The sequence below is a fragment of the Dermacentor variabilis genome, chromosome 8 (assembly GCF_050947875.1).
Source record: "Dermacentor variabilis isolate Ectoservices chromosome 8, ASM5094787v1, whole genome shotgun sequence".
NCBI lineage: Eukaryota > Metazoa > Arthropoda > Arachnida > Ixodida > Ixodidae > Dermacentor > Dermacentor variabilis.
The window spans coordinates 62,225,798-62,297,886 of record NC_134575.1 but is presented as its reverse complement, the minus strand read 5'-3'; the positions used below and the strand labels follow the sequence as shown (position 1 = coordinate 62,297,886).

Below are 72,089 nucleotides of genomic sequence, written 5' to 3'. Positions count from 1 at the left end.
CATATACAGTGCTAAAAAGCAGGCACGTCATGTGCTACCGGGGCTTAGCGGAGAGACGAGAACTAGGAATCGGATTTCTGATTAATAAGAATTTAGCTGGTAACATACAGCAATTATATAGGATAAACGAGAGGGTGGCAGGTCTTGTTAAACTTTGTAGAGAAATGTGAGGAATATAACCAACCCCGATATAAAGCTTTCATTGATTACGTGAAAGCGTTTGATTCAGTCGAGACCTCAGGAGTCATGGAGACATTGCCAAATCAGAGTGTAACGAGCCGTATGCAAAAATGCTGAAAGATAGCAATAGCGGCTCCACAGCCACCATAGTCCTCCATAAAGAAAGCCACAAAATTCCAATAAAAAAGGCGTCAGACAGGGAGATGCTATGCACAGCCTGTTTACAGGAGGTATTCAGAGACCTGGATTGGGAAGAATTAGCGATAAGAGTAGTAACTTGCGATTCGCTTATGATATTGCCTTGCTTAGTAACTCAAGGGACCAATTTCAATGCATGCTCACTGACCTGGAGAGGCAAAGCAGAAGGGTGGGTCTAAAAATTAATCTGCAGAAAAGTAAAGTATTGTTTGACAGTCTCGGAAGAGAACAGCAGTTTACAATAGATAGGGAGGCACTGGAATTGGTAAGTGAACACATTTACTTAGGACAGCTAGTGACCGCGGATCCGGATCACGAAACTGAAATAATCAGAAGAATAAGAATGGGCTGGGGTGCGTTTGGCAGGCATTCTCAGATCATGAACAGCAGTTTGCCATCATCGCTCAAGAGAAAAGTGTATAACAGCTGTGTCTTACAAGTACTCACGTACGGGGCAGAAACCTGGAGGCTAACGAAAAAGGCTCTACTTAAATTGAGGACGACGCAACAAGCTATAGAAAGAAGAATGATGGGTGTAACGTTATTGGATAGGAAATGACCAGATTGGGTGAGCGAACAAACACGAGTTAATGACATCTTAGTTGAAATCAAGAAAAAGAAATGGGGGGCATGGGCAGGACATGTAATGAGGAGGGAAGATAACCGATGGCCTTTAAGGGCTACTGACTGGATTCCAAGGCAAGGGAAGCCTAGCAGGGGTGGCAGAAAGTTAGGCGGGCGGATGAGATTAAGAAGTTTGCAGGGACGACATCGCCCCAATTAGTACATGACCGGGGTAGTTGGAGAAGTATGGGAGAGGCCTATGTCCTGCAGGCGGGCGTAACCGGACTGATGATGATGATGATGATGATGATGATGATGATGATGATGATGATGATGATGATGATGATGATGATGATGATGATGTAACTGTATGGTACACAGGAGGCAATGGCGGTCATGTTGAGGGAGCCTTACAGGAGGCCATAGACACTACAGAAACCTATCTCGAACCCACCGGTCTCAGATGCTCCCCCTTGAAGTGGGAACTTTAGCTGTATAATCCCAAGAAACGCGGTCCAAGGCCTAAGGGGTGTGCATCGTTAGAAGACAGACATTAACCTATATACGAGAAACGGTTGCATTATACCCAGAATCGATTCAATCAAAGTCTTGGGTATGATCCTTGAGTCCGGGGGTATCAAATCGGGGATCAAATCGGTATCATGTACTCAAGGAGGATAACCTCATTCGACTAATGCATGCCTTCGTTCTGTGCCCCTTTACATACGTAGCAGCCATGCATCGATGGAAACGGGCAGAGCAGGATAAATTGAATGCACAGCTTAGGAAGATTACTAAGCGGGTCCTCGGGTTACCCGTAGTTACTTGTACAGAGCGCTTAGTGCAGCTTGGCATTCATAACACTCTTGAAGAGATTGCGGAGGCCCAAGAGCGAGCACACCTAACTCGCCTCGCAACAATGAAGGCAGGGATATCCATCTTGGAGGAACTCGGATATAACCCCGATAGAGTAGCGGAGGAGTCCTCTGACGTTCCTCAGTCGATTCGTGATAACATTACGGTCTCACCAATACCTAGGAACATGCACCGCGATCATAATCTCGGTAGAAGGAGGGCAAGGGCGGCCAACCTCCTTAGGCAAATACACAGCGATCAGCGACAGGTAACTTTGTGGATGCCGCTTCTTGTAAACGACGTCGGGCGTTCACCATCGTCACTGTCGTTGGTCGGCAAGGAATCACGAGTGCTGCCTCGGTTCGGACGAAGGACTCTGAAATAGCTGAACAAATGACTAACGAATGGCCGCTGAATAGCTCGCGGGATGTCATTTATAGTGATTCAAGATCTGCAGTCAGAGCATTTGAAAATGGTACGGTTTCCAAACAGGCCCTCAGACTTCTTGAAAGTACGGCAATCACGCACCACTTTCCCGCACATCAGGGTAAGATAAAGGGTGCTCCTCCCAACTTCAACGAGTCGGCTCACGGGGCTGCGCGTGAACTTGCCCACCGCGCTACCCTCGACCAATCGGAAGCCGACTCCCCAGAGAACAGGGACCCGCTCTCCACCTACAACGAGATTACTAAACACTACTATTTCAGCCGTAAAACCAACTTTGTTCCTCATCCGCGCCACACTAGAGCTCAAGCATTAACGCTCCGTCTACTACAAACGAATACATATCCTAATCCGTCGCTCTTACATAAAATCTCTCCGGATACTAACACCAATGCTAGCTGCCGCGATTGTAGAGAAATAGCCACGTTAGACCACATGCTCTGGCGGTGTGCCCGGTCACGCTCTATCATCGCTAACAGCTCGGCCAGATAGGAGGCGGTTCTCCGCAGCCCTCTTCTGGCTGACCAACTCTGGCCTGTCAAGCAGGCCTACGACGCGACCGAGAGGCTCGGCCTTCCGGTTCCCACGTGGAGCAGCCAGCTTCGTGAAGACTCACGATCTGCAGGACTTCATTAAAGTTTAACCATACCACATCATAACTAACATATCCTGAATATTGTTCGCTTGCGTTCTAATTAAGTGGTACGCCTTCATGAACGTTGCGTGGGGATGAGCCTTGATAAAAGCAGTTAGAAGCTATTGCATAGTTCTGGCCCGTTCGGTACCAGTGCTTCAGTTTTGCAGGGAGGGTGCTCCTTATACACTAATGATGAGCAGAGCGGGAAAAAGGCAAAAGTGCGCGAGCATAAACTAATTGTCCACTGTTTGTCGTCGTTCCAAGTTCGTGCGCTTCGGTTGGAACGTGCCACACCGGACAGATTGCCGCGCCTGCCAATATATTGCGAAAGAAAACACCTATAGAACTGGCTCCAATTTCGCATTAGGGAGTATCGTTATTGTCGGTGAATTTGTTACACGCCGCTGTGCCAAAGTAAATTATTTACCGTCACTGCAACGTGGCATCTGGTGAAGGTGCTTCATTTAGTATGTTCGGGACACCGCCGCAAAGCCGCGCACGAAACCCGAACAGCGAAGGCAGCGTTAACTGCACCCTGAAACATGGAGCTAGCCTCAGGCTACGAAACATGGCCGCGGTTTTTCGACTTGTTCACGAGAAGACCAGGATATGCACGACCTTGAAAGCCCCCACGACCAAACGCGAACATCGAAGGCAATGCTAACTGCACCCTGGAACATGGAGCTAGCCTCAGGCTACAAAACGAGCCCGCGGTTTTTGGACTTGTTGACGAGAACACCAGGAAATGCACAACCATGAAAGCCGCCACGATGACAGCCCCAGTGTATACATACACCCATCGTGTCGATGAAGTTCAGGGAGCCATCAACCTTCCCCTGATTGTCATTCGAACAACAGAAATTTTGGGTGGAAACGTACGAAAGCGTCACTGCGGTCAACAACTGGAGCTAAGCCAACAAGCTGCGCCATGTTTATTTTTCCTCGGAGGATGCCGCATGAACATGGTTTGAGAATCCAGCAACAACCCTTAAAACATGGAACCTACTTCGCAGCATCTTGAACATCTTCATGAGATCATGCGTAAAGAAGTGTAGAAGCTTTGCTAGAAGCCCATGTAAATCTACCGAACCAGCACATCGCCATTTTATCGGAGACGATGACTCGCCTGTTCCAACACGCTGACCCACCACATTTCACGAGACAAAAAGTTTGCTTTGTGATATGACGTGTTAATCAAAAGTTCTTCATCGGATTGATAATCATCCCACCCAAGACCGTTGATAAATTTGCTTCCGAGGACACAACCATCGAGAAGATGCTTGATATTGGGACTAGGCAGTGTAACCGGTGAACAGTGGCCGCCAACAAGAACAAAGCTCAAGCACTTGGCGCTGGAGACGTGCGCGAAACCAAGAAGCGGTCATTCAAGAGAAAATGCAGAAGCTGCTTCTAAGGTGGCAGGCTAAGCTGGCCTTTATCATGGACATCGTCAAAAAATTCATTGGCTACGAAAAATCAGCGAGAAACACAAAAGACAAAAGGAAATGCACGACCCGGGCACTTTCTCGCATATAAATTTTTGGGGGAGCAGCCCAGAATACTTACGCATACAAGAGGAAGCAAAGAAAACAGAGCGAAGGGACCGCAGAAAAAAGGAACGGAACCAAACAAATACGCAGGTTTCAAGCAAGATAAAAAACAGCAGGCGTGACGTACTCTCGATCGGCACGAGCAGTGTGAAGCGAATTACTGATCCTGTTTCACTGAGCTTTTGTGTTTCCTGGCTGACACATTCGTCTTTTTGTTTCCCAATGAAAAATGCCTCTTTAGTTCTCGGGTTGTCTGGTACTTGCTCTCATACATAATCGAGCACCAGCTGAATGCTGGTAAGCGGCCGCATTTGTTGAAATATGAAGTCGCAGGTGAATTAGAAGTGATTCTTAGAGACTCGAAATGTTCGCTTCATCTCGTGTTAAACCCTCTACGAGTTTGTCATTTTAAGCATTATCGCACGTGAGTATTTCTTGACGTGAACGACATGGCAAGGCCCTCGTTTACCAGCTGTGTCGTGCATTTCCTTTTCCCCGTTGCTTTTCGCTCTGGATTCTCGTAACCATGAATCCAACAATGAACCTACCCCAATTAGCAGTCTTGATCGTCAAAGGAGTTCAGCGATGACTGGAAGTTCCTGCGCACAACATTGCCACAGCCGGAATCGGTAATGTACGCCGCCGTCGCCCGCCGCTAGTGTCCCACTCCGCGCCGGCGGCAGTGCCCGTAACGCTGCAAATCCGTTGTCTACCACCTCCGAACGCACAACGGCTGCCCGTCGCCCAGTGCAACTTTCTAAGGCAGACATCTATGGTGCAATTCGGTCCACCAGCCGCTTAGCTATTATTGCGGAGAAGGCGGTCACACCTGCCGCTGTTGCCCATATCGCGACAAGCAACTCCGACATTCGCCATTAATATATTGACCAATACCTCCCTGCAACTAAGTGGAGACAATGATGGTCGTCCTGGTCACCATTTCCAAAGCGTTTCACGTCGCCACAGCGCCCACCGTACACTGGCGCACACCATGCCCAAGCCAATAGCCTCTAATAAGAAAATTAAAAGCAGCAACCAATGGAGGTGTGGTTGCTGTGCGTCGAAGTTCCGAAGGACGTCCGCCGGTCACGACGAGGCCTCAAGATCCATCTCAACAACGTAGCAACGACACGAGACCATCCCGGCAAAGCCTGGAAGGCAAGAATATGCCGGAAAAAGAAGACCCGACGAAGCGATGTACCAATCATTGCTCAATACTACGCATCCAGGATACCATACAAGGGCCGAGCTGCAACGCAAGGCCAAGAATTACCGAACTTGACGTCCTAAATTATTACTAAAATATTATCGCTCTAGTCACAATAGGACCAGACTCCTCTGTGGTCTGTGGACACTACGCTGACAAGTTCAAAGTTCAGGTCAGCAGAGGCTGCTTGCGAATACCCTCAAATCCTGACAGCTGCAAGTAACATCATAACGCCGACGGGACTATGCACAATATTTACCGTTCAAGATCGGGATTACCCTACTACTTTCGTTATCCAGCAACATTGCTCACTAGGCCTAATTCTTGGCATGCACTTCCTCAGCCAACACAGTGGAGACCTCCGCTTAAAGTTCAAGTCAATAACGCGCTCCACAAATCAAGAAAAACCACTGGAGTGGACTGCCAGTCATCGTGCCCTAAGTATACTTGACGATCAAGGCCCCATCCCACCTAGCGCAAGCATATTGATTTCTCTCGGCGCAGAAACATCTAGGCACCAACAAAGTAATCGTCTAGAACGAGCCGCACCTGCTGTTAATCGGAAAATTACTGTTGCAAGCGGTATCAGCAGGTTATGCTAAAGAAAAGCACCAGTAATGGTAAGAAACATCAGCCAGAAATGTAAGCACCTGAAAAATGGAAATGAAAAAGCACCTGTCCGAGAATCGCATACATGTAAAAATAAAAAGCGCTCAAGATTGCGTTTGTCTTCTCGAACACCACTGAAGCTGCAACGATGGCGCGTGTCATTGAAGCAATTGTTGATATTACTTAGTCTTGCCAGTCATAAACAAGCAAACTGAAACCCCTCCTACATCAATACAAGAACTATGTTTCGTCGTTGTCTAAAACTCGACCTGGACTAATTACTAAGCACGTCATCATAGCCAACAATGTACTCTACCGCTGTGACAGAGCCGACACATACTTTCGGCGTGCGAAGCCGAAGCCATGAAGGAACAACTCGATGAAATGCTCCACTACGCAATTGTCTAGTCGCCTCAAAATCCGTGGGTGTCTCCTGTAGTTTTAGTGAGCCACTGAGATAAAACTCTGCATTCTTAAGTCGAGAATTGCTTCCTTAAGAAAATATCACAGAAGTATGCATACGCCCACTCAGAGATACACGACGCATTGGACTGCTCTGAAAGGCAAAGTACTTTTCGTCGATGGACCTCAAAGTAGACTACTGTCAAATCAAAATCAACGAGAGGGATGTAGAGAACGCCACCTTTATCACGCCGCATGGCCTCTGTGAATTCAATGTCATCACATTCGGTCTTTTTTCGATCACCGCAACTTTCTAGCGCGTAATGCACATGGTATTGGCTGGCTTGAAATGACAGACCACCGCGCATTGTGATCGCTGGTAAACATAAAGGACCATTAAGGCCCTCTTGCACAGTACAGCCTCATACTGCAACGTTTCTACGTTCCCGTGATCTACTATTGTGGTCGGAAACACTCTAATGCAAACTGCCTCTGCCATCCACCTATTGACCTGCTGCCGCAAAATGACCAGGATGATGGCTTTTGCTCAGGGACAGTAAGTGCTGACGATTGTCTTCAATTTTGTTGCAAAAGGACGTCCGAATAAAAAAAAATCTGCTGATCCACGCACTGTGGGAATCGATGAAAGTGCTGCCTTCTTTGTTGGTTGCTTTGAATGACAATATTTAGCGGGGATGTTATGGGCGAATGTGTAATTTTTCGCGCGTTTGGTACAATACGAGAAGAGTGAGTTGATGTTAAACGTTACCTTGCGTGCGGCACTGCTGCTTTTCGGCGTAGTCCATAGAGCGCACAAGGAGACGTGTTTGCCCGAGGCGTTGTTGTGCCTCATTCATCTTGATCACTAAATGAATGAGCATTATCTTTGCCTCACATGGCACAACAGAATATGATAATCGTGACATAAGTGTCGAACTTTAATTGAATTATGGGACTGTACGCGTCAAAACCACGATTCGATAGAGGCACGCCATACCAGTGGACTCCGCAATAAATTTGACACTTTGGTCTTCTCTAACGTGCATCATCTGTATTGCAATTTTATTTATGCTAAAATGGTGATACTCAAGTTCAATAATATACTTTGTTTATTTCTTAGGTATAACCTTGCCCTCACAAAAGGGTCGCTAATTTTAAGGTAGGAAAGAAAAAAGACCATGAGAGACATGGCGATTGCGTCCTCATTTGACAGCACTATATTTCTCTGGTTTCGACAGAACATAACCGTGCCTCGTTGCACCTTCATTACGAAGGAATACAACAAATCTGGAAAATAATACCCAAAGTAAAAAGCCTAGAGTAATATAATTGGTGCATGTATATATATATATATATATATATATATATATATATATATATATATATATATATATATATATATATATATATATATATATATATATATATATCAAGAGATCCTGAGCGCGCCGCTTTTTACATCGACGGCTAGCTACGCTGTGTGACGAAATGCCGCAAAAACGCTGAATGTGGGGCGCCTTCAGGCGCCCGTTCCGGGGTTAAGCGTCGGTGTCTTTAGGTGTAATCGCTCGAACTCATTCCTGCCACAGCTCGCGCGTTCGTCATCATCTTCCACCACACCTTACTGTGATGCCCTTGACCATGCCGGCGTTCCCGTACTGCCCCTACCACTGCTAAAGTGCTGACGGCACCGTTATTTTCTGATCTTTGCCTTGTTGTTTAAGATTCACACAATGTTTAACCGTCGTTCTCCTTCTTCTTCTTTTATATTTATACTTTGCATTTTCTTGTATATGCAATCCTTTCATATTTCTTTTTATTCCTTGTGCGTTTCTTCACTTGTGTTGTCCTGCTCTTTTTTATAGAAAATGTGTACGCCGAGCACTCAGACATTAGGATTTTTTGGTGAACGATAAATGCTGAAAAAAATGATTAGGCGATTGATTATTGCTATCTTCAAGGATGGGCATAAGTAAGACCTGACAAAGCCAGTTCGAACAGATGGGTGCCTATTCATGGCAGCATTGGCGAGGAAAGAAAGAGAGAGAGTGCCAGGAAATAAGGAGCAAAATATTGCTAGTAATCAGTACTACGTGGTGTCAAAAAAATTTGCGCTGTAGAAGTAGGTTGTACTGTAATAAGCAATACGGTAACAATGCCGAGGTCCACAAAAATTTTAGAATGTATTTCAAGCAGCGCTTTATGTTACATTGAAAACATTTTCTGGAAGCCTATTGAGGCTCATCGTTAAAACGAAGGTGAAGAACACATGATCGAACTAATATTACTTGCACTAGTAAGATTATTGATATTAGCATTTTATAACTATTGATACTACTAATAACAATATGTTGTTAATATTGAAAAAAAAACACAAATGCAATTTACTAGACATGTGTGTTTATACAAGAAAGCACTTCAAGTTTAGACAGCATAAATTTCCGTTACAGATAACATGCAATATTCATATTATGCTTCTCAGTACGTAGTCAAGCTTACAAAAGGTTACGGCCGAAATCGTCTTTCTTTGGTTAAAAATATTACGCAAGAAGTACTCAGTCCCCCACCTTGTACAAAAACTTAAATTATCCTACACCGATTCCCACTATTCAGTGGTCAAATTTCCCCACTGTCTCGATGATGGTTTCCACTTCAACTGAGTGGGAATAACGAAAAATTTCGAGTGCGCATAAAGTTTGCGAGCATGCAGCTGAGAAGCTATCTCGCAGGTAATAGATTCGCACCAAGATGGTGCGATAACAGAGGCGTTTTTGAAGCCTCTGTTTGAAGCCTCTGGCTTCAAAAACGCCTGTGTTATTTTTGTCGTTCCTGAATGATGTCGTCTGTATCCGGTAGAACAGTTTAAGCATTATTCCTGTTATTGCGTTTTTAGTATGTGGCTAAGGTGTTGTGGTCCAACTAATGAGGTGCAATGTTCCACGGCCATGAAGAATGCATGTGAAGCTGCTGCGTCATTGGCATTGCCAATTGTCATTAACCACACAAACACTGGCCGTGTCATTTACCCTGCGGGTGCTGAGTGCTCAACACGACTGTTTACAGTCCCGGTAGTGTTTCCGCTGCAAATTAGTTTGACAGCAGCACCTAAAGGGTCACTAGAGCACCGAAGCGCTTCAACTGTCTTCAATTCACGTCTGTGTGCCCCAGTTAACCTCTCGCTTAGGGACGTTGGTGGCAGTATCTGATTCAGCATGATTCATTCTGAGATCATGTAATTCGTGAGGCTTTTTTTTTTGTTGCAGGTCAAGCTGTCATCGATGCTCTCAATCATGGCCGCGGGAGTTATATATAGTGTCAAATCATGGCGGGCGCGTCCTGGATTGTACGCCAGCAGCGGTATGGTAATATAACCTAAAGCCGCTGTGTTGTAATGTTGTCCGAGCAAGAGAAATGTCGTTGAGAGTGGCGGTGTTATATGAACTGTGAGGCTAAAAATAAATCATGATATGATGAAATATGGTTGCGCATGACTACCGTAAAGGGATGAAATACCTTCATCCCGCAATTGACGTAAGCAGGGTGATGATAGATATACTAAAACAATGAAAACTTAGTTCGTCCGAAAAAGACGCCATAATATTGAAAACAAACCAACGTATATAAATGTTGTCGGACATAAGTATTTTATTCATACAAGTTCCAAATATGAAGCTAAATTAACACCGTAACCTACGACTTTCACCCTGATTCAAGTCCAGTGCTATAGAAACATACTGATTTGGTTCTTTTCATATCGTTGAAGCCTGCTTATTTATTGCCAGTGATTAAATGTATTTTAGTGTATCTTGTAGGAAAATCAGGGAAAGGAAGCACGAAAAAAGTTGTACGTAGAAGCTCCTCAGGCACCTATCTGAATGATGTGCAAGCATTTCTTAGTAACGACGTAGTGTCAAGTGATCGTGCGTTGGTGTGTTTGGTGTAATTGCGAGAACGACCGTAAAGTAATAGTGATGTGGAGAAGCATGGTTTGAACACCGCACTGTTAAGTGAGAACTGCATGAGACGACTCTGAAGAGGCCAGTAAAGGCAATGAATGCATCATCTGCTTTCCCTTTTATGACGTGTACCACTTTCTCAGACTAGGCCGTATCAACACCTTTGCGGCAAATGGCCAGCACATCCTGTATGCAAGACAGGTAGGATTCCGCCAATGATTGAGCACGTGATGCTAGCTCCTTCTTCGCCGTGTTCTTTCGGCCAAGAGACTTGCCAAATAGAGAACTGATCTTTTTCTTGGGGGGAACTCAGCTTCCCATTTCTTCATGATTCTTGAAGCAGATCCATGCCACTCCTTGAAGATAAAAAATGATCCTGGCCAGCATGACCATATCAACCTATCGGTTGTACTTACTTGCACGCTTAAATCACCAACCACTCTTCAATGTCGACATCATAAGTTCCAGAAAATGTACCTGGGTCTCTTGGCTGGGTAACGACAGCCGTTGACATTGTTACTGTTTCAGCAGAAACCGTCTCTTCTGTCACTGTGCGATGAGCCAGATGTCGGCCACTGCGGTACTACGTTGTATCAAGTTGGTACCCCGCATGTCGCCCAAAAACGTGACGGGGATTAGATTAGGGAAAAGAAAAGAGAAAATATATTTCGATAATATATACATAGAGAAGCCGAGATGTCGGGACAGCAGCCCCACCAACGCTCCTTAGATCCTTGTTCTCATCCCCTTGCTTGCGCCTTCTCCATTGTACTGGAATGACTTGTACAAATACGTACAAGTTTTTTCTGCTATGCTGCCTTTGGTGTCCTTGTTAATTGGCTTCATATGCTATGTCTAATAATAATTCGGCCCTTCAGTTTCCTTTCTTCTCATTCTCTTATGCATTGAAGCACAAAGGCAACAGGAGCGTCCACCTGTTTCATCGCACAGTTTGTCAATGAATACATCATACTGGCGCCATCTTGAAAATATTTCAAATCGTATACGCCTTTCTAACTTACCGAATACAATTCGTAAGTTGAAATATGTGCCGCAAGGCAAACGTTTAAGAATTATTCAGTAAATTTTGTTAAGAGTTGAAAATGCCTTTCATTTCTCGTGCGAGTAATTTCCACCATGGAATAATCCGGCTGAAGCACAAGAATTATGCTTTACGGCTAATGCAGCATACCCGAAGTTGATTTTGCAACAATAAACCTGATGTAACTAGCGTTTTTCTATGTGCCACAGGCGATTCTAAACAAGTCTGTGAAACCAAGAAAGGGCCTTCCCGTATACAGAAGAGGCCATATGTGTATTTTATGAGTCCTATATAGGTTCAATAGCAGTTGAATAGGAAACCTATAGTAGACCTTTAGGAATTCATATATCCTTTATGAATGAGCATAGGTTCTCTAAAAATCACATTGGCATTTTCAATAAAACAAAGCGCTAGTTACTGCAATGAGACCTAGCACCACTCCAAAACAAGAATCTTCATAAAGCATGGCTGCCAAATGACACTACTTGGATATGCGTGCGTTGCCTCGAAGATTTCGAGTCTCAGTACAGATAGCGTACGTACGTGGTTGCAATTCTAAATAATGCACGTAACATTGGTTCCAGCCCTTAAAAGCCACAAGTAGGCCGCAATGTTCGTCACGGCGTATATTTGATTGATGACGCGAAAAGGTTTAAAGAAGGCACAGCTAAGGGATGCTTTATTATGTACCGCGACTTGTTGTCTTCACATTGTGGAAAAAGCAGTTGCACATGTATGACGAGTTTAAAAGAGAGCAAGACACATACACGGAAACGTTTTACCACTGCAGAAAATTTATTCACACATGATGCATTTTCTTGAAAGAAAACGCAGCACTCCTTGTGGTCGCTAGCATACCTGCGTAGCTCTACAACACCTAGGAAACTTTCCACCAATTGAAACCAACATGCAGCTTCCGTAGCCGCTAGGCCGGGGCAGCTTTTTGTCGCACCTGCACATCATTAGAAGACAAAAAAGAGATGTCGCCGAAAACCTGCTCGTAAATTTGATACAATTTAAATTCTTGTAATCAACAGGTGAATGGCGCAGCCCTTATTCGAAAAAAGCTTACGCTGTCTGAGTACTTCATATATTTTAAAGCTTTACATTTCAAGATTGAAGGGCACCTATGACGGCAGAGAAAAAACTCCAAAGTGTTCCTAGAAAATTCATGTTGAATAATACTTCATATCACCTTTGTTCAATATCGAATGTATTACATCATAGTTCTCTATTTATTTATTTTTTTATTCTTTCACTTATTACATACTGCAGACAAGCCTGGCTCAAGCTGACGGGCAATACAACTTACAAAACGTGTGTACACCAAAAATATTGTTAGCATATTAAGAAAGAACACAAAATAACATAATCACATATTCATACATTGCTTTATAAGATTCTGTTAGGGTATTCCAGACGGATACAGAACGTATCCGACTGAAACGTGTGAACATTAGTTCTTTCAAAGTAATGGGTTTGGACCTGTGTTTGGTAATGTCACGTAGGTTTTGTAGACAATGGGGAAAGAAACTGTGTTTGATCAAATGTCGTTTTACCGTTAAGAAGTAAGGTCCAAAAGTTCCAATGACATTTTTCGCATCTTGATGCAAGTCGTTCGATGTTAGCATTCATGAGTTCAGAAGGTGGATCAGCGCACCTAAATTAAGAATAGATGAACCTGACAGCTTTTCGTTGAATCCTTTCTAAGCGAGTAATGCTAAGTTTACTATAACGATCCAAGACACTAGAACATTATTCAAGCTTCGGTTGTATCAGTGCTAAACAGAAAAAAAGCTCGACCTCAGGAGGGGCATTTGTTTCTGTCGCAGAAAGAACGTTCCACATCCACTTCTAGGTTTTGGAGTGGTGGCGCTGGCTAACATTTCCAGGGTTAGTCCTACTAGTAAAACATGGATACCCCAGAAAGTGGATGGGAAAGCGGCGCCGCGGTTGTTCAGTTGGTAAGAGCATCGCGCGCGTAATGCGAAGAAGCGGGTTCGTATCCCACCTGTGGCCAGTTGTTTTCCATCCACCTTCATTTCAATTAGGTTATCCTTTCTTTATCTGAAGTAGCACAAGCAATTTCCCCTATGTTGCCTTTGGTGTCTTTTGTATGTTGGCATCTTATGATACTACTATCGCGTGTATTCTTACAATGGTACTAAACAAGCACGTCACCTCGGTTTATTTGGGTAGAGCAAAGAAAGCATGGTTCAATCATGCACACTTTGAGTGCACAGATTGTCGTATCACACATGACGTAATAAAAGCCGAATTTAGTCTGTCGCTTGCCATTCAGAGAGGCACTGCTCTGCTGTGCGTTTGCTTTTCCGAGCAGGAATAGGCGCGTTTGAGAGCACTCTATGCCGTTGTAGCCACATTATTTCAAACTAAACTGGTGCGCATCGCGAATGGTACTACTTGCACAGCCGGTAACTGTGCGAAATGTTTTAGAAATTTCACGCTTGCTTGCTCATGGCGCCCCGCGTTCGAGACGCAGGGTCGTTCGATACTCGATACTCCATCGTTGAGATACTCGGGCTGCAAGAGAGAAGCACAGCGAACCCCTCTGAACAAGGAGGAACGTGTTCATCTCCATTGGTAGTGCAAGCGCAGGAAGTTGAGGCTAGCACGGTAGTCCCAGTCATTTAAGAGTACGGTGCACTCATGTCCCACTGTGCATTGTCCGGTGCCACCAGTAAGTGGTTATTTTTTTATCATCGAGCCAAAAAGCTTCCCTAAAAGAACCGAGCCCACTACGAATTGGGAGTGACTACGCTAGTTAAGTTCGTAAACCCTCAGCTAGCTGCAGCTAGTCAGGTAAGGCATGTAAGCTTTCTAATGCGTGAGTACATGTAACTTGTGTGTTTGGTAGCGTTATTTCTGTAACTTAGTGCCAATGCACCCTCTGAAGTACGCACAAGACGTTTGACGTACCCGGCTACGGCTTCTTCCTTGATACATATGGCCCAATTTTTCTTTATTATTGATGATCAATATCTAGTACTACAGGGGAAAATCGCGCAGCGTGAGCTAGCGAATTTTCTCCGAAATATGATTGAAAACAAAAGTTATTATTGACACAATATATTGTTTTGCAGTTTTAATGCGAACGCATTAATTGGCTAATGAGGCGGTAAATCTGGCGTTGGTGCTGTGACCACGCAATAGTACAGAAAGTCTATGATTCCTCGTACTTTGGTGGCAATGAAACCCACGACCTTTCGTTTTAAGGCGAAGGTAATTAAGGTACGTTTGATTAAAAAATCGGTAATTAAGATATAATTTATTAGGGTAGAGCTAATTAAGGCTCTTTTTTTTGGGGGGGGGGGCGTTTACGTGCCAAAACCACTTTCTGATTATGAGGCACGCCGTAGTGGAGGACTCCGGAAATTTTGATCACCTGGGGTTCTTTAACGTGCACCTAAATCTAAGCACACGGGTGTTTTCGCATTTCGCCCCCATCGAAATGCGGCCGCCGTGGCCGGGATTCGATCCCGCGACCTCGTGCTCAGCAGCCCAACACCATAGCCACTGAGCAACCACGGCGGGTAATTAAGGCTCTCAAGTGCACGACCTTTGTTGGGAGTAAATCCCATGGCCTTTCGTAATTATTAGAGCGAAGTTAATTAGGGGAACGTAATTAACATAGAGTTAGGTAACGCTCTAGAACCCACAACATTTGATCTTAATTAAGGAACATTTACGTAAGATAGAGTTATTGCCCTGAAAACTAGGATCTTTGGTGGGATTCGAGCGCACGACGTTACGTTGTGGCATAATGTCTAAGCATCGCGCCGTGATCACTATGCCACGTAGGGATAACTAAGTGCCTTTTAAATTTCTGTTACATGTTTACGTTAATTTGCAAAATATGTAACTGGCTGGGCATGGTCTTTTAACGTAAGAATGCAGTACGCTAATTTTCACGAATTTTGTAGACACGCTGTTTGCTATTTTCTGGACCACACCAACTGCGCTGTTTTAAAAAATGATGCACAGAAATGATTGTAAGGAAATTAGTGGCTATGACATTGTGCTTCTTAGCTCAAGGTTCCAGGTTGAATCGTGGCCACGGTAGCTGCATTGCCATGGGCACGAAGAGTAATAAATTTCCGTGCTTCGACTTACGCGCATGTTAAGGATCCCAAGCTTGTAAAACTAAGCATGGAGTCAAACACTATGGCAGGCCACATGACCAGATCTTATTTTTAGTACATTCAGCCCTAGAGCTTATTAATGCGAAATAATTATATCTTCCATTACACAAATATGCGTAGTTGTAGTCGGCGTGAGCGAAAGATGCTACCAAAAATGGCCCACAGCGCAAAGAGTAATACACGTCACAACATCCTCGGCTTGACGTCAAATTTCTCAGGGAGCTTCCTGGAAACAACGCGCATTAATTGCCTTGAAAAGAAAATTTGGTAAATATTAGTCTGGGTGGGATTCAAACGCGGCACTCAGGGGTTCGCGACTAGCACGTTTGCCCGACGCCACGCCGCCTCCACAGCGATCGTTGACTAAAGGCGGGCCTAGTGCTTGCGTCATTGCACACGTGACAGCGCAGCCAATGGGGGAAGGTTCCGCCACGTCATGAGTGCATAAAATAGCATATCAAATAAAAAATTTACTCGTGATCTCGGCCCTGAGAAACTAGATGTCCACCGAAGCTGCTGGAAAGCGCCGTTACTACGGCTCTACATTCCACTACAAATGTAGTCATAAGATCATCATCATGATCAGCCTGTTTTATATCCACTGCAGGACAAAGTCCTCTCCCTGCGATCTCCAATTACCTCTGTCTTGCGCCAACCGATTCCAACTAGCGCCCGAGAATTTCCTAATTTCATCGCTCCACCTAGTCTTCTACCGTATTCGACTGCGTTTCTCTTCTCGTGGTATCCATTCTGCAACTCTTATGGTCCAACGGTTATCTATCCGGCTCACTACATGACCTGCCCAGCTCCATTCTTTTCCTTTGATTTCAATTAGAATATCGCTTTTGCCCTTTTGTTCTCTGATCCAAACCATTGTCCTTCTGTCTCTTAACGCTTGCCTAGCCATCTTCGTTCAATTGCTCTTTGCGTGGTCCTTAACTTGACCTCAAGCTTCTTTGTCAGTCACCAAGTGTTTGCCCCATATGTCATTACTGGTAAAATGCACTGATTCTACACCGTCTTTTACAATGATAATGGCAAGCTTCCAGTCTGAAGCTGACAATGTTTCCCGCATGCGATCCAACCCATTTTTATTCTATGAATTTCCTTCTCATGATCAGGGTTCGCTGTGATTAATTGACCTAGGTAAACGTACTCCTTGACAGACTCTAGAGGCTGACTGGCGATCCTGAACTTTTGTTTCTTTGCACGGCTTTTCATCGTCATCTTTGACTTCTGCATATTAATCTTCAACCCCACTCTTATACTATCGCTGTTAAAGTCCTCAGTCATTTGTTGTAACTCGTGTGTATTTTTGCTGAATAGAACAATGTCATCGGCAAAGCGAAGGTTGCTGAGATATTCACCGTCCATCCTCACTCCTAAGCCTTCCCAGTTAATAACTTCAATACTTCTTCCATGTAGTGCCTTATTGCAAAATTCCTTCTCCGGTGCGTTATTCAGCCGGAGGAGAACATGGACGCGCGGACGTCCCATGTTCTGTAATTCCACGGAAGTACGAATACGACCAGTGGCAGCGCGTCGCAGCTGGTCGTATTGGCCTTTATTTTCGCTTTGCCGCTGCTCGTACTTATGTTGCTCCTCGGGAGTCATAACTATGCGTTGCCTATCTATCGCGGTGCTGCAACAACAATGAAATCAGTTCCTAGGCTGGTCCCTACATATAGAAAGGCTATTGACGTCGCTGCGCACGTCGCAAGTGGCCGCCGCCACGACAGCTTAGCCAAAAGTAATCTTTACAGCAAAACGTATTTGGGAAGGGCTACGTGCCTCGCACTGTTAGCAGAAGCACAGGATCATCAAACATGTGATTTGGCAGCTTGTTTTTCTTGTTATTTATTTAAACAAATGTGGTTCTGTATGTTGTATGCGTGATACCAAATAATGCCTGTAGTTTTCGCTTCAATTTCTGAACGCTCTTAAGAGCGCGGCTCGGAATGGACCCAATCATGTGGCGAGCGTGGGCGGCGTAGGCGATGACGACGGCGTGGTCGAGCGAACGTGGAGGGACAGATTGAAGACGCGAGCCGCGAACGGCGCAAACCAATGAGAGCGGAGCCTTCATTGACGTACGCGCGGGAAACTATTTTCATGCGAACCTGCCCGAGGGCTTCATGCGTACTCGTATCTGGCAGGACTGGGGAAATATACTTTGGAATTGTATGAAAATACAATACAAGATACTTGGGCAAGACGTATTTGAGATGCACATACAAGATACTGCAGTAGCCATTGAATCCTGTACGATATTTTACATTACTATCCTTAAGATACTTCGATACATTCACAAATTTGTTAAAGATCTGTATAATTTAGCATCAAATGCATTTGAACAAGAATGTTAGCTTGGAAATTTATTAAATCCGACCAACTCTGTTTCATCTAATTAAGTTTGTCTTCGCATCTCAAAATGTTTGTCTTTCTTGCTCAAATAGAATATTGAGAAATAGAATAGAAATAGAATAGAAATAGAATATCTCGGTTGCTTTAGCTGCTTAACGTGAAAGGTCTTTATACGCTGTTCTGGCAGCGGTTTTTCCTTGTTGCTTTTGTAATTGATGAGAGGCGCTGCTCTGCTTGCCCATCAGCTAGTAGATCGCTATCTAATTACAAGAACGTCAATAAGAAACATCCGCGCTATGGCGCAGGTACCGGAGTTGGGTTTACTGTGTCCGTAAACGTATTACCGCTTACGCAATACCGCATCACCGAACAGGTGCACAGCAGCAACAACACTGATAGAGACATATTTTTGCCGCATCATGTATACAGAGAGCACATAAAGCTGTATGGCTCGGCCGTGTAACTCTGCTCTACCAATAGGTACCCGCAGACGTCATTGCCTGCCATCGTTAGAGGGCTCTGGCGCAAAGATAAAAGAATGCTTCGGATTTAGTTTTATTTCGGTGGCTTAGTAGTAGAAGTATCAGTTTGAGAATTGAAGTTCAGCCAACACTCAGTTTCGCACGGTGACGTTGTGATAGCCATATCGTGTATCTAAGATACACGATACAGTCTTTCATGTATCGGAAGGGCAGATACTGATACGCGTCTTGCCAGATGTATCATGTTACAGATACAAGACACCCAAATGCTAAGATAACATCTAAGATGCATATATCTTCAATACTGCCCGGCACTGGTATCCTGCCTCAGCCGGCCCGCTCGTTTCGTACTATCGTCTACTCGCGTCAACTCTTGCTTGCGCATTTTTCATATCCTGGGATTGGTCTCAATCGCGCTTGTTTCAACTGTGATGGTTTGCGCATGTTTTGTAATCTGCTTGTATGCGTAAGGCGGATTGTGTAGTACTCTCTGGAAGCCAAGCAGCACCAGCGATTAAACTGGAACCTAAAAGAGTCATGTACAAAAGTCGACGCGCTTGAGCCGCAGATCAGATTTTCGACGATTGACGACTCTTCTACATTTCTCTAAAGTTGTTTGCCTCAATATATCGCGAAATGAGAACGCGTATAGACATGAGCTCAAATTTTGCACTAAGGGGCATATCGTAATGGTCGGAATATCTTTTTCTTGACGACGACGTCGCGAAAACTCCCGACCAACTGGAAGCTGTAGCCTCGCTGAAAAAAAAACTATAGCTGTGTAATTAAGAAGTGCTGGGCGCTTGTTCAAGTTCTGAACTCCGCTTGGGCAAACGAGCACGTTGTCAAGCTTAGCGCGTTTCGGTTGCGCCGTACCGAGGCGCTCCTCTAACTCAGACGAGAGATTGCGTGGACAAGAAACGCGTGGAAAGAAAAACGACATCATCAAACCAATACTGAGTTTTCACCTTCTCGCACTTCAGTCTTAAGTCTTAAGTGCCATTGCCGAATTTTTTTTTGTAGCGAAATGAGTTTCAAACCGTCATGAGACCCTCAGAATATTTACATGAAGTGCAAAATTTCTCAATTCGCTAAGGAAACAGCGGGCTTGAAATTCTTACTGTGTTATCTCCATGGTGCCATTTTGACACCAAAGGAACGCGCATGGATCAGACGATGCGTTGTAATCATTGTGTTTCCACTCTGTCCCGTTATAGTAACATGAACCTAGAGGGAAACAAAATGAAAAAACACCATTTCAACTTTGATTTTAATATCACAGTACATGTGCGCCCTAGCATGCATCTTTTAACAAAATAAATTTCTAATTTTACGTCCCATTGATTTCTTGAGTCAAATATATGAACGCATGTGTATCTTCCAGTAATATAGAGCTCAACTCGAGTGCAGCTTGCAACAGCATTAACATAAACTTGCACAGCAAACAATGAGATTAATTTACGCGTCCTAAGTTATTATGAGCAGCTTAGTCGCCTTGATCCTCTTGCGCCTGTTCCTCCACTAAGAGCGCGCACCTGGTGTCGCACTGTTAAGGTGGCCTTTGATACCTCAGTCATTCGACGTACATGTGGAAAAGCGCACCACTGGCTTGGGAACATTTTGCTGAGTCACCTGTCATGTTTTCTTGTCCCATCACCAATGGATTTTATGAGATTTCCTTTTCATAAACGCTACATAAGCCATACGTATCCGGCAATCGCGGTGGCTGTGGTGAAGCTGTTGTTTCTGGCACAACGAGCAACCTGTGTAACCTTGGCAAAGTTAAGGATGATATATTAATCGTAAACAACTCCCAAATAGTTTCATGTGGAATTTTGTTAGGCCTTATAAGTCGTAAGTGGTGTTGGTCAAATGTTGCCATCAAGACCCGCAGCCGTGATTCTTGTGCGCTACAGGCCACATTTTTTATGGCAAAAAGTTATGTTCGCTGCTACCGTCGTTTACCACATTGCGAGACATGCGCATTCGTTAGCGAACGCAGCCTCTAGCATTTCGTGCGCACAAACAGCATACTAACTCTTGCCACTACCACAGTATGTCCCAAAGCCAGTGTTTCAGCTGATTACACAAAGGAACAAAATGACTCAAAGGGCAAACAATGGCTCAACTTACTACGAGATATTCACGTTTTCCTGAAAGTAATCATTCAAAATGCTTGCACCCTTTCTTTCCCTACAAGCGCTTTCATAATATAAAAGGCTGAAGAGCTCATGTCATTAATATGTAATGTGTGTGAAAGAAGTGGCCAAGTAGTGCTTTGGCCTGAGACAACCACGTTACCACTGAACTCGGAATACTTACCTGTTTAAAAGGCAACTCAATATTTTATAGAACACATTAAGCACTACTCGTTTTCCGAGCTGGGCTACATGCGCATTTTAGTGCTTAAGGCTAATCACGAATTCCTTAACGGCGACTTCTGCCTCAAAAATGATTCGCTTGTGTATTGTGCAAAACCCGTGGAAGGGTGACAGCATGCAGGAACTACACAACGCGAGACATTAAACGCGGCCCACTTTCAAGCACTTTCTTGCTTTAGTGAACACAATTATGAGCACCTTGCACTGACTATTAGGAAAATGAGAGCACCTACAGGCCAACCCACGCTCATGAAACTAGGAGGCTCTCCAGCACAGCCATCACGCCAGTTGTATTGGATGTATAAATCTAGATTAGAATCCCCACTTAGGAAACACCAAAATAATGTAGGGCATCTGCAATAATGATGCGCACCGTTTGTCCTTGAATTGAAATTTTTCAGTGCAAATTTCGCCATGTACTCTGAATATATTATACAATCTGTCGAAAAACATTCTCATAATTCTTGTGCGTAATAATGAAGCGTCGTTCATGAAGTAGTGCTTAGTGCTTTTTGTAAGTAATAATATTTTGTTACCAAAACAAAACTGCAGCCATTGCAGACGCACAATTAGGATTACATTTCCCAAGTATCAAAAACTAAATAAGGCCGAAACAACCAAAATGAACGCCATCATCAGGGCAGCGTATAAGCCTGCCATAGGGTTACCAAAATATACGAGAACCGACAAACTGGAGACTCTTGGTATTTGCCACTAACACAAAAAACACGGCATGACGGTGTTCGTGGCACAAAGACAACGTCTGAATTCGATAGAACAAGGGAGGACCCTGCTGCAAAGGGTTGGATAACCCCTGATATTGCAGCGCAACGGAAAGAAAAAATTTGGCTACCAAGACAACCACAAGAGTGAATGAATGAATGAATGAAGTAACTTTATTTTGGTCCAGAGAAGACGCAGGGGAGATCCCGCGCCACCCGGCTAGTCCCACGGAGGGACCGCCAAGCCGAGCTTGACGGCCCGATCGCGGGCACTCTGGACGGCCAGGGTTTGGTCGTTGAGTTCGGGGCTGCCCAAGAGCGCAGCCCACCTATCCTCGCTGAAGGAGGAGCCGATGGCTTCACACTCCCACAACACATGGTCCAATTTACCACAAGAGTAAATTCGTTTTATCGTTGCCAAAGAACATTAGCCCAAACCACCACCAAAACAGAAAAAACGCGTGACCAAAAGCTTCAGAAAAGAAAGGTGGAAAAAATCCAAACATATATTATGCGGACGCGTGGGGAGTGCCAATCGACGAATTCTCAATAGTGGTCCTCACTGAGTAAGTACGCAGCAATTACGGATTATATTACGACCCCTCTGGCATACACAGTGGAGGCCGCAGCCACAGCGCTTGCTCTTATAAATGCATAGCGAAAAGAACAATGTGCAAGGGTCATACTGCACTCCCAGACAGCATGCCATTCGTACATGGCGGTTACCTATCCACACAACATCAGGGGAATGCTAGGCACCACTCAAGAGTGGCACCACGTGGCATTGTGGTGCCCGGAACATTCTGGAATCGAAGGAAATGCAAGAGCAGAGCGAAATGCTCAAAAACTAAGTTTCCGAGCACCGGTACCGCCTTTGTAGGAACCCCCGATTCACCCGCACGATATCCTGTAAAACCAAACAAACGAGAGAGAAAATTCAGCCACCCACAGTCACAAGTTAAGGGGGAACAGGCTACGGACTGGCACCGCATACAGACAAACACATATCCACACCTGCAAACACTTAGTAAAATACAGCCTGCGGTCTATCGGGATACCTGGACACAGTGCGGGGATCGGCCAACTCTGGCCCACATAACGTGGACGTGCAAACTACGTCCTCTGTATTCCGTTTCGCCACTTAAGACGCATATGCCAAGTAACAGGCATCGTGAAGTTTGTTTTGCTAGCGATTATCTAAAGCGCCAGGGAGCTATGTTCCATCAAGGACAGCGTGCTGCAGAGACAAGTGAAGCTCTGGAATAAGTGATCCACCCACCGCCCAAGACTCTCATCATTATCTCAGCATGGTTACGCCTACTGCAGGGCAAAGGCCTCCAGTAGGCCTGCAGGTCATCTACTAATTGTGGCCACGTTGTCCCGGCCAACTTTTTAATCTCATCCGCCCACCTAACTTTCTCCCGCCCCCTTCTACGCTTTCCTTACCTTGCAATCCAGTTTATAGCCCTTAATCACCATCGGTTATCTTCCCCCCTCATTACATACCATGCCCATGCCCATATGTTTTTTTCTTGATTTCAACTAAGATGTCATTAACTCGCGTTTGTTCGCTCACCCAATCTGCTCTTTTCTTATGCCTTAACGTTACACCCATCATTCTTCTTTCCGTAGCTCATTGCGTCGTCCTCAATTTAAGTAGAACCCTTTTCGTAAGCCTCCACGTTTCTGCCCCATATGTGAGTACTGGTAACACACAGCTGTTATACACTTTCCTTTTGAGGGATAATGGCAACCTGCTGTTCATGATCTGAGAATGCCTGCCACAAGCACCCCAGCCCATTTTTATTCTTCTGATTTTTTCAGTCTCATGATCCGGATCCACGGTCACTACCTACCATAAGTAGATGTATTCCCTTAGTACTTCCAGTGGCTCGCTGCGTATCGTAAACTGCTGTTCTCTTCCGACACTGTTAAACATTACTTTAGTTTTCTGCAGATTAATTTTCAGACCCACCCTTCTGCTTTGCCTCTCCAGGTCAGTGAGCATGCATTGCAATTGGTCCCCTGAGTTACCAAGTAAGGTAATATCATCAGCGAATCGCAAGAGACTAAGGTATTCTCCATTAACTTTCATCCCCAATTCTTCCCAATCCAGGTCACTGAATACCTCCTGTAAACACGCTGTGAATAGCATTGGAGAGATCGTGTCTCCCGGTCTGACGCCTTTATTTATTGGGAGTTTGTTGCTCTCTTTATGGAGGACTACGGTGGCTGTGCAGCCGCTATAGATATCTTCCAGTATTTTTACATACGGCTCGTCGACACCCTGATTCCGTAATGCCTCCATGACTGCTGAGTTTTCGACTGAATCAAACGCTTTCTCGTAATGAGTGCAAGCTATACATAAGGGTTCGTTATATTCAGCACATTCCTCTATCACCTGACTGATTGTGTGAATATGGTATATTGTGCCCAATACTATTTCCCAAGGCTCTAGGGAGTAATAAAATCTCTACTACTAGCTGCAGGGATAACCCGATATCTAGGGTGGTATGGCAGCGCAGATGCTTGCCTCATTTCATTATTTCAGCACAAATAATGACGAATGTCTTCTTTTTTATCTACCCTATCCATTTTAATAAAGTGCCAAGGGCCTTGTAACCTTGGGTGATATGAGATATGCTGGGCTGTCTGCTAATTTTCCCGCTTCACCTTTAACGACTACAGAAACCGCTGCCATTACATTATCGCGTACCACTCTTGAATATAGAATTCAACTATTGAGGCAGTGAAGAATTAGGTTTCCACAAGCTTTGGTGTGGTCGTCTCCGCGCACTCCAGAAGCAGGCGTCTTCTTCTAGCGGTTGAATAAGGGCCCTTGGAGTGCAGACAGTTGGTTGTTTCGGTTCGATCACATGCGATTTTGGGTGCCAAGATATTCTTCCGCCGACGACCACGAAGAACTAACAAGATTCGGACAACTTCGGGTGACGCAAGCGCTAAGTAGGCTATGCAGCCTCCGTCAGCGTGCTTTTGGTGGTGTCGGCACTTTCAGGTCAGCTTTTAGGTGGTATCGTAATGGTGGGGTCTCGTGCGCCTCGCGTCTATTATAGCGAATCGGCAATGTTTGCTTTTGTTAGTAGGACCTTCAGGTTTCTTTGGGGCGGAGAATCAAGCTATGCATAAAGAAAATCAACAAGAGCGGAGTCCAGGCAAAAACTGGCGTCAGGAAACACGTTGCGTCGTGTGTTCACATCAGCCCTTGCATGACGCGAGCATCGGAAAGAAATAATGAGAAATTAAGTTAACAGACAATCTTTCTTTTTATTCTTTTCCACTGAAACTAAAAACCTTTGTATAATGATTAGGTTATAGTTTAGGACTTATTTTCTTCCGTTTCTTAGCGAAAGCTATTGCCATACCAGACACGCCAGACGATCGCACATTGTGCCAGACGCCACCGATGTGAGCGATGCAGGATGCGCATGTGAGCATTCGCCTGTTCGGGCTTTGGTTTGTTTCGTGAGCTGTCGGTCTACTTTCGCGTTCTGGTTGCACTTCTACGTACCACTGCTGTGCTGTTGGACCACAGCAGGTGAGGAATTTTAGCGTTGCAGTCGGCACCATATTTCAAGTAGCTTAGGCTCAGTGCACGCTGAATGCACCAGCCGTTGTAACGCAGTTAGATAAAACAACAACGTGGACGTTGTGGCGCTGTTAGTTTGGCCTGCATACTGAATGTTGCTGACGCATGTTTCTGCCGCTTCATATGGGCCGCAACATCATTGTAACATATTTAGGCACTTTGCTGGCACTGTGGCATGTCACAACGCCCAGCACAGCGGGCCTTGTGACGCAGTTGGCGAAAAACATTTCGGCCGTTATGGCGTATTGTAACTTTCGTTTGTTTCACATTGACAGATGCTTACGGTGTCAAGCTTGTGACCCTTTTAGTGGCCCTCTCAATAATATTTATCTTCTCTCGGTACTCACACTAGTCGAAAACGCGACGAATGACTCCCAGGTATGTGAACACGAGAGATGGTTGCTTGTGCCGGCGGAACGCCCAAAAGATATCGCCGAGAAGCTCAAAATCCAAGAACTTGTAGGTCGAACATTTCGACTTCTGAATGACTGGAAACAGACTTTGCACCCACGAATTAGTCCTGAGTGCGCGTAGAAGTCATTTTGCAAGTGTCTGTCTGGGAGGGTGTGTTGTCGCCACCTCCGTATACGTCGTGTAACGTCGGGTCGACTGAGGCCAAGTTGTGTCGAGAATGTGCAGTCGCCCGTGTATTGCTACTTGGAAAGATCAGGAAAGGAGGCCCGGGAATGACGGAATGCTTGGAAATTAGACGACTTCGTCATAATTTGTTATTGCATTTTTTTATGATGCGTTGTTTCCTACGGCATGTTTATTCACGCAAACTGTCGCAATGGTGGCCCACGCTCAACCGAAATTCATTTCTCTCAAAAAATTTAAAAATAATTAAACGTGCGTAAGCATCACTTGCACAATACTTTTACCGAATATTTTGAGCGGAAGCACATTTTTTTCCGCCCGGGAGGGCCATTTTAATTTCACCATTCTGTGGAAAACAAGGTGCGAAATAAACATTTGTGAAAAAGCGACCGTATGGTGCAGTTTTTCAAACTCAGCGTTTTTGCGTTTTGTGAACATTGTGCTTTCATTTTGAGGCAGTTTTACACAATCTTTTTTTTCTTTTTCCTATCCATATTACCTATGTAAAATTGCGCCAATTATTGCGATTTTGGAAAATTTCTCACAAAATACAGTGATGAAAGGAAACCTGGAACTATATCAATAAAATTCTACCGAATCCGTACTATTTCCAAAGATTTTATTTTCATCAATATTTCTCTAATAGGCTCTAAAATAAAAGTGGGCAGAAATGCTATTAGGGCATATTTTTAAACGTTGGTAACACGCTACTGTGGTCCATGCAAAAGCAAATAATTGATGTAGCGAATGAAAGTCACACATGGGCAAGGCAGTAGTAGACCAGAGAAAAATTCCACCAGCAATATACTCCGACACTCCTAACTTTCAATGAAGCTTTTTTTTTCTCTATAGGAAAAGTTCCGAATTTTAAGTTCATATCTGCACTCCCTCCTTTTGTCTACAAGGAAAGTAAATAAATGATACACGTAAAGATTTATTGCTCATTCAACTTATAGAAAAACAAATGCTACACTTCCGAATACATGCTAGCTCGATCCACGTGACTGTAAAAAATAAATAAATTTTAACTTACGCCTATTGTTATTGCTGTTTTCGGCAATAGACGAACTCCAAAAAATGGGCGCTAACAATAAAAGAACCACACACAACTTTGCCGCCATCCTCTATATATTAAAATTCTGCAGGGTCTGAAAGGCAAAGGAAAAATTTTACAGAAAGCGTTTTTAAAGGAGCACTTAACCATAGGTAGTGCCCCAATAGCGCCAAAAAATATTCTTACGTTCAAGTTGTAAACATGAGCATTAGGATTTGCTAAAAATTTTTAGATTACCTATGTGACAACCAATTCAAAGAACGTGAAATTTAGCGCACTTTGTAAAGTAGGCGCATTGGCTTGTTAGTGCATACGTGACAAAATCAAAACATGCATACAGGCCCACGCGTGGATGCATGTAGTGACCACAGAACTGTGGTGTCGCCTGCTCATCTGTTCTTGTTTTGTTGCGTGCACTGCTTTTGTTCACCATGCACATACGAAGCAAAGTAATATGTTGACTCATAGACGTATAGATCCTTCGCCAACAATGTTATATATCTATCAAGTACTGCACGTCCAATAAGCACCTGTTTGCTCGTGCTTGCTTTACTAATGATAGCATTAGAGTTCACGAAAAAGAACAGACGAACACATATTATCGGCGCTCGGTAAGATCATTCAAGTGGGACAATAATGCTATTAGCGTGCATCAAATTCGAAATTGGTCAAATTCTTATAGTTTTTTTCGACATGTCCCTTACACATTGTTGGCGACTTCCGAAGCGGTGCCTAAGATAAATGTTGTACAAGATATAAAACTTGTTCCAATGTATAAAATTTAACGAGCTCTGGTAGCATCTTTACTGTTGAGTTGCAGCACAGCGAGCCTCAACTTACATTTGTGGAAAATTTCCAATTTCCGGCGGTGTTTGCAAAAAAATTACGCCGTAGATGAAAGATGCATTGTCAACAGTTCGTTTATATTCAAGAAATACTCTTTAGTGGCTTAGTACATTATGAATTAGGCAGTTTTTGCTTCCCGTATGTTTGAATGAGACCTTCACGTACGCAGCCTTCTTATATATGTGTCATGATTATTTTGAGGACATACTTAGTAATATTCAAATAGGTTTGGTGTGTATTTTTCATTTTTTATCCTCTTAATACTGTACAATACAATGTAAATTACGGTATCGCAATGTGAACTGTTGCATGCACGCAAAACGAACAATCATTTTCCTGCCCTAAGGAAGATTTTTTTGTATTGTGGGATTAAGAACTCACGTTTTTTGTGGTAACCTTGGGAATGATACAGAAACGGGTGAAAAAGTTTGTGACGCCATAACTACGCGATATGTAGCATTTGGAATCAATTCACCTTCATAAAAGCTATATTCCCCAAAATATCAATATTAGAATGATATCAATGACTGTTGATTTCCCGTAAGGTCCTTCGCCTGAAGAAACAGTAGAAGTTTGGAACGTGCGCTAGTCAATTTGGCGCAGTCAACGACTGTAGCACAGCGCAATAATACTGAAATAACTTTCAACGCTGTGCAAGGTAAGGCCCGTGCACATTCAATGTTCGTATAGGTGGATTATTTTGGTTCGACATAAGAATAATCGATAACAACTGGTGGTGTAAAACAGCCTGCTCTTCGAAATCATGGAGCTTTCCAATAAAGGGGTGTTTCTTATGCATCAGCTGTCAACCACGAGTTACAGCATTGATTTCTTATACAGAAATGTGCACCACAATCTTCTCAAGGACCTGCTGTCTGTAATATCGCAATTGAAGCTGTATCAGTTAACAAGATTAGCTCCATATAGGTATACACAACAATTTCCTTCCGCGATTCTTCGTTTAACAGCTCTATATGCAGAAAACGCAAACTTTTGAAGCATCCCCTATGCACACTTCTTGCTGCGCAGAAAATCATTAAAACCATGAGTGCAATGAGCACGCACACTCACATTCGTGCTGGGATAGATGTGCCCGTTCAGTAGTAGCCACATCTACCCGCAAATACTTATATCGCCTTGATGCCAATGACGTCAATATTGGTCACATAAAACTAGTTCCGTCTATCTTGGTATAAAGACTGTGAAGAAGGATCTAGTTATTCAAGAAATTAAGGTCACTGTTCGTAAACGACATTTCGTGAAAGAAAAGAGTGTCTCCAGTGCTCTGCCATTTTTCGCAAACGCGATATTTATTATATATTCGTCAGCAGAAAGTGTGGGCCTTTGGCCTTAGTCGGCATATATTACAGATTGTCAATCTATTATGCTCTTCTACAGGTTTTACAGCCTTTTCTAATGTCCAGATTTGCGCATAGCTTTTTTTCAGTCTACGTAGACAATACTACTTCTTCGTAGTACCCAGAGAAAAAACTCTCCAGCGAAAGAACACACATATTATTTCAAGTAGGAAAAATACTAAAGGGTCAAACAAGTATCGGTGCTAAAGAAGAGAAAGTCGATGTACATTGCTGTTTATATTATTCAATGATAAATTGTCTTTGTATGTCTCTATTGTGTCTCATTTTCTCTTTTTTTTGTTCAGGAATATATTTCATTTTCTAATCTTATCGTATAATAAAGTTTTTCATCCATCCATCCTAATCTCATCGTATTTATTGCGCAATTACCATGATGCACATCGAGTCTTCTTGGCAATTCTGCAAAGTTAGAGACGTTCATTTCGTTCATCAGAGGTCTCGGCATCCACGCATCTGTGTTGGGCTACTCTGTTCCGATACTGCTTCCACGGGGCCGACCACCCGCCAACATAGTTGAGATTAGTGAGGCCAGCGCGCTGCTTTCGCCTACGCGGGCTCTCAAGATGGTAGCAGGCATGACTGGGCACTCAGACTAGCTTTTTCAGCGCAGCTCTACTCCCTCCGAACACTAAGGTGCCTCACTGAAAGCACACTCCTTCCCACCGTGCGCGGGGGGTGCGCAAAGCAAGCCACACTTTCGACGACGACGACGACGACGACGACGACGACGATGGTGATGATGATGATGATTGGTTTTGATACGGGGTGTGGACAAATGAGAAATAGCTCCCTAATCTGTTTGATTGAATGAGGTTTTTATTTACATCTATTGCTATCTCTGGCTTTTGCCCAAGTGATCTCGTCTAAACTTTCGTATTTAAAACCTCTTTCATTATACCCTACCACTAGCTGAGCTTCAAAGCGCTACGGTTTTATCGATCTGTTCCGTGCTTTAATTTTCTGCAATAATCATGCCGTCTCTGACTTATCTCGACTGCGGGCCTGTTATTTCTACAATATTCTTTCAATCCCCATTCCGTCGGAAGGTGAACACTCGCTACGCGTCTCATAGAATTATCATGGCATTATGTTACGATGTGCTAAGTCGTTCTGGGCTTTTTTTTAGCGACGCAGGCACGCCTAAACCTGTCGTGCGTTTGTGCTCCGGCATGTATTTGTCTTCAGGCAGCCAGCTCGGGCCTCAATAGCAAGACTCTCTCCATTGCGTTATCATTAAGATTTTCCATCTTGATTTCTATCTAGGCGTTTTAGAGCCCAGCTCATAGGCACCCGTTGCTGGTTTGAGAGTTGGCGTCCTTCGAGTTAACCACGTGGAAGCGCCTGTGGCACGCCTCGTGCACCCGCCGTCGTCTTCTTACATAACGGGCCCCAATGCCGGCCATCGTGACAGCGTTCCATACTGCCCCTCTCTCTGCGCAGGTGCTAACGCCACTTGCCCACTGCCAGTCGCAGGGGAGGTGACTTTCATCTCAATTTCTTTGCTTACGTATATCGCGAAATAAAAACACACATCCAGCTGTGCTCAAATTTTTCACTAGGAAGTGTCGTAATTATCGTATTGTCTTTTTACAGTCAAGATACCTATGGAGGACCAGAAAAAAATGCGTCCTTGATGTTGGCAAAAACAAATCAAAATGTGGGCCTATCCTCACGATAGTGAAGAAAGGGTGCATGCTCAATGGCACATACCCCTATAGGCCGGGGGACGTGTAATGCGCCCTTGAGCTACCATTCTCACACCTGTGACCCAAAGAAGTTCCTGGCACAAGGGTAAGAAGAGATGTTTTTTTACAGCGAAGCTGTATTTGACTAGGTTCTCATGAAAATGTGCCCGTGGGCAGGAGTCGTGTAGATTGAGAGAGAGAGAGAGAGAAGGGAAGACGGAAAGGCAGGGAGAGTGTAGATTGAGAATTTTCCCCATACGTGGGCCGCTGATGAAAAATAGTGCAATACCGCTTGGACCTGGGGTATAGGTCAAGCAGGCTTTATGAGGCACGCTGTAGTGGAGGGCTCCGGAAGTATGGAGCACCTGGGATTTTCTAACATGCACCTAAATCTAAGTGAGCGGGCGTTTTCGCATTTCGCCTGCATCGAAATGCATCACAATTTATTATAATGACTAGCTCATATTATTTGATTAGTTCCGCTGCACACTTGCGTGTTTTCTGACACCCAAAGTGGTGCCACCACTTTCAGCCCAGTAAACTAGTTGCATGCCCTCCTTGAACTACGGAGACTTCTCTATAAACCTTCCCATGCAAACTTTGTGGCGTCCCACACGATCTGCTCTCCCTGTCATGCAATCACAAGCGCCATTAACAAAGTCGCAGATACACTAACACCTGTAATGTTTACAACACTGCTGTCATAGCAAATTCTTGGTCGCAGTCGCTTCTAGCTCAAGAAGCACGGTCTTCGAGATTCGCCATCGAGGTAACCATCGATGGGGTTAGGATTAGAACACACCACTTATTGCTTCCGTCCAAAGCAGCAAGCAAAAGCCGAGCCTTTATTATTAGTTTATTACTGTTACTCAAAGACAGTTGCTGTACGCCTATTCAATTATTAATCTATGACAGTACCGAACTTCCCGAGGCAGGGATTTCCGCCAATGGGCGTTCCGTGTGTAGCGTCTCTGGCAGTCCTGGACCGGCCGGGGCAACTCGAAGAGGCCCACTGGCCACGTGGAGTCTAATATAACATGTTTTCAGCTCTTGGATTTGCTTTGGACGCTTGCAAAATACAACAATATAGCCTTGGAGATCTGGCCTTTTTTACTGTTGCTTCGAGGGAGCCGGCATAGGGAGTGCGATGTGTACACCACAAATTACCAGAGCCGAAATAGCTAGAAACTAGCCAAGTTGCCAACCACGACTTTCAGTCGCCAGTACCCTCTAAAAGACGAGCGATGGCGAAAAGACATTAGCCTTTGTGCGCGCATTCCGGCCTCTTCACGCAGAGCCCGCACGACGCCCTGATGTCTGCGTAGGTTCCGCAATGCTGTCTCCTTTCAGCGAGCGGGATGGTAAGCGTAGCATGTGCATTCCTCCGTCCTTCTCCTCGGTAAGAGACTTGGCTGTGGTGTTTGTATGTGCGTGTGTGCGCGTCAGTGCATTTCCCTATGTTGGGCAAGGGGCGGTTATAAAATACGTAGAATTGTATCGCACGTACCGAGCGGTTGCCACCAAGTGGAGAGCACTCGCTCTCTTCTTGTCCTTAATGAGGGCGTTCCCGACTCTAGTGACCCTTTTCGCAGATCACTTTGTGAAAGTCGCAATACACGACTTTCCCCATGAAATAAACATTTCACTCATTTGCTAGCGTTGTATCGCGAACAAGCAAAGAAGGCACTTTAACCCGGGAATATTGGCAAGAGTGAGTACCGCTCGTTAATCAATGACAAAGGGAGTAGCATTGCGTCCTATCATAGTAAGTTCCGCGCACGTTGTCTACACACATCTACCCCATCTGGCATGCTCATTGACGCCCACTCTGTCGAAAAAGTATCAAGAATAAGTGAATCGACACTTGAGTATATACGCACTTTATACGCACAATAAATGAAGGCACCCACCTACAGTGAGCGAAGAAAAGAGTAAACGGCGATCCTGTCGGTGTATCTGTGATTCTGACAGACCTGTCACTTCTTGTGTTTCATCCATTCTTTTTTTCTGCTTTCCTTTATGCTGTGCTTTCTCGTGTTTGCGTGATTTGAAATGAAATGTTTAGTAATGTATTTATACTGTCCATGCTATTTCATAATAACGCAAATTTGCTGTCTAATGCTACTACCATCAATGTTGTTATTATTAACCGAGGGTCCCACTACAGCTCTTTAACTTTGGGACCCTCATCTGTATATTTGTGACTTTGTAAATACTTCTTTGGAACCAGTAAATCTGAACCTGAACCTGAATCATACTACGCACCCTGTGTACTCGGCCAAACCCTTCTGCATGTGACTGAATAAATTATAAAAGTTACTTTCGTAATGCAAAATACGGTTTGCCTCGTATCGGGCAATTTTCCTTGTCGCCCCCAATTACCGCCATTTCAATAAATTTCGTGTCCTATGGTTGGATTTTAACCATGGCTTCCCGGCCACTCGCTCTCTAGTTAACTGTAACTTCACTGTGATCATACATTATCAAATGTATGGACTGACCGGTACTGAGAAAAGTAGAGAAAATGCTGCTTAAAACAATATATATCAACGCTAGGTGCAGTGTACACCTAATATGGTATGTGGCATTTAGTGATTCTCAGTGAGCACACCAAGCTATACTAATTGTCGAATGAAATTATGGCTCGTATTACACTAATTTCTGAATTTCAGAAGTGCCAATCGTACCTGCGCACTGCAAATGTCTTAGAACGTATTCGTTATGCGCAACACTCTGTCGCACACCATCGCGCACCAGAGTGAATAAGAACGCTCAAGTTCTTCGCCAAAATTTACTGCTGAGCAGAATGACACCACCAGAGTTAAGACAAGTGTAACTGAGCAAGAAAATTTTGTACGATTCCTAAAGCCGGGGACAAGCCAGCAAGCAGGGTGCACCAGATTACAATTGGTGTCGTGCATAAACACGCCTCATTAACGACAGTATTGACACGCGTACTTGTTTATCGTTCTCCGGTGACTACATTTCACCCCGTACCAAAGGTTAAAAGTTTACGTTAAGTGCATCGCGCGCTTGTATGTATCAAAATATTCTATATCATTGTCGCAGATTCCACCTCTTCTGTATGCTGTAGTCGAAACTTGTGTAATTAGAGGGCAAGTGCGACGCCAATAGTCTTGTACATTCCGCAATGCACGTGAGCACAAGCGATAATGCTCGAAACTTCAATAAGCCATGCATCAAAAGGCGATGCGGTTGACCCGCTGATCAGGTTTCGGCGATTATCGACTGTGGTGATCATCGACCGTTATCATAGTGCACTAAGAGTCATTTGATCTTCCAAGAACAAGTTCTCCCAACAAGGAGGCAGTTTGTAATCCCGAGTTTCTCGTAGTTTGTTCTTCACTGTCAGTACATTGTGACATTTGATGTAGGTGCGTCTTTCTGCTCTACCGAACAGCCGATACAAGTCCAAGACGTGGTAAAGAAAACGTCCATGCCATCGCGAACCAGTGAGCTAGCCGCCGTGTGCAACGACTGCCGCCGGCGCACGCATAGTTCTATCCGTAAACAGGAAGGTCATGAAGGAGTGAACATTTCCAATGATCCTAATGACAGGCACAGCCTCCGCTGCATTGATAGTGGTACGGTAACCAAGGTAGCCACCAATGTTCCGTAGATCATCTCATGAAGACCCGCAGCCCTGGCTAGAGACATCAATGAGTCACTGCGTTCAACAACTTGAACTCGGTAACAAGCTATGGCATGTCTGTTTTTTCCTTGCGAGACACCGCCAAGACTTGGTGGAGGAATCGAGCGTCGAAATTAACACCGCGGGAGCTATTTCGTAGTGCCTTTCTGGGCACTTTCAGGTGCGTCTTGCGTAAGGAAAGGCCCGAAACTCTGCTAGAAACCCTTGTGAAGCTTACAAATGAGAGCATTGCCAACTGTGCGAACGAAGTGGCGCGTCTTATTCGCCACGCCGACACCAACATTACAAAGGAAAAAAAGGTGCATTTTTTATACATGGCGGGAAGCAAGACCTAGCAAAGCGGGAAGCAAGACTCAACAAAGACAATCACCGAATTTGTTGTTTCGGTGGCTACAACGATCCAAAAGCACCGGACATGCGGACCTTACAATGCAAACGCCGTACACTGTGGGAAACTACGCAGACGAGATTCACTGACTTGCGGGAAACCATGAGAGCAGTTTCGTGCGAAGAAACTACAAAGCATGCATAGGCACCGACTAGGGGGGGGGGAGTAAAGGGGGAGTTTCGCGGGGTGGGGAGAGCACCCCTCCCCCCCTGTTGGAAGTTCCCTTACCAGAGTTCTATTACCCACATCATTTCAGGTTTCTTTTTATTTGCCTCTTCCTTCTCACTAAACATTTTATGGCGGCTGAAAACTTACTGCGTCATTTTCGGTGCGGACTTCACAAGCTCGTAATTTATAGTCTCGCTTTATTTCTGCAAATTCTGACAATAAGAAGAGGAGCACGGTTGGAACACCAGTTGTGGCTACATTATCCATACTTTTGTAACTTCACATTTCTGAGGGGCACGAGCATCGAGTGACACTCTTGTTTCTTGCGCAGCGCTTGCGGTTCACTTCCTGAGACGACTCCGAACAAAATTCAATGTAAATCTAAAAAGAAATTAAAGAAATCTACAGTACGCAATTCATGCCTTTCATTATATATATATGCTCTGATATATATGCTCTGACTTATGCTCTGATATATATATATATATATATATATATATATATATATATATATATATATATATATATATATATATATATATATATATCAGAGCATAAGTTGAAAACATTATGGTGTTTTACGTGCCAAAACCACTTTCTCATTATGAGGCACACCGTGGTCGGTGACTCCGCAGATTTAGCCCACCGGGGGTTCTTTAGCGTGTATCTAAATCTAAGTACACGAGTGTTCTTGCTTTTCGCCCCCATCGAAATGCGGCCGCCCTTGCCGCGATTCCATCACGCGACCTTGTGCTCGGCATCAGAGCATAAGTTTAGCGCTAAGTTGAGTTGCTGAAGCGTCTGGAATAATTAGAAATCACTTGTTACCGCACGCCAAAGCAGATAATCGAAGACCTTGTAGACCCACCACGTGAGCACGACTTTGGCGAAATGCCTGGAAACCTGGAAGCAGAAAGCGGAAGTAATGGCGTCACTAATGCCGTCACACACGAAAAGGCATGAAATTTAGCCGGCTAAATAACAGGAAAAGTTGCCTGGCATAAATTGAACTTATGGCTATCAGAGTGGATGAGACGTCACTCCCTATTCTCTCACTTCTTCTCTCCAGGCACACACCTGCTCGCTCGCTCGCTCGCGCAGTCCCACGAGCGGCGCGCGCGCTCGTTACATGGCCTGACGTCAGCACCGGAGAAGGCGGGAAAGTGCGCTTCATGCGCCACTCGCTAGAAGGCTACGCCCCGCCAGGTTGCAAACACTGCGCTTCCTTCTCGTCCGCCCTTACTCCTCGATCGCATATCGTGCCAAGGGAAAGACGCACGCTCGCTTTACATCAACGCCAATATTCGATTGCCATTGGGGCAGCTAAGTCAAAGTTTAGGGTCGCCTAACTATTTTTTTATTTAGGCTGTGAAAACCACGCACAATATATATATATATATATATATATATATATATATATATATATATATATATATATATATATATATACACGCAGGACTGAGTTCAAAATATATCCTTTTAATAGAAGAAGGTAGCAAGCTAACAATTATTTCTAATGCTATGGTTCACCTATGCCAAGCAAATGAATATGTTGATACATGGTCGCCTCGCTACAAATTCGTTTGCGCCCTTTTTCATCCTGACAATGAAATTGCGGACTTCAGCAACCCTTTCTACAGTCTTCTTTCAATAGCGTTTGAAATGCAAGTGATTGATATGTCTGAGTTTTGCTTTCCTTTCCGGTAGGCAATGCTACCAGCTCTTGACCAAAAAAACTTTTCTAGTAACTGACGACTGATAATAAGATGGAAGCGTCGCTACTTGCACGCTCGCCTCCTGATACGTCGCCACCTACTTAAGCAGCATCCAGATCAGCGTGTCGCAAATGGAACGTTCCCGCCCCGTGTTCGTGGTCGAGGCTTGCCTCGTCGCGCTAGAGCACAACTGCTCAAGCTGAGGGTTGGTTGCGTGAACGTGCACGAACGTTTGTACAGACAAGAGCGTGTGGCAAGTCCATTCTGTGCGTCTTGTGGCTGCTACGAGACACTTCAGCACCTTATATTTGAGTGTCCCGCTTTCAGTGCGCAGCGCATGCCGCTAGTGAGAAACTATCACCTCCTTGGCCTGCGGTGTGCGACACTCGAGGAATGCTTATACCCCAGTGGTTGTGCATCTAAACGTGATCAGGCCCATCGCGCCCTACTAACCTTTCTAGAGCTAATTAACTTAGGTTCACGTTTGTAGCGTGAACGTTCAACATTCTGTAGTAGCGTGACCTTCAGTGACCGGCCCTACTGTGTGTGATCTGTACTGTGTCCTAACGCTTCTTCCTTCGAAGATGGGAAGAGACGGGTTCAAACACCTTGTAGTGTATATTGTGAACCGACTACCAGTGAAACGGTGATTGCGTGCAGCTATACTTGGCGTCTCATCGTGGAGCGCACAATTAGCCGCGTAGCAAACTAGCCATGGATGTGATTGATAATTGTGGAGGCTGTTCGATGCGGCGTCACTTTAATTCCGGCTGCAGAGTCGAAACTCGGCGGAACAACGTGCTGGTGTACTGTGTTCTACTTTAGTCTTTAGATTTGTCCTGTTGCTCTTCCTTTCCTCTTTCCTCCCTTCCTTCCTATCTTCCATTTCTGTGTTGCTGTCACCTCCCTTCAGAAGAGTAGGCAGGCGTTGTGCCCCTTCCGGTGGCAGTTGCCAGCCTGCTCCTCGCCTTCCCTTTCCTGTTAACTGTATATATGTGTATATGTGTTCAAAACAAATAATAATAATCATAATAATAATACTTGCATGTGGAGGTTATATATATATATATATATATATATATATATATATATATATATATATATATTGTACTGGAGAAGAACGAACAGCAGGCACTTCTTCGAGCAAGACGCCGACAACGAGTGATTGGAAGCCTGGTGCCTCTGTTGCCTAAGCTGTGTGACCTCTCGCTGTGGTGCTCTACTATCTGAGGGTTTCATTAATTAAACTATAATGCCTCTTGACATTTGGTGGACGTGCTAGGCCCTCCTTAAACCTGGAACTCCGCAGCCGGACTTTCCCTACCGTTTCTGCCATGCCTCAGGACGCCGCGCAGCCCGATCATCCCCAGGCATCGCCTGTCATCTGCTCCGGTGCTCTACGCCAACGAGATCCTACAGTCTTCAGCGGCAGCGACGGCCATGACGTGGAGGATTCGTTCTCGTCATAAGACCGCGTGAGTGCGCATAGCAAATATGAAGATACAACAAAACTGATTAACGTCATCTTCTATCTTTCTTGAGTCGCCAATCTCTGCTTCCGGAATGAGGAATCCAACCTTACCACATGGGCAGCATTTACCCATTGTTTCAAAGAATTCTTCAGTCGCCCTGCTGTGCGCAAGCTTCGAGTAGAACAACGCTTGCGCCGTCGCGCTCAGCAAAACGAGGAAAACTTCACCCGCTACATTAAAGGCGTAGTTGACCTCTCGCCGGTGTATTAATCCCGCTATGCCCGACTCTGGAAAGCTCAAGAATATCATGAAGGGCATAGAGGGTGACGCCTACCAAATGCTCTTGGTGAAAAACCCTAAAACTGTTGACGAGTTCATTACGCTGTGCCAAAGCTACGATTAGCTCCGCCAACACCGCTACCCAGTCATCTGAGTCATGTTTGTCCCCTGAAGTCCTACAGGTCATACATGAACAAGTCAGCGACGCACTAGTTCTCGCTGATCAGCCACCTTCAGCGCCGGTTCCGCTCACGTACGCTGCCGCCTTCGCTAGGCCATGACATGACCTCCACTTGAAGTTGAGCACTACACGCCCACAGGCGGCTTCTACACATCACCTTCTGCAGCTGCGAACTACTTGCCCAGAGCGCGTGTGGCTTCGCTGGCCACGTGGCACCGTTCTGCCGCCGGCGGGCTTGGTATCCTCCCGATACTGCCAGACTTCAAGGGAATGCTCCTGTATCCCAGTCCCGCTATTTGCCACTAGCTCCGCACTTCGCGTCTTCATCTCCTGTTCCCCAAAGCTTCAACACTCGTTTTTCTTCCTCTCTCCGTCGACGTTCCCTGTCCCCCATTGCCTGCCGCCCTCCAGCAGTGGGGGAAAACTAAAAGGCGCAGTTCAGGAGGCAATAATTGCTATCTCTTCGAACTGCTCAAGCCTTTATGTATTCCCTACGAACGTCATTGAAGTTTTAGCCAAAAGTATCGTCGTTCACGTGCTTGTCGACAGGGTGCCGCAGTGTCTGTGATTGCCGACCAGCTTCGCAGTAGGCCCCGAAATGTCGGGACGCCATTTTCTGCCATTTGACTATGTACAGCAAGCGCTCCGCCAATTGAGCCCTTAGGAACATGTACGGTCCATGTCGCTATGTAAAACAGTTTATACCGCCTTGACTTTGTTGTTCTTCCCCGCAGCTCTCATGCCATCATTCTAGAATGGGACTTCCTCTCCTCTCATCCCGCTGTTATTGATTGTGCCCGCGCGTAACTTGCGCTGACCCCATTTTCGAAGATTCGCCTCCACCTTCTGCTCGAGTGTTCGTCGCCACCGTCGCTGATATCCCTCCTTTCTTTTCCTCCTTTGTACCGGTTTTCTGTGCTGCTTTCTACGATTTCACAGTTCTTTTAACGCCATCTCAACTTGCTACATGCCGTCATCCCTTCTTGCTTCCCTTTGCCCTCCTTCCCTTTTGAAAGGGCTCCAGCGCACTTTACGTTTCGAATTCGCTTTCGTGTCCATAAAGGTTACATCGCAGCAAGTGCGTCAGTTTTGAAGACTAATTCGACACGAGCTTTGTGTACGATGTGCCAGATGACTCGACTCTTTTTCAGGTTCACGCCATGGCTTTCCCAGTCCCTGCGCCTGCGCCTGCATGTGACCGAACGTTTGCTCCGTCTGTTGATCCCAACCTCATTCCGAGTCGGCGCACGCGCATCGTCGACCTCCTTAAGTGATTTCAAACTCATTTCGACCTCCAAAAACAATGTTTAGGACGTAGCTCCACAGTCGTTCATCACCTCGACATCGGCAGCCACGCGCCTCTATGCCAATGTCCATCCAGTGTGTCCGCGATGGAGCGCCGTTTCATCAATGAGCACTTACGAGACATGCTCCAACGCGGCGTGATAATGTAATCACACAGTCCATGGGCTTCTCCGGTATTGCTGATCAAAAAGAAAGAGGGCACAATTTGTTTTTTGTGGACTCTCGGAGACTCAACAAGATAACTAAGAAAGATGTCTATCGTTTTCGCCGTATTGACGACGCACTTGACTGCCTCCTCGGCGCAAAAATTTTTTTCGTCCTTAGACTAACGATCCGGTTATTGGCAGATCCCGGTGGCTGACGGAGGCCGCCAGAAGACGGCATTTGTTACGCCTGACAGCTTATATGAATTTACCGTGATTCCCTTTGGCCTGTGTAATGCGCCTGCAACGTTTGAAAGAAAGATGGATAACATCCTCCGGGGCTGTGACCTCAGCCTGCAGGTAAAACACGAGCACACTTCTTTGGCTGTCATCCCGCACTTATCACAAAAGTCATGTGACTAGCGCTTCGGTATATATTGCACATCATCGGAATAAACGGGGGAATTCCCTTTATCGCCGCCCTACGATGCGTGTCTGACATGGTGTCAGAAGTGGGATGGGCCGCTCCCGATATAGACCGTCAGGGGCGTATGCAGTCCGACAGAGCAGAGCAGTAGCTTGCAAGTGGTACAAGTCTTCACGGAAGGCACGGCAGCAACGAGCGTCCAGCAACGAGAAACAATGGCTGGGATAAAGCCTCCGCAGACATTTGATTTCCACAACGCAGCAGACTGGCCCTCTTGGATTGAGGAATTCGAAGACTACAGTTTCGCATCCGGTCTCAGCGAGAAAACGGAAGAAATTCAAGTAAGAACCTTTCTTTACACAATGGGCCGGAAGGCAAGAGAGATTCTTCGCTCGTTAGCGGTAAAAGACGAAGACCTGAAGACTTTCAAGGTCTTAAAGGCAAAGTTTGAAGCCTATTTCGTTCACACGAAGAACACAGTGTATGAGAGCACCTTTTTAACAGACGTCGTCAACAGCCAGGGGAAACTGTAGACGAATTTGCAACCTACCTCCACAAGTTAGCAGCGCGATGCGACTTCGATAACATGAAGGACCGTTTAATAAGGGATCGCTTTGTAGTTGGCCTTCTAGACGAAGCGCTGTCGGAAGAGCTTCAAATGGACCCTAAGCTAACATTGGCCACCGCATTAGCAAGGGCCCGAACAAGCGAAACGATAAAGCAGCAGCAAGCAGACTTGAAACAGCGGGAAGGTACGAGCGCCGAAACATATGTTGCAGCGGTAAAGAACAAGAAAACAGAACAGAAGAGAGAATGGAATGCTACCCTTGCGCGTCGCAAGAAGACCGCTTCTGTAAAAAGCTGCACTCATTGCGGGGGTTCGATGCACCCGCGAACTAGTTGCCCAGCGAAGCAGCAAAAATGCTCTTACTGCCAGAAGCTAGGGCATTTCGAAAAGGCTTGTCGAATTAAAAACAGAGAAAGAAAACTTGACGGGGTAACGGCACCGGGCTGCCCAGATAACGGCTGCCCAGATAACGAGCTCCAATTCCTCGGCATAGTTACACCGCGACAAAGCAAGTTGTCTGCACACTTCGTGACGGTACAGATAAACGGCCATGAAGTAAAAATGAAAGTCGATACTGGAGCAGAAGTCACGGTCGTGGGGGAAAATTTCCCAAGAATGCCAAGCTATCTTGAGAAAGCAGGAAATCTAAGGGGACCAAGTGACGCGAGCATTGACACGTGCGGAAAGTTTCAAGCCGAAATCGCATGGAAGGACAATCGCTGCGAGCAGACAGTGTATGTCGTAAAAAACTTGCACATGCCTTTACTAGGGCTGCCTGCAATAAATGCCCTTGGGGTAGTTCGATTTTTAGACGAACTAGAAACGTCCGACGAGGTCGCGAGACAGTACTCAGGGCTATTTCAAGGAATCTGATCTATAGCAGGAGAGCACACGATACGGTTGGCAGAAAATGCAATCCCCTACGCAGTGTCAACCCGCGCAGGATTCCTATCCCGATGAAGCAAGCGGTTAAGGAGGAACTTGACAGGCTTGAGCGGGAAGGCATGATTAGGAAGGTCGAGGATCCGACGGAATGGTGTGCGCCAATTGTGCCGGTTTTGAAGCCATCCGGCTCACTCAGGATTTGCGTTGACCTCACTCAACTAAATAACTTCGTAAGAAGAGAGCGCCTCCAATTACCAACCGTAGAGCAGATCATGGGAAGCTTTCAGGAAGCCTCTGTGTTCTCGAAACTAGACGCAAGCTCAGGATTTTACCAAATCCAACTTGCGGAGTCGTGCCAAACACTCACCACTTTCATAACACCATACGGCAGGTACTGCTATCGTAGACTACCGTTCGGTATAACCTCGGCATCAGAAGTTTTTCAGAGGAAGTTCACGCAAGTCTTGGAAGGATTAGACGGTGTTTTGAACTACATGGACGGTATTCTTGTGTTCGGCGCAAATAAGTCAGAGCACGACTCTCGCTTACACAAGGTGCTCGGAAGACTACAGCGGAAGCAGTGACGCTGAACAAAGAAAAATGCTGTTTTTCAGTGCAAGAAGCATCCTTCCTTGGCATGATCTTTGGCGCTGGTGGCGTGCGGCCGCATCCTGAAAAAGTGCGGGCCATCACAGAATTTCCGAGGCCGCAGAACGTAACGGAAGTTTGCTCTCTTCTGGGAATGATGAACCATCTTGCTAGGTTTCTTCCAGATGCAGCGTCTATGAGCGCGCCTCTACGCAGCCTTCTGTGCAAGGACAATGAGTGGTCGTAGGGACCGATACAGGAACAAGCGTTTTGCAAAATCAAGGAAACCATCAGCTCGGACAGGTGCCTCGCCATGTACCACCCTCTCTACGAGACAAGTCTCGGCTGATGCTTCATCATATGGTCTTGGAGCTGTATTATTTCAGATCCAACTATCCGGGGAACGACGACCGGTTGCTTATGCCTCGAGATCGCTGACAAAGACGGAACAAAAATATTCTGAAATAGAGAAGGAGGCGTTAGCTCTGACGTGGGCAGCTGAACGTTTCGACGAATTTTTAAGAGGTATGAAATTTTTGTTCGAAACAGATCACAAGCCTCTACTTCCGTTGCTCGGTCGTGATCCTCTGGACGCTATGCCGCCTCGCATCCAAAGATACAGAATGCGTTTGATGAGGTACTGCTTCACACTAACGCACGTTCCCGGCAAAAGCATTGCGACAGCCGACACCTTATCACGAGTACGAGCGAACGCTACTAACCATACTCTAGGCGCAGACTCAGACGTATCTGCTTTCGTCGATGGAATCGTTCAGCGCCTACCGGCTACAGATAGCATGCTTAATCTCATACGAGCTGAGCAACAAAAAGACCAGGAATGCTTGTCATTGCTAAAAGCTTGCCACCACGGGTGGCCAAGAAAAGAAAGGCTCCCAGACGTTTTGAGGCAATTTTGGCCCGTCCGTGCAAACATTTGTTTGCAAGAACCTGTTGCTGAAAGATGCTCGCATTATTGTTCCTCGAAGTCTGCGGAAGCAAATGATCGAACGACTACACGAAGGGCACCAAGGTATCGCTCGCTGCAGAGCAAAAGCAAAGGAATCTGTTTGGTGGCCGGGGCTCAGCAAAGAGATAGCAAAAGCTGTAGCTGATTGCCATGTGTGTGCGAGTGAACGTGTTCAGTTCGCGGAACCAATGATTCCCTCGGAAACGACAGAGCTACCATGGCAAAAAGTCGGCGTGGACTTATTTGAAATAAAACGCGCCGTGTATCTTGTTGTTGTGGATTATCATTCCAGATATCCAGAGCTGGCCTTGCTGAAAGGCGATACGTCATCAGAAGCGGTTATCAACCATCTGAAGAGCATCTTCGCCAGGCACGGCATCCCAAACACCGTGGTGTCCGATAACGGACCACAATTTGTCTCGTTTGCTTTCAAGCATTTTTCAAGCGTGTACGGGTTCAAGCACGTCACAACTAGCCCGCTCTTCCCGCAAGCCAACGGCGAAGCTAAGCGCATGGTAAGAACGATAAAGCTACTTTTGAAGAAAGCAGAGGACCCCTACATTTCTTTGCTGAACTACCGGAACTCGCCGGGTCCCACAGGTTACAGTCCAGCACAACTTTTGATGAGCCGTCGATTGCGCTCAAGAATACCTTGCGTTCAATCTCTGCTAAAACCCTGTGTCGTTAGCTCTTCGTGGCAGAAAATGGATGAGGAATGCAGAAAAGATACTTTGACAAGCGTCATGCTGCCAGGTCTTTGCCAAGACTTTCTGCAGGAAATCGAGTGTGGCTGAAAGACAAGGGTGCTCCCGGAAGTATCCTGCGGCCGTCCCAAACGCCACGGTCCTACTGGGTGGGGACCGACAAAGGCGCCGTTCGCCGGAACAGACGCCATCCCCTCCTACTGCCAGAGACGGGAGGCGATGAGTGTTCCATCGGCGGTTCAACGGGATCACCATCAAGAAGAGATCGACGTAACACCGAAGCCACAAGTTCCCGAACTGCCCGCCAAATTACCGGCTACAACGCCAGTGAAGTATGCCGGTGTGCAGCAGCCGTCGGATGGTCACGCCAGCGAAACCACCGGACATCGTAGAACCACCCGCTGCGGTCGCATAATCAAGACGCCGAAACGACTTCGAGTTAATGATTAACTATGAACTGTGTTGTTGAGTTATTGTGAATGTACTTAGCTTGCAAAAAGGGAAAGATGTGACGTCAGCCTGCAGATAAAACACGAGCACACTTCTTTGGCTGTCATCCCGCACTTATCACAAAAGTCGTGTGACTAGCGCTTCTGTATATATTGCACATCTTCGGAATAAACGGGGGAATTCACTTTATCACCGCCCTACGATGCGTGCCTGACAGGGGCCTCAAATGGCAGACATTCCTTTGTTATCTCGAAGACATTGTCATCTATTCCCCAGACTTTTCTTCTCCCTGCTCTGACTCAAACGCGTGCTCACTGCCTCGCCGATGCTGGGCACTAGCTCAAATTAAAGAGTGTAGCTTCACCGTCCGGCCGCTAGTCATTCCTGGCTATGTTGTTTCGAAAAATGGTGCGCTCTTAGATCCAACCAAACTCCAAGCCGTCGCTGAATTCCCAGGACCAAAGACCACAAAAGAACTCCGCAGCTTCATCGGATTATGCTCATACTTTCGTCATTTCATCCGCAACTTCGCCACCATAATAGCGCCTTTGACGCAGCTTCTCGCGGGTAACCGCAACCTCTTGGCCTGGCCGCGGTTTGCGATGCTGCATTCAGGACGCTGCGGCATCTTCTAACCTCGCACTCCATACTCCGACATTTTGACTCAAGCGCACCGACATAAATACACACGGTTGCCACTGGCGTCGGCATTGGTGCTCTTCTTGCACAACGACAGATTGGCTTCGATGAATATGTTCTTGCCTTCGCTAGCCGCGCACTCAAAAGCGGAAACAAACTATTCCGTTACGTAAAAAGAATGCATGGCTATCATTTGCGCCATAACTAAGTTTCGTCCTTACCTCTACGGCCGCCCGTTCGACGTCATCACGAACCACCCTGCATTCTGCTGGCTGTCGTCCTTGAAAGATCATTCAGGTCGCCTCGCTCGATGGGCGCTTCGCCTCCAAGAGTACAAGATTCGAGTGCTATACCGCTGTGGCCATAAACATTCGGACGCGGATGCCTTGTATCACTCCCCAGTGCCAGACCTGCCCAATTGTCAGAAAGTACGAATATGCGAGTCCTCCCTCACCGCCACGGACATGCTTTCGGAGCAGCAGAGGATCAATGGATTGTTGCTATGCTGGCTTTTCGGTCACACACCCATCAGCGCTTCCTGGCCGTGCATTGCGCCGCCAAGCACACCACTTCGCTGTTCGGGACGGGCTCCTACACTGGCGTAACTACCTCTCGGACGGACGCAAATGGTTACCCGTGCCTCCTCAGCATTTACGTTCGGGCATATTTAGAACGTTTCACGATGACTCGCAATGCGCACGTGCCGGAATACTTAAAACATACGCGCGCATGAGAATTCGTTATTACTGGCGGGGGATGTACCGATTCATCCGCCAATATGTCCGCTCCCGCCTCGCTCGCCAATGCCACAAGAATACCCCTCGTGCCTCAGCTACTCGACTGCAACCATTGCCTTATTCAGGACGGGCCTTTGACAAGGTCGGAGTTTATCTTTATGGGCCCCTTCGAAGAACTTTAGATGGCAACCGCTGGGTGATTGTGGCGATAAACCATTTCATGCGCAACGCGGGAACCCACCTCGGCCCGACGCATCTGGGCGGGATGTTGCCTGGTTCCTTCTGCGTAACATAATACTTCGCCATGGAGCCCTCAGAGAGTTGCTGAGTGACAGAGGCTGCGTCTTTCCCTCTGATGTTATAGAAGCCCTACTCAAGGAATGCCACGTCATTCACCGTACCACTACTGCATACCACTCGCAAACTAATGGGATGAGTGAGCGCTTTAACCGCACTTTTGGCGACATGTTAGGCATGTACGTCAGATCTGACCAAATCAATTGGGACCGAATTCTACCCTTCGTGACGCACGCTTATAATACCGCCACACAGACCACTACGGGATTTTCCCCGTTCTTACTACTTTAGGGAAGCGAGCCTTCCTGCATAATGGATAGCTTCCTTCCGTATCGCCCTGACAGAACTGAGGCTACTACCCTGTCCGAAGCTGCTGCACACGCGGAAGAGTGCCGAAAGCTCGCCCGCACATTTATTTCGGAAGATCAGCAGCGACTGAAGCATCTTCGGCATATTCCCTCCTCTCCTGCATCCTATGCTCCTGACTCACTAGTCTGGCTTTGAGTTCCCGCTACCAGCCCTGGAATATCACCCCAGCTTCTTTTCAAGTACCGGGGTCCCTACCGTGTCGTCAGCCAAACGTCTCCTGTGAAATATTTGGTAGAACCCCTTGAGCCGCCTAAGGATAAGCGCCGCCGATGGCGCGACATCGTGCACGTTCGGCGGCTTATGCCATACTTTAATCCACCTATGCTATCGTGCCCGTAAGTCATGGAGACGGCTCCTCTTCTCTGGGAAGGCAAATGTACTGGCGAAGAACAAGCAACAGGCGCTGCTTCTAGAAAGACGACGAGGGGTTGGAAGCCTTGTGTCTGTGTTTCCTAAGCTGTGCGCCCTCTCCCTGCTGATATCTACAGTCTGAGGGTTTCATCAAATAACCTATAACACCTTTTGACATATATATATATATATATATATATATATATATATATATATATATATATATATATATATATATATATATATCCAAAGTGAGGCGAAGCGTGATTCACTAGCAGTCATATACAGCAGCGTTTCTACTCGGACCTATAGTAAAATATAATAAGAAAGAAGGCTGTAATTTCACCGCAAAGGGGAAAAAAATTAGTTGAAGCGAATTAATTCTGCGAACGAAAATTATTAGCGTATAAATCCCTGTAAGGGCCGCAGCTATCTAAGGACTGCTTCCAACATTACAGTTAATGTTTTTTTTTTTCAATCCGACCGAGAAGCAATCCCGTTCAGTACTCTGATTCCGATAACGTTCGCAAGCGAGTGAACGAGTCGATGCCATCATCAGAGGCGCGTACAAAATGGCCCTGGGTCTCCCTGTCATCACCTCAAACGAGAAGTTAGCGGCCCTCGCGATCCACAACACTTTCGCTGAGCTGTCCGACGCGGTTATGGCTTCGCAAAAGACCAGACTACAGAAGACGGCGGCGGGCAGAGCCATCCTCGACCGGACCAGAACAGCAACGGAGCTCCGTGCCTTCGATGGGCAACGATCACTCCCGCCCGAGGTCAGAGGCAAGATCAAGGCGAACCCTATACCGAAGCACATGAGTCATGAACTCCATGAAGGACGACGCAAGGCTCGCATCGACAGAAAGCGCCGACAATTCAAGGGTGACCCGTACGTAACGTACGTGGACGTGGCGGCGTACGCTGTAGGGGGCCTCTTCGCGTTAGCCACCGTGAACGGGAGAGACAACTCCTTGACTCTCGCGGCCTCCCTAAGGGCAGAGACCCCAGCTGCGGCTGAGACCATAGCCGCGGCGCTGGTAATAAAGCAAGAAGACAGGTAGGCAGGGAAGTCCATGTCGTTACCGACTCGCAACAGGCCTGCCGTAACTTTACGAACGGACGAACACCGCTGCTGGCTGCTCAGATTCTAGGCCCGAGGCTGCAAGAATACCATCAAATCACGCGGACGCCGGGCCACGCGGGTCTGGAGGGGAACGAAAGGGCGAACGCCCTAGCTCGAGCGCTAATCAACCGAGCGGGGCAAGACCAATCGTCTCATCAATCCCCACCCTTTACCTTCATGCCCCTGCCATCCAATTACTGCGACCGACTCGAGATCCAGCGACTCAACCGCAGGATTTATCCTCCGCCTCACAAAAAGCTCAGCACAGAAGGTGTCGTAGCTATCCGACTCATTCAGACCAACACATTTCCAAACCTACACAGATACAGTAAAATGTTCCCACATACATATCGCGGCATCTGCCCCTGGTACGGCGACACACGCCCTACACTCTTTCACATTCAACGCTTAAAAACTCCTAGCACGTCATTTGAGCGGTGGGAGGCACAGCTGACCGGCGATACCCTGGCGGGACAAGAAGCTCTCGTCCAGCAAGTACGTCGAGCAGCCATGGCCAGTGGAGTCTTGGAATGAGGACACCACCCACTCGACCTCAAGAACAACCACCTCGATGGTCCGAATAAATGTTTTTTTCTCTCTCTCCTAACGAACAATGTACTTTCGCAAGTTGCTACTATATGGCGAGACAGCGATTCGGGAGATTTCATACACGTAGTTACAAAATATTTCACCACCGATTGCGATACTTATTAATATGAATTTCGAGCGCAGCTGTTTATGTATCCTGAATTCACGATATTGTTACACACGAAGTGTTTATTGCGGAATCAGATGAATCTGGTTGATAGGCGCGTTTCGAGCGGTACCGAGGCCGCTTGGCTAACGTCGTTCTCCTCTCTCATTTCTCTGGCTTTCTGTGCGGCCGCCGTAATGAACAAGACAGAGCTTGTTCATGACAGAGCTCGTGACATTTCCCCGCTGGCGACGAAGCACGCCGGATGACTAAGTCATCATAAGAACCAGCGGATACATAACACTAAACGCGTGGGGAGACAGCGCACGCGAAGGCACCAGCCATCTCGGCTTGCAAGCTTGAAGCAGGCGCAGATTACCTTCAAAATAAAGCGCGTGACCCACGTATTTTTGGTACAAGCGCCGTCACTGCAAACGAAGATGAAACGCGAGCTTAATTCACGATTCGACGTAACTGACATATACGGAAATTTTTTCGCTTGCGTTCCAGTTAAGGGGTGCGCCTTCAGGAACGTTGCTTGGTGATGAGCATTGACAAAAAACTTGGAAGCAATTGCATAGCTCTGACCCGTTTTGTACCATGGTTCAAATTCGGCAGGCAGCGTGCTCCTTATACACTAATGAGCAGAGCGTAAAACAGGTAAGAGCGGGATCCAACATTGGGACAAGTGGGCTTGTTTTCTCAAGGCGACATATGAGGTGACATCAACAGACAAGTCCACATCTCGAAACGTTGGCTCGTGCTTTTGCCTTGTTCTCGTTTTGCTGATCGTCTCGAATTTCAATCTTTTGCCTTCCCCGTGTTTTTCCTGGCCTTGAATACTTGAGGTATACCTTAGCAGAAGTTATCAGGCACTAGTACCAGGTGAGGAGGCAGTGAGGTAGGCTTCAGGTATGTGAGGTAAGCTTCAAGCAAACCACCTGGCTTAGAAAACAACGCAAAATATGCATGTAGGATTACCATACACTCTAATGCTAAATTGCTGGGAGCATGGCTATCGAAAATAGCGCCGTAAAAGCATTGAACGCAGTCGAAATTTTTTTAGTAAGACAGAGGAGTCCTTAACAAATACTAGATATCGCACTAAATAGTCACACGATGTAAATACAACTTGCTTCTACTATTTGCGATTATATATTACGTCTTTGTGTTCTTTTGAACTCTGTGTGTTCTTATATATTTATATGCTTATCCCCATCCACATCACTGTCGCTTGTGAGTGCTTGTGAGTTTGTTTACAAACCCTTTGTGCAGTGACTTGGCTTTATCTTTTATACTTATATGTTCGTATGTGTATAAGATTGTGTTTATGGATTTCTGGCCCTATGGGGTGGTTTGTTTTCATTTTCTTACTAGACTTATATATTTTTTATCATTGTTGTTTCTGCTGTGCGATAAAGAGTAGCCGTCAGCATAACAGAAATACTAAAGCTCTTTCTTTTATTTTCATTTCAATAAAAAAATGCAAAGCTATTCGCTTTGAAAGCAAACCAAATCGACCTGCTATAACAAGGAGAGCACCTCATTCGTCTGTGCAAACAAAGCTGCGAGTCAGCGCCCGATGCTTGCATTGGCAATTACGTAACCTTGACGTCAGTAGATTGGAATAAGAAAAGATCTGAATAGTGTTACGTTATAGGGCACCTGAAATGCGTCAGTTTTGGTGGAATGTGCTTGGCGCCGTCATGACCCTTGCCGTGCTTGTAGGTAATCGCCTAGCTTCTCAGTCGTCTTGGCAGGGGCAAGAGGAACACCCCGTCCCGATATTGCTCTTAGCTTCCGTCATCACACCTGTTCACGTTTAGTGGAAGTACTGCGACGATTATTTATATGCCGCTTTCGCCATATTACGAAAAATGTACACGATCCCAAAGTCAGACATGTACACGTGCAGCTGTTGGGCGGTTGACAGTTGCACTTCTTCCTGTCCGCAGTGTGGAAATCCGTATGGATGTCCCTACGGTTGCGCTGTCAAAGTTGTTTAAGAGCGGAAAACCAAACCGAACACCCACTCATGTCCGAATGGCTGGTTGGAAAGTCTCAAATTTTCGCAAATGCAAATGCGCTTCTTGCTCGGAGCGATGCCTTCTACTTCGCTCCGAGTCGCGTGTGTGCGTCATTCTCGCGTGCGACATCATCGTGAAAGGTGACGCTAATCATTCCAACTGTTATCCTTAGTAGTCGAAGGTTAGGAGCCGATGTGCCTTTTCTCAGCTCCCGAAAGCGTTCAGTCTCTCTCCAACGGCAAGCGACGGAGCATAGCTTGCCTCTTATTAGCGTCAGACGCGATATTTAAAGCAGTCAATTTTATATTTCTTAGGATGTCCTATGCATATCAGTTAAAAACAAAACAAAATCATCCCATGCACCTGTTCTTCGGCGCGACCCATCGCATGCAAATGGAAAGCTCTGTGATCAATAGGCAGAGTAGGCTCTTTCGCTTTCGTGTTCTATGTTCTTTATTTCGGAGCTTAAATATAGGTTGTTATATTTAAAGACCAATACGGAGGAACAGTTTTGCTTCTTTTATGCATGGTACGAAAACAGGAGGAAATTGGTGGTTTTCTTTTCTGACAGCCCAAATCTAACCATACTTCCTCCAGCTCCCAAAACGATTAACGCAATCATTATTCTTCTTTTGGACTTGAGCTTTTCATTTCAACAACCAAACTCACTATCAAGAACATATAATCCCCACGAGATGGGATCGCAAGTTACTCTCAAATTTATTTCTACAAATCCTCGTGGACAGGCATAATTACTACATTTGATGAAACTACACTTGAAGAAGAAAAAATAGAGATGGGTTTCATAATTTCCTCATTACTTTATTATTTGTACTTTTAACAAAAAAGTGCAAGAGGAAGTGTGCACATCAACGTTTCGCAAGAGGTCGGGCGCTTTTCCTTATTTTCAAAGCTTTTGTCGTACTTTATATTTCTGCGTCCATCCTAGACTTTTGATGTATTTCGTTTATGTTTGTTCTAGTGTTGTTTCACTGATTCCCAATACATGCTAGTGCAACCGAATGTAATACAAACTAGATGAATCACCGCCGTTCTTTCAACATATGCTAGTTTGGTAAAGGTCCTCTCCAAGTTACAGCTACCGTTCGCAGTGTTCAGCCATGTCAGTTCTGCGCTAATTGGCTTCCCTTCGTGTTATGGCCCTTTAGATGCATGTGACGAGCTGGAAATGCGATACATTGCCCCACTGCCGTATTCAGGTAAACGCGGCGTCTCAGAAAGCAGCAGCTGCCAATTTACTCAAGGCCGGCAGACGTCGAATACGATATCGTTTTGTTTATGCCACTTTTCAGCTGGGTAACAGAAAGCGAAATATCTGCTATATTCATAAGTTAACAATTCTGATAACATGACCTATCTTCATCACTTACTCACAGAAAATGCGCAGAGCTCATTAGTTTTGCAAAACCTGCATTTATTATCTTTTGCGAAAGGCCAAACTTTGGGGGAAAGTGGGGCTTCAGCTGATTTCCATAAGTTTTCTTAGGGATGCGAAAAAGTAGAACTATTCAGTTTTACCCAAACGCGAAGTGCCCTTAGTATACGTAGTTCGTCAGTGCTATATGCTATTTATTGCTTGTATTGTGTACGAAAGTAAAAAAAAAGAGGGCCATCGACTCCAAACAATGTAGTTTCACAGCTTGTTTGAGCCGTCATTCGCTCGGTGATGCACGGACTTCCATTTTGTCAACGGCGACGACACGCCATAACAGCGTTCTGTTCGCCCGACACTTGCACACATTTGTGAGGTGCCTAGGCTCTACTGAGGAGGACAAACTTTGCTTCGTTCTCACCTACACAGCCAATTGCCATGCGCACCGTCCGCAACCGACGCTTGACCTCCGTTCAAATGGCACCACTGCGGACGATGCAGAGAGAGTCATGGCGAAGTAAGTAAAGAGCAAATTCTTAGTAACTACGCGTTATTAGCAATTGGTATGTGGCTGCTAAAGCGGCATCTACCGAAGCCTACCCACTCTTCGGGCCGGGTCTCATTCCTCGGGGTCACCTCGCACGCCTTCGCAGGAAACCTCCGTGTCAGCATGGTTTTGAACCACAGGTAAATAACAAGTTCCGCAGAAGTGAAAGGACGCAATGATAGAACATTGCATATTACTAAATTAAACATTGAACACGCATTTCGAGCCACTGATCTCCAAATCATGAGCGTAGTGCTGTAATCACTACGCTACGAAATAGATTTTTTTTTTCGTTACTGCCTGTACACCATCTATGCAATACATTCGCAATGACAGCGATATTTTCCTTCGAGTGGCTATCTTTAAACATGCGCACCCTCATCAACAAAGAAAAGAAATAGCGCAAGGTAATACTTTCCCAAACACGCAAGTTCATCTGTCACGGCGAGCCCGTGTGATGCTACCAAAGACGGAAGAGGAGCGGCCTTATTGAGCAGTATTTATTCGCGGTCACATATGGCAGCTCAGCTACGAACAAATGGAATAAAGTGGGTCCTCCTTCTTAGTACCTAGGCGTAGTGCGCAGATTTCTTACCCGATAGCGTTAAGGACCTCGTGTACCAGGAAATTGGGTGTCGTCGTCGTAGCCGGCGTTTACCTCCCGTGAGCGAAAATTGCCACATATGTACATGCCACGTCTTGATATATAACATGCTTTGTATGCGGGTCATATTGCCACACCATTCTATAAATAAAGTTGCTCATACTTTGTCTTACATTCTTGGCAAAGTATTCCTCCAAATTCTGAGAATGACAGCCCACTAACAAAAGCCATGAAACAAAATACCGACAGCGCTTGCCTTTTAGAATAAATCTTCTCAGACCGAAATAATTAAGTGCGAAACAACAGCTGCAACCTGAAAATGATGTAATATTGTGGAGCGGCGGAGCACAATCTCCAGCATCGACCTACGTAGAGGCCGCGTTTCTGCAAAAACCCCGCCTACGGGAAAAGCGTTCGCCGCAAGCGTTTGCCGGTAAACATTAGGGTTACATAAGCTGCAGTTGCCGGGAAACGTGAGAAGAGTAAGAGAACTTTGAATGCTCGCGGACATGCCGCTTTTAAAGGCGATCCTTAAGGGGACAGGGTAGGTCCTATTCTTGCCATGCATTTTAGGCTATGTTCGTGACCCTTTTTCTCATGATCTGCTGGGGTTAGAACATTAACCTTGGTGGCATTGTAATGAGCAATGTTAGGTAGTGTTACTGAACCAGGATTTTTCTTTTTGAAATATTAGTTTTTTGTTTTCTTTTTTTTTACTGGACCCACCAAAATTTAGAGCCAAAATCTGCAGTAAATAGCCTGTAAATAAAAATCCCCTATAATATTATTTATAATCCTGGTTCAGTAGAATTTCTGTAATGTTTGCTCAATATCTGGAAAATTTTTTCTCTCTAGCGCTTGTAGTTTCTGAAAAAAAGGGTCAAATGCAGCAAAATTTGGTGTTTTGAGATAATCGGCTTTGAAGTGGAAGAAAGAGCTTTATTTCAATATGGACCATAGAAACAAATTCTGGCGCATTTCTTCAATAGCCACCATCCTGGTAGTCACCTCCATCGTCAACATTTCTTTTCTGTGCTAGCTGCCTTGTCTCCCGGGCCTCCTTAGAGACCAGTCATGTAGCCCTCTCTGCAAAGTACAATCGCCGCCGGTCAGCTTCGCGCAACCACTGGACTGTGAACCGTCCCGGAGAAGCTCCGAATGACCTCAAAATGTCGGCTCGAGCAATGCTGCAGTCATTAAAAGTTAGCACAGCATCCATTGTTGCTATTTTCAGCGTCTGGAGGCCAAGAAAGACATTCTTTGGAGCGCGCTCTCATACAACGTTGTTGAACTCCTCATTCGCGTTCTGACTTTTTGCATGGAGACATTTCTGGAGAAGCTCAGGCTTTGAGAGTTGCTGAAACACCGGCGTTCCGCTTCAAGCGTTTCGCCGAGCGCGAACGCTTCGCTTCAGACGCGCACGTGGTGGCCGCGGCGCCCACTCCTGGATTGTGTTGCGGAGAATTGGCGTCATTGGAGATCGACTTATTCCGGTTTCCGTGGAAGAGACGTTTTTTAAAGCACTTCCTTGGCTTCGTCATTGCATTACCGCTAAATAACCAGCACCAAAATATAAACAAATTCGATGGTCCGCGCAAACACACAGAAGCACGAGCAAAACGCCGCGCGTTGCGAGTAATCCAGCTGCGTCTTGGGATTCGTTCGGCTAAGTGAGATATCCTAGCTAGGTTTTTCACTGTTGCCAGATGAGTGACAGCCATTCCGCTAAACGTGACAAAAAATAGGCGTTCAAAAATATTTTTTTTTCAGTTTAGGAGAGGCGCAGATCCCGAGCATGTGTCAAAGGGGGCGTGGCTGGATGCTGCCTAGGTTTCGAAAAATGTTGATATTGACGTAAATATACCGCGTGCGCGCAAATGAAACACTGGGCCATGTTAAGGAAAGAATAGAGATTTTAAATTACACAAAAACAAAAAATCGATTTTTTTCGGAAACTTTGCCTACCCTGTTCCCTTAAGCGTTCTTCAATTTTTTTAACACGCAGGAGTTAGGCGCCTAATTCTGCATTGAGAGTCGCTGTCTCTCTTTTTTTCCCTTTATTGCCCGATTTTCAGTACACAACTATTTACAAGAGGAAACAATCACCGAAACAAAAAACAAGATACAACATACGTTTGCTGTTGGGCACGTATTCAACCAGTATCGTACTGGCTGAGTCTAATCAAAATTCGCGCAAACTAACCAACGGCTCTACTCTTGGGAGCCACTCAGGTGGTTCCTCTGTGGCCTTATGGAGAGCGACAAACCAGTGCATCTGTTCCCTGAAATACATTCGTGCAGGCCGCGCATCTTTATCAACATGGTATCCCGCCATTCTCGCGCGCCAAATACAGTGGAGGCCCAAGAGCATAATTAGGTCAAAAGGAACCCCGTCCTCGTTATCTATGCTTAAGTAACGAATGCCATACGCGTCTAGTGTAAATTCTTTCTTTAGTGTCCTCTGCAATACATCCCAGAAGAACACGCCTCCCCAACAGTTTAAAAAAACATGATCTATTGTCTCTGGCTGCTTGCAAATTAAACAGTGTGTTCCCCATGGTAAATACACTCCCTTTGCCTCCAAAAACTTCTTAACAGGTAATGTTCCCGTGTGTAATTTAAAGAAGAAGGTCTTTGTTCCTGGCGGGACCTGCATTTTCTTTACTCTTTTTAAAACATCGCTGCTTGGGCCTCCACCGTACAAGGACCTGTACAGTGGCACTGGGAAAAGGACGTCGCACAAAGCACAATACAGTTTCTTTTTGTTCACAACGGAAAGGAAATCTTTCGAGAAGCGCACCGAAAGAAATCGAACACTCGATACAATTTCTTTGTAAAAACCTCGAATCCCTCCCGAAAACTCTGCGGTTGAAACCACATACTCTGGTATTTGTCTACTCAGCCTTATTTGACATACCGTGCGCAAGAAAGGGTCGGTTGAGTCCCTAAAGAACAAGAACCGGTTTACCAGCTGCCGCACAAAGAGGTGGCCCAATCCCAGCCCCCCGTCTGTTACCCTCCGGAACAAGTTGGTCCGGCTACAGCGCTCCCATCCCGACGCCCAGACAAAGACGGCAAAAATCCTGTGTAGCTTCTGAACGTTGGACCGTGAACAGTGCAATACCGGCATTACGTACCAAAGCTTGCTGATAAAGAAAAGGTTACAAACGGTGGCTCTGGCAAAAATAGAAAGGTTAGTGCCTTTCCACTCTCGACGTAACCGCGCGAACGCGATTGTGCCACTTCTCGCGCGTTCATCGCCCTCTTCAACAGCTGACTCCGATGCAACTCATCATGCTAGCGTTCTCGTACTACCCCTCCCACTGCGAACGCGGTCATGGTACTGCTCTACTGCCAGTGGGTGCGGCGATTTCGGTCGCATACTCTTCGCCTCAATATATCGCTCGCGCCTTCGTCGTCGCTTTCTTCGACAACTGGCTCCAAGCGAAGGAGGAGGATGCAGCGGAACCACGAGGCCGTAAGCGAAGAGCGCGGCTATAGCGAAATCGTAAGAAAAGCATAGTGCGGCGAAAGACGGGCTGTGCGGCGACGATGGCTACGAGATGGCGCAACAGTAGCGCACGTCGTCTCTCACCAATGGCGCCACCGACATCATATATGAAAACAAAGCGCTGCAAGTGCGGAGCTCTGTCTGCGGCTGCTGCTCTGTGAATCGCGCCCACGCGTCACCCACGCACTGCCTCTCGGCATCTTCCGATTAGCAAGGCAGTCGCGCCACATTTCGCTCCTTTTCCAACGTGCCGCTGGAGTAAAAATTATCCGTGCCAGCCAATCAATCGGGAAATCAATACACGCATAAGCTACACTCGAATTTCGCATTAGGGAGTATAGTAATCGTCACTGAATTTTTTCTTTCTGCTGCGATGTGCCAACGTTGTCACGATCGCCTATTGATCGCCCCACGCTCGAGCGCCCGCGTGCTTAATAAAGGGTGTCCTAGATTTCATGCACCAAGATTTTAAAATATGCATGCAAATGCCACGTAGCGTCACAAAACCAAAGTAATGCTGTCGTTACTTGGAACTACTCGGATTATTTTTGCGTTCCGCCTAACTACCTAATTAGTCGTGATCAGTTAATCAACTTCTCGGGTGTTCAATATAAGTGAAAAGTGTCAATTATAAAACATCGCAGAGCAATATGAAAAACTCCCGATACAGCTTTCTGTTGCTCAACAGTGCCACATAAAGTTTTTCCGATCATGGGAAAAACCCGCGAATACACGCAAAGTGCCTCGAGCAGCCAGTGGCGCGACCAATTTGTGTGTATTTTCGGGTTTTCGGAAAATTTTCCAATGGGTGATCTCCCGGCGAAAAGGCCGAGGCTGACCACCCGGCCATCCGGATGGTCCGGATGGTACGTGCCTAGCCATAAAATGATTATGGCTGCCACATGAATTACTTCATACTAAAATTTGCTTATGAAGTTTTTCTTTTTAACGCGAAGTTCCCGTTTGTTGACACAGAACCTCGCCGCCGCTACACGCTATGGTGATTATCACAGCACAGTGTGAGCAACTGGAGCGATTTCTCCGCCTTCGGCAGTCCAGGTTCGGAAGAAAAAATAAAAAATAAAATTGTCATGTTAACATAAAACCGAAACAATAAGTCGTTCTTTATGTCGCCGCTACACCCGCCGTGTTTCCTTAGTTGCTCTGGTGTTGCGTTGCTAAGCACGAGGCCGCGGAATCCTATCCCGGGCATGGCGGCCGCATTTTGATGTGAGCGAAATAAAAAAATACCCGTGTACTTAGACATAGGTGCACATTCAATAATACCAGGTGGTCAAAATTAATCCGGAGTCGCCCTCTACGGCGATGCATTTTTTTTCCCTGTTACTGTGTAATAAAGAACGGCGCTACTAGCAACACTGAAATCAAGGCGGCGGCTGCATCCTCTTTCTCATTTTTTTTTTTCATGTATGTGTAGCAGTGCGAAGGCACGCCGCTCCGTAGCATAGCCGGCGGTCGCCGCCGTAAGTTCGTCAGGAAAGTTCGCTCAGTGTGGGTCGTCCTTTAGGATGGCAGGAAGCCGTGCGTCATCACTGCTGTAGGACTGCCACATGGGACGGACCGTCGGGTGACGTGTTTAAGCAAGTTTCCTTCACCGTTCCTACATGCACTATTCCGCCCAAGTGAAAATATCCTAACAAATTTATTGTAGAAATGGAAGAAAAGCGCACTTATCCGATGACCAGACGGTGCATTAGATCTATGTGGCCAAAACGTATTTGGCCCGTGAGAGACCCTGCTCAATATTTAAAAAATGAACATATAGAAAAAGAAATAACCACACATAACAACCTTTCCGCCACGAAATCGAACAGCAGCGCGGCAAGCAGAGATGTTACGTCAGCACCGACGCTAAAAGCTGCATCTTTAGTTATTGCATTAGCGACGGCCTTGACACTATTAACACCCTCGCACCATCATTATTGGTGAATACGGTGCTTCGAAGGGCGATTCTCATGTGCTTCACATATATTGTACATTAACATTTTGGTCTGTAACGTACTGGATGCCTAGAGCTGCTTCTTAACGCTTCTTTCATTAGGATAGCCATCCCTCCGCTGCGCTAGCACTCACCGCCGTCGAAATGCGCCACAGCGCACACTGCTGCATTTGTTGGGGCAGGTTACTGGCTGGCACTTGTGATGACGGGAAGATATGCGGGCATGATGAGCAGGACCGTGTGCATTTTATTCCCTGTCCTTCGAAGATAGTGCGAAGCTTCACGAAACGCGGTTAACCAAGCGCGTTCTTCATGTGGATCCGCCATTCCGCCGTACTTTTAGGGCGACAAAGTTCACTGCTCGCGCATACGTCTGACGTAGCTTTAGACAATTTTTATTAACATGCAAAAAATACGTCTGTTTCGAGAACCCTTGATTTTCATTTTCAAGGTGTAAAGTAATCTTGACACGCCTGCTTGCTTATCTTCTACACCAAAGCTGCTTATGGCTAGCCTGCCGTTAAATTTTCATGTGCGTGAGCATAAACTAAGTGCCCTCTCTTTGTCGTCGTTCCAAGTTCGTGCAATCTTAGCTTCCTTCCGCTTTACCGGCATGGCGGGTACGACACGCGTGTCTACTTTGCTGCGGTGGGCGGTCCCATCGAATGTCTTCCAAATGCCTTTCCGCCGGCTGCTCGGGGCAGGAACGCTCCAGTTACGTGCATGGCTAGTTCCCTCCGGCTCCCTGAGGTGGTGGTGGTCGTCCACACTAGAGCACAATAATAAAACAAGCAGTTCCCGTGCAGCGCATTTCATTCAGCATGAGCCATTGTTCGTCCGCAGATTTGAGTCTGGCTAAGAATGTGTCCAGCGTTCTACGCGAGCAAATCAGTGTGTATCACAGCGACCACAAGGCCATCGTCACGGCCATAATGACCAAAAGATAGAGGCACAGATCCAGACAAAAATGTTCGTACGTAACTTTCCTCGTGATAACCATCCATCAAGACAATAAATCAGTTCGTCAATTTGTTGAAAATTATGCGTCACCGTGTGCTAAAAAGCTGCAGTGGTCATCCACCTTCACACAGTGGAATGGTTCCTGATTTTCTACCGGCGACTGGTCTGCAAACAACCGTTAAAGTTATTGCTTGGCGCGAGGCACGGTTGTGTCTCTCAGAACATTCTCCATAGTTGTCGTCGATCCTTTCTGGCACATAAGTTGTCGCCGAAACATGTGTAACCATCGCGCCCACGACGTGAACAAAGTTATACATTCTGGAAGGCGCTAGCACTAGCCATTACGCTGCAATCTTTCACGAGCCACGTGAAATAGCAGACGCACTTGACCCACAGATACGTTTCTGATGACTTAAATGTGCTCGTCATTATTGTTCTGCCGGTGTGTAACTTGTCTTTCTGGGCCCAAGTGCGCCCAATAAGAGTTATCTTTTAGACCGCAGCACTTAAGCGCCCTTTCCTGCGTTGAGGGTCGACCTGCTTCGGCATCGGCGTTGTCGGCTAAAGTGAGTGAACGAGCAGAGCTGAAACTGCAAGGGCGAATGCGGAGCGCAGAGGGGATTGAAAAGCGATTAGAACGCGAGGAGGACAGTGTAGAAGGAGGCTACCGTGAAAGCGTGAAACGGGAAGTGTAACAGAAGGGTATGGCGAAAGCGTGAACGACGGAAGGAAAAAGTGGAGAAGGAAAGGCAGGGAGGTTAACCAGTTTAGCTTAACCGATTTGCTACCCTACACAGGGGAGCGGGATAGCGGGGATGAAAGCTCTGGAGGAGAGATAGGGAGAGCACATAACACAGCACACACATCGTTAGTTACAGTCCGTCACTCCTGCGTGGTGCGTGACATCGCTGTATCAGCCGCTTGTCCAAGCCCGTCTTCTTCATAAACCGATGTAGTGCCTTCGTCGCCTTCAGCTGCGATGTCTTCTGTCGGCGATATGTGAAAATAGTTGCAACTGACAATGGTCTATTGTCAAGGTGCGCTAGAACGGACCCAAGGGACTGCCTCTGAACATTATATCCAGGACAGTCACAGAGAATGTGTTCCAGCGTCTCCTCGCAAAGACAGGCATTGCAGAGAGCGTTGTCGGCCATTCCAATGCGAAATGAGTAAGATTTCGTGAAGACCACCCCTAGCCATAAGCGATAAAGCAGGGTGGCCTCACTTCGGCGGAGTCCCGTTGGCATACAAAGATGCATCAAAGAGGGCAGGTCGTATCGACGATTATTCCGGTTGGTCTGGATGCTTGGTGTGCACAATAGCGGGAGCGTGACCTCCCGTGCAAGCACTCGAAGTCTGCTGGCTGCGTCGGACCGTGAAAGTGGTATGACCTCTTTCTGTGTGTCTTCAAGAGCTGCCCGAGCGGCTTTATCGGCGTCTTCATTTCCTATGACGGCGCAATTACTTGGCAGCCACTGAAGCGTCACGTGATATCCTTTCTCATGTGATGCATGGAGTAGGCATCTAAAACCAAACACGGGCTGTTCGAATGGCCCCCGACGTAGAGCTGATAGCACAGATTGTAGGGCTGCCTTTGAGTCACTGAAGACTGACCATTGTCGAGGTGGTTCCCGATTGACGAAACAGAGTGCAGCGCGAAGAGCAGCTAATTCCGCAGATGTCGATGTCGTTGGGTGGTAAGTCCTAAACCTTATGGTAATAGCTCTTGCTGGGACGACCAAAGCATCGGACGAACACTGGATGTTCGTGGGACCATCAGTATAAATATGTATACTATCCGCGTACGTCTCGTCCAGAAGAAGCAGAGACAGTTGTTTCAGCACAGGCGACGACAGCTCAGACTTGTTCCCGATTCCTGGTACGCTGAGATGGACTGTGGGGCTGATAAGACTCCAAGGGGGTATTTATGGTTTAGATGCAGCGGTGAAGCCTGAGGGAAGCTTGTCGTTGTACTGGACGACAGCTTTAGAGAATGATGCCTGGTGCCGGTCTGAAGGTAGTTTTGCAAGGTGGTGATAGGGGGCACTTGCAAAATGACTGATGTCCGTTCTCAGGGCTTCCGCCATAATGTGAATTTGCATTGCATGGTCACCAGCAATCGCAATAGTTGCCTCCGTTGACCAAGGCAAACTCTGTGTGCTTGAGCTTGTGCTACCTGCAGAACACGAATATTTGTCTTGCATGTTTTGTTCAGTACAGGTAGACTATATCTTAAAGAGACCGAGAAAGGGAGCTCTGTAGAGTTTCAGCATTGCGTCTACTGACATCCCCCACGTCTTTTTTGTCAAGTATTTAAACAACTGGGAGGTTGCTGTCAGGCGCTGTTTCATGTAGGCCGCGTGCGGGCTCCAACAGAGGTCTTGGTCGATAATTACGCCAAGAAATCTGTGGGTTATGACATAGGAAATGGTCCGCCCATTCCTTGAGATGACATAAGGCGTCATTGGTTTGCGAGTAAATGCCACTAGTGCGCATTTTTCTGGTGATACACTGAGACCTTGTTTACACAAGTAGCTCGCTGTCAAAGTAGCCGCTCTTTGAAGCCGTGCACGTATCAGAGGACGTGTGACTGCCGAAGTCCAGACACAGATGTCGTTTGCGTATATTGAAATTTGTTGGTAGTTGACAAGTAGTCAGCAAGTCCAATAAGAGCGAGGTTGTATAGCGTCAGGCTGAGAGCACCGCCTTGAGGAACGCTGCTGCTGGTATAGCATTCTCCATGGATATAGCGTCGCGTAGTTGGGCCATCGTCAGTTAACACATGGAATTATTTTGCGGATAGGTAACCTGCAATCCACATAAAGACTCAACCACCTAGGCCAAACGTCACCAGAGCGTCGATAATGACCTCATGTGATACGTTATCGTATGCCCCTTGCACATCTAACAATAAAGCTGCAGATGAACGCTTACGGGAGCTTTCGTGCTGGGCATATGAAACAAGATCAGCTACATTGTCGATGGAAGAGCAGTCACGTCGGAAACCAGCCATGGAATTCAGATAAATCTTGTAGTGTTCATGGTACCATTCCAGGCGGCCAAGCATCAACCATTCCATTTTCTTTCCTACACAGCTGGTTGGCGCTATTGGGCGGTAATAGGAGAGCTCTAGCGGGGATTTGCCCTGCTAGAGTGAGCGTGAGGGCTGTGGTGACGATGGCTACAAGATAGCTACACACTAGCGCGTCCTTTGTTCACCTGTAACATAAAGGACCATTACGTCCTCTGGTCACTTGTACACATAACGGACATTAAGGCCCTCTTGCACAGTGCAGCCTCATACGGCAACATTTCTACATCCCCATGATATTCAAGTGGCGTATTAAACACTCTAATGCAAACTGCCTCTCCCTCCCACCTATTCACCCGCTTCCGCAAAATGGCCATCATTACAGCTTTTGCTCAGGGACAGTAAGTGCTGACGATTGTCTTAAATTTTCTTGCAAAAGGACGTCTGAATAAAGAAAAAAATCTGCGGATCCCACTCACTGTGTGAATCGATGTAACTGCTGCTTTCTATGCTGTTTGCTTTGATTGAAAAGAACGAGCGGTGACGTTATGTGCGAATGTGTAATTTCTTCAGCGTTTCTTTCAATACAAGAGTGGTGAGTTGATCTTAATCATTACTTTGCATGCACCGCTGCTGCTTTTCTGCGTACTCCACCCCCGCAGGGGCGTCTGCGTGAGCAGGCGTTTGGTGTGTTGCGACACCACGTACCCGAGCACACGAGGGTTGGACCCTCCCGCGCGTAGCCGTGCGCGGCTTAGCCGTGTCTGGGGAAAAGGGGATCCTGGAGGTTGAGCCGATGCTGGGTGTTTCGACCTTTAACGCCCCCCGGCGGAGGCAACACACCTCTTCGGCCTCGGCTTCACATAGACGGCACCTTCAGACTGACCCACCTGGAGGAAATCGGCAGTCGCCTTTTCCTGTCCTCCTCTCCAGTCTTCGTCTTTCTCTTCCACTTTAACATCTTTCCTGTCTTCTCTTCACTTGTTATTACTTCCTTTCTCCACGGCGGCAAGGGTTAACCTTGTGTATGTGCCCTCCCTTGGGTATAATATATTAGGTTATAGAGGCAATGCACGGTTGGTGCCTGCAGCCTTACGCGTTAAGTTCTGCAGCGTCCCCATGTTGGGCTCCGTGGTGGGTGGCCGCCATTGCCGCCGAAAAGAAGCTGAAATACTATGGGAACACCCGCATTTCCCCGTCTACTTGATCGTCACCCTCAGAAGAGGGGACGCACCGATGACTTAACTACATATTTGACCCGCACAAAAGAGAATTACCCGAAATACCATGTTGTACATAGTGAGAACGCTGCAAAACAGGCGAGACTCATTTCACCATTCATAGTTTCGAGATCCTTGACCGAAGCCTAAGGGTCAGGTTATAAGGTGACGAAAATGGCAAGCGGAGATCTTCTTCTTGAGATCCCCCAGAAAAATCAATATGAAAAGCTAGGCAGTCTGGTAACCTTTGGTGACATACCAGTTTCTGCTACACCACACCGATCAATGAACAGCTCACGCGTAGTCGTGTCAGAGGCAGACCTTCAGGATTTGACAGAAGCTGAACTCTTGGAAGGGTGGAAAAATCAAAATGTGACCGATGTAAAGCGTATTATCATTAGACGGGACAATAAGGAAATTCCAACCAAGCATCTTATCTTAACATTTGCATCCAGCGTACTACCAGAAACAATCGAAACAGGATACATCAGGTTAACTGTGCGACCATATATCCCCAACCCTAGACGGTGTTTCAAATGTCAGAGGTTCGGCCATGGCTCGCAGAGATGCCGTGGTCAAATAACTTGTGCAAAGTGTGCAGTCCAGGGCCACCCTTCCGACAAATGCAGTGGCACACCTCACTGTGTGAACTGCAGTGGTGACCACGCAGCTTACTCACGCTCCTGTCCGAACTGGAAGAAAGAAAAAGATATAATCACCCTCAAAGTCAAAGAAAACATTTCATTTAAGGAAGCCCGTAAAAGGTGCTCTCCATTCCACAACACACCTTATGCTGATGCGGCGCGTCGGGGGGCAGCGTCGCAGCGGCAATCGCCGAGTGCCCTGCCCGCGTGCAGTGAGCAGGCACCTTTGGCTCCTGCCCCCAGGGTGGAAGTAGGTAAGCCTACTCCATCCAACCAGCAACCAGGCCAGGCTACCCTTGGGTTGCCGGCCCCACAAGAGTCATCTGCGGCAACCTGCGCTACGCGCACCGATCCCCCAGGGCCGATAGCAGCCACGAAAGTAGGCGCAGCCGAGGCTGCCTCGACCTCCCCGGCCCCTCCCAGCGCTGGCAACAGCCGGCGCAGCCAAATTCCACAGGGAGCCCCATCGACCTCCGGGCTGGTGGGCGCAGGGGTCTTGCCCTCCAAGGCGGGACCCTCGCTGGTAATTTCCCGCTCGCAAGAGCACGTGTCCGGCGCCTCACAAGAGGCAATAGACACAACACCTATCCCCACGGCGCACCAAGCGCCTAAGGAGCGGCGAGGCTCCCTCGAGCGCTCCAAAAAAGGCAAAACCCCGGTTAAAGGGCCTTGCAAGAGCTCTGTAATCTAATTCAGCATTTCTGTTTCCGTATACACAGCACCAATTTACATTAAATATGGATACACAAATCATACAATGGAACGTCAGAGGTCTCCTTAGAAACCTTGATGATGTGTAGAAAATCATCCACCAACACAATCCAAAAGTGCTGTGTTTACAGGAAACACATTTAAAACACAAACACACAAACTTTCTCTGTACTTATGTTCCGTTTCGTAAAGATCGCGATGATGCCGTCGCATCATCGGGTGGTGTTGCGATTCTCACTCATAAAAGTATAGCATGTCAACCTTTACAGCCTCGAACGCCCCTTGAAGCAGTGGCGGTGCGAGTTGTTCTGCTAAACAAACTCATCACTATTTGCTCGCTTTATATACCCCCACATTACAAGTTAACTAAACATGAATTTAAGTCCTTTATAGATGAATTGCCGGAACCCTATGTTGTTCGTGGTGACTTCAATGCACACAACGACCTGTGGGGCGACCCTCGTTTAGATGCGCGAGGTCGTCTTATTGAACAGTTTCTTTTCTCTTCTGGTGCTTGTCTTCTGAATAAGAAGGAAGCGACATACTATTCTCTTGCAAACAGAACATTTTCTTCAATACATCTTAGCCTTATCTCCCCGTCACTAATGTCTGAAGTTGAATGGGAAGTTAACGACAATCCTTACGGGAGCGACCACTTCCCTATACTACTAAGAACATATAAAGAAAACGAATGTCTACCGCAGGCTCCCAGGTGGAAAATTGTTACAGCCGACTGGGAGAAATTCCGAACTCTCACCAGGATCTCATGGAATGACATGTCCTCTTTAGAAATTGATGCTGCCGTTCAGTATCTTACAGCCTTCATTATAGATGCCGCATCTAAATGCATAACTAAAGTGAGCGGTTTCGCATGCAAACGGCGCGTCCCGTGGTGGAACGACGAATGTAGGACCGCCCGTAAGAAACAAAACAAAGCGGGGGGGTTGCTACGCGCCTCTCCCACTGCGGAGAATCTTATTAATTTTAAAAATGCAAAATCCGAAGGAAGGAGAACATGCCGACAGGCCAGAAGAGAGAGTTGGCAGAAGTTTTTATCGGGTATCAACTCTTATACAGAGGAGGGGAAAGTCTGGAACAGGGTTAACAGGATAAAAGGACGACAAACTTATTCACTCCCCCTGGTAAACACTCAAGGCGATACCCTGCTTGAACAAGCAGACTCACTTGGAGAGCACTTTCAGAGCGTGTCAAGTTCCAACAATTATTCAAAACCCTTTCTCAAATATAAACAAATAGAAGAACGCAAGCCACTCATAAGAAAGTGTCGGCAGAATGAACCGTACAACCGCCCCTTTAGTATTGCAGAGTTGAGAGCTGCCTTGAGCGCATGCAAGAGCTCTGCACCGGGATCTGACAGAATCATGTATGAAATGCTGAAAAACTTACACAATGACACGCAACTGACACTACTTACACTTTTCAACACTATCTGGGACGCAGGGTACCTTCCGACCGCATGGAAAGAAGCCATTGTGGTCCCTGTTTTAAAACAAGGGAAAGATCCTTCCTCAGTGGCAAGCTACCGCCCGATAGCCCTCACAAGGTGCATGTGTAAGGTATTTGAAAAAATGATAAATCAGCGACTGATCCATTTCCTTGAACAGAACAAAATGCTTGATCCCTATAAGTGTGGCTTCCGAGAAGGGCGCTCCACAACCGACCATCTTATACGTATTGAAGGAAATATCCGGGAAGCATTTATACATAAACAGTTCTTCCTCTCGATATTTCTCGATATGGAAAAGGCGTATGACACAACGTGGCGATACGGGATCTTGCGAGACCTATCGGAAATGGGCATTCAGGGTAATATGCTCAACATAATAAAAAACTACTTGTCCAATCGTACCTTCCGGGTGAAAGTCGGCAATGTGCTGTCACGTCCTTTTACACAAGAAACTGGTGTACCCCAGGGAGGCGTGCTCAGTTGCACACTTTTTATTGTTAAAATGACAACGCTTCGTGCTTCCCTACCACCAGCCATTTTGTATTCCGTCTATGTGGACGACATTCAAATAGGCTTCAAATCCTGTAACCTCACAGTATGCGAGAGACAGGTACAGCATGGTTTGAACAAGGTGTCACGGTGGGCAGAGAAAAATGGTTTTAAAATCAATCCTCAAAAGAGTTCTTGTGTGCTGTTTGCAAGGAAGAGAGGCCTTGTTCCGGATCCTTGCTTACAAATGTGTGGACAACAGATACCTGTAAACAAAGAGCACAAATTTCTAGGTGTTATACTTGACAATAGACTCACTTTCGTCCCACACATTAAACAACTCAAAGAAAAGTGTCTGAAAACAATGAACCTAATGAAACTTCTATCCCAGACTACGTGGGGTAGTGACAGGAAGTGCCTAATGAATCTGTTTAAGAGCCTCATCCGGTCACGATTAGATTATGGTGCCGTGGTATATAACTCTGCCGCCCCGAGCGCGCTAAGGATGCTAGACGCTGTTCCCCATCTAGGTATCCGCTTAGCCACGGGCGCTTTCAGAACAAGCCCAATTGAAAGCTTATATGCCGAATACAATGAATGGTCTCTCCACCTACAGAGATCATACATCAGCGTTACATATTTCCTTAAAGTACGCTCCAATCCTGAACATCCATGTTTTGATACCGTTACCGATATGACGTGCGCTACACTTTTCAGCAACCGTCCCTCTATAAGACAGCCTTTTTCGCTGCGTGTGAAGGAGCTTAGCAATGAAATGCATGTCCCACTCCTCGAGCATCGCTTAATGCACGCAATCAAGCTCTTACCTCCCTGGGAGTGGCAGGTGATACAATGTGACATACCCTTTATATAAGTTACAAAGCACGCTCCTGAGGCCGAAATCCGAATGCATTTCCTAGAACTTCAGTACAAGCACTCCTGCGCAGATTTCTACACAGACGTTTCGAAGTCAAATGCCGGGGTATCCTATGCAGCAGTCGGCCCATCCTTCTCGGAATCCGATGTACTGCATCCCGAAACAAGCATCTTTACGGCCGCGGCCTACGCATTACTCTCTGCCGTGAAGCATATAAGAAGATCAAAACTTTCAAAAGCAGCGATCTATACAGACTCTCTAAGCGTCGTGAAGGCCTTAAAGTCACTCTACAAACATAAAAATCCCGTATTCAATGAACTGTATTCGGCATTATGTAAAGCGTACTCATCTAACCAGAATATCATAATATGCTGGGTCCCTGGCCATAGGGGAATCGAAGGTAACGTTCTCGCGGACGAGATGGCCACGTCATTCACATCGCAAGCTGTTAACCCTACCGCTGATGTGCCTGTCACAGACCTGAGGCCTTTCGTACGAAATAAACTGCGAAGTCACTGGCAGTGCACGTGGGACGCGCAAACAAATAACAAACTGCACGTTATAAAGCCCCGGTTAGGTTTTTGGCCCTCCCCAACAAAATCTCGGCGAACAGAAGTCCTATTCTGTCGCCTCAGAATAGGACACACATTTGGGACCCACAACTTTTTACTCACGGGAAACGATCCTCCAACCTGTGGTAGATGCGGTGAGAGGCTGACCGTCCTCCATGTCCTCTTGGAGTGTCGGAAAGCCGAACCTGAAAGAAAGAAACATTTTCCGCTAGCATACCGTTATTACATCCATCTGCACCCGGCTATGTTTCTTGGTCATGAACCGCTTTTTAACACCAAGGCAGTCCTCGATTTCTTAGAAGACGTAGTTCTACACGTCATAAGCCCATTAAATTCGTAGAGCATCCTCGCTCCAGAGGATGCCGCTGCGATAATTGTTTTAAATAGCACATGCCTCCAGGCCCTTGTGTTTCAAGGGCTCTAAGGAGGCATTAGGCGCTCTAGCATATCTTATATACCCTGATATATCTTTAGACATCATATCATTCTTTTTAATTGTCTTATTGTTCATTGTACACTTCATAAGTCATCGCCATAATCTTATTATACAGATTTTACGCACTTTAGCGCTACCATTTTTAAGGCCCCTCTACAGCCACGGCACACCAACTTCATAGTACTCATGATTTCACTGCAAACAAATTAACACGGACATGGCGCTCTTTGGCCATATCTGGCCCTTGCACCACTAAACCACACACATCATCATCATCATCATCATGCGTAGTCCACAGAACACACAGGGAGACGTGTTTGCTTGAGGCGTTGTCGTGCCTCATTGCTCATGATCACTGAGAGGGTCGAGCATTATCATTGCCTCACATGACACATGATGCAATGATAATCGTGGCATAGGTGTTGAATTTTAATTGAATTATGGGGCTATACGTGTCAAAACAACGATTATATTCAGGCACGCCATACCGGGGGACTCCGCAGTAATTTTGACACACTGGGCTTCTTTAACGCGCACTATTTGTATCGGACTTTTATTTGAGCTAAAATGACGATACTCAAGTTCAGTAATATATTGCGTTTATTAGTAAATTATATCCTTGTCCTCTCAAAAGGGTCACTAATTTGAAGGAAGAAAAGGGGAAAAAAGGACAATAACCTCCATGACGATTCCGTCCTAACTTACCGCACAAGTTTTCCGTGGTTTTGACAGGATATTATCGTGTCTCGTTCCCTCTTCATTAGGAAGGAATGCAACAAATCTCCTAGAAAATAATACATAAAGGAGCAAGTTTAGAATAATTTTTTCCCTCTCAACTGTTCCTAACCATGTGACTTTAAAATTAAATTTCTCCATGGGTAGTCAGCTTACCAAGGTGTGTAAAATCTTGCGGTTGGCTACTAGTTTCACAAGACGTTTGCGAACGAGCCGTTTGCAGCGATACGACGTTCTGCTACTTTCTGATCTTAGCGCATTTTCAGCATCAAATATTAGGTATGATTGTCTCAAATAAGTCGTTCTAACGTGTGAAACTGCGCGACCAGGCGCAAGCTAAAAACTACATGAGAACACGGCCCCATCTCTAATTTCGATTTGATAGGGGAAATCACGCATGCATATATATATATATATATATATATATATATATATATATATATACACACAGAGAGAGTCCGAGAGAGGGAACACAGGTCTAAGGAAACTAAGACGAGAAAGCGCGGACATGCGCAGAAGACAGAGTAAGCTCCGCTGAAGCACCGAAAAAAAACGCAGTCAAGACAGGAAATTAGTGTACCCAACGGTCTATACCTGTGGTGGGCAGACGTACCGCCCCAACCGTTACGCAAGTGGCAGGTCGTGTCCTGGGCCTCCACCCCGGCCTCAATCTCATGCGCCCCCCGCAGGCACACATTCATCGCTGCGGCTCCTCCTGCCGTGGGTGTGTGGTACCGACATGCGATCAGACGATATGCTACTGTTGCGATGTGCGTGACTATCTAAGCGACAGACAGCCATGAAGTTTATCGTCTGTGTGTTATAGTATGCGTTGCCCTAGTCCCGTGCCCGCGTCATTAAAGCGTATATCTGTTCGTTGTGAAATCCATGTGTGTTTGACGCCTGAATCCACTACATCACCACATATGCATACACAGAAATGTCTTCGAAATTTTCTAGAACGATAAAAAGATGGTGTTATCGCTGAGGTGTTATTGAAGATACAAGAAAATTTAATAGCGACGCACTGCATCAGAAATAAATAATGCCCTCGTCCAATCCGTCAGAGCTCCTACAGAATTTCAACACAAAAAATCGCAGCTACAAAGCAAGAATTTAACGATGTACTACTGAACAAACTCAAAGAGCCATCCAATAGCCAGTCAGCTTCTCCGCTTTTCCTAATGAAGAAGACGGATGGAACTCTGCGTTATTGCGTCGATTATTGTCGCCTCAATAAAATCGAGAAGCGGTTGCATACCCCTCCTACGGAGACTGTGCTGAAAGCAGACTCTGCAATGCAAAGTGTTTTTCGCCTAGGAATCACAAAATTGGCTACTGGCAAATCTGTGTAGACGACAGGCACCGATCTAACACTGCCTGTATTACGCCGGACGGCCTCTACGAAGTGAAGGTCATGCCATTCGGTCTTTTCTCGGCATGTGCAACGTTCGAGCTCGTGATGGACACAGTGCTAGCACGGCTAAACTGCAGATGGGTGTCTTCTATTTAATGAGGTCATCGTTCTTTTTCTCGTTAGACTTCGACAATGGCATAAGCTGATTTTTAAGTGTAATTCAAGCGATCAAGTCATCCATAAAGTCTCGCAAGCCGGAAAGGTGCCGCTTCGCGTAAGAAAAAGGTGCGATCCCAGAACACGTCATCATCAAGTCTGGAGTCCTTCCTTACCCTCACAAGACAGCTGTGATAGAAATATTTCCACATCCCGCCTGGAGGAAGGCAGTGCGCAGATTGTGTGGCCTTTCTGCCAAGTATAGGCGCTTTGCCAAGCACTTTTCTCAGATTGTCGATCCATTAACTCAGTTCACGGATTGAGCGGTCAAATTTAAGAGC

At 46.2% G+C, this 72,089-nt stretch overlaps 1 long non-coding RNA gene and 1 pseudogene across 1 annotated transcript; one reads left to right on the top strand and one right to left on the bottom strand.

The window, feature by feature from the left end:
- Window positions 1–12,416: 12,416 nt before the first annotated feature.
- LOC142591052 (uncharacterized) lies at window positions 12,417–29,054 on the bottom strand. The gene is made up of 4 exons (XR_012830320.1): window positions 28,932–29,054; window positions 26,994–27,108; window positions 19,775–19,880; window positions 12,417–12,596 (listed from the first exon to the last, which is right to left on the bottom strand). It is a non-coding gene; the product is annotated as an uncharacterized LOC142591052 (long non-coding RNA).
- An 11,836-nt stretch (window positions 29,055–40,890) lies between these two features.
- Window positions 40,891–47,102, top strand: LOC142591416 (uncharacterized; annotated as a pseudogene).
- Window positions 47,103–72,089: the final 24,987 nt, after the last annotated feature.